Source organism: Diospyros lotus, chromosome 2 (genome assembly GCF_014633365.1).
Source record: "Diospyros lotus cultivar Yz01 chromosome 2, ASM1463336v1, whole genome shotgun sequence".
Taxonomy (NCBI): Eukaryota; Viridiplantae; Streptophyta; class Magnoliopsida; order Ericales; family Ebenaceae; genus Diospyros; species Diospyros lotus.
This window is the reverse complement of record NC_068339.1, coordinates 34826616-34898704: the sequence shown is the minus strand read 5'-3', so window position 1 is coordinate 34898704 and position 72089 is coordinate 34826616. Positions and strand designations below refer to the sequence as shown.

Genomic DNA, 72089 nt, shown 5'->3' with positions numbered 1-72089 from the left:
CCCAAGCCTAATCCACTATCTTAGCTCCTCACTAAAGATTTTGCAAATAATTCACTAAAAACCTCCAACTTAACCAAGTAGGCCCCCTAGTCCAAAACTAAGAAATTACAAACCTCTTGCTTATACAAGCAAGTCTTCTAGTACCTAGCTAGGTATTTCAACCTCTTGCTTCAAAGAGCAAGTCCTCTAACACAACAAGCTAGGAAAATAAGAATGATACAAATGTAAGAGAGAAGCTAAGAGTTGACACTCTTAGTTACAAGTTCTTTCACAATGAAAACAAGACTTAAGAATAAATTTACAATGATAAAACAAAGCCTTGGAGAAAAATACAATAATGAAAGCACAAATTCTATAAGCTCGAATAAAAAGATTTGTAATCTTTAAATCAACTCGTTCCCATCCATTAGCCTTCTCAAGTTCATCCATGACTTTTATTTATAAGCATCCCAAGAGATCTAAGAGAAAACTAGCCGTTTGTAACCGTTGAGATTTGAAAAACTAGCCATTATGCTTTCTACGAAAATAGACTTAGTCAACAGATAAAAATGGTTAATCTACAGAATCAGGCAAAATAACAAACTTGGTCGACAAACAAAATAAGTTGGTCGACCAAGACATAATAAGCATGGCACTTAGTTGACCAAGGCTATCCTTCTGTCGACAGACTTAAGGAGTTAGTCAATTAAGTCAGCACATAAGCACTGTTAGTCGACAAATCTTATAACTTAGTCAACCAAGTCAGAAACATGCATGTTGTTAGTCGACAGAGCCTATAGCTTAGTCAACCAAGTCAAGCTTTAAAATTAATTTTACAATATTGAGCATACTATTAGTCGACCAAATTATATTTTATCAACAGTTGCATAAAAATCTTGAAACCTTGTCAACTAGTTAATAGACTTGCTTTGCTTTAGGTTTGAAACATTTTGTTTCATTTATCCAATGATTCAAAACCAATTTGAAAAATCATTTAAGAGATCTTTTAAATCTTAATACTGTTTTTTTTAATCTCCAACTAATATAAAAAATCATAGATCATTTGGTTTTTTTTTTTTTTTTTTTTTTTAACAAAGCACTTGAAATTGATTTTTGTTTGCAGATCATATACTTTGATTTGGAGTATAAAATCATTTTATATTTTTCATCATAAAAACTAAACATAAGAGTAAAACATCAAACAACCCTGAAGTAGTTTTGGGATGAAACAAAAGGATTCGTGACCAAAACGTGATCTTACATATATTCAGGCATAATGTAATTTTCAATTCTAGTTGAAAAAGGGTGAAAATGATATTTCTCCAAAATTGTTGGGCCAATTGAGAAGCATGGGACTTAAGGGTTCTTGTGATAAAATATCAAAGTTTAAGGACTTGAGAAAGAGGGCTAAAATGTAATTTCAGCATACTTGCAGTGTGAACACTGTAATAAAATCGGCCACCACACTGTGTGTGCTTGCTACTGGCAGACCAGCCGCCATAAACCCTAAGAAATAAGCCTCAGGCCATTAAAGACGTATCAGGGATGCTTGACAACCAAGGATTGGCCATTGATGGGTCGAATGGTGGTCAGATTTTGCTATAAATAGGCCAAGAGTTTCAAGGTTTTGGATCATCAAATCACTCGTGTTTGAGAGTGATTCAAAGGAAATCAATAAGGAATTTTTGTTCCCCAAGTCAAAAGGAAGAATTCTGGAGAGTTTTGTGCGTTTTGGAGTGAAAACGAGGGAAATCCAAAGTCGTCGCAAAACTGCTAGAAGCCAAGGCTTTGGCCATTCAATCGAGGGCTTTCTAGTGGGTTTTTTGAGTAAAGGAAGGCACCATCGTGATTGACTTGAAGAGATCTTTAAGGTGGTGTGATCGGGGAAATATTTCGATTGCCCGTAGTGAGAGGCTCACCTGAGAAGACAACCGGCACGTGGCTAGCATGTGAGAGCATGTGTAGAGGTATTTCCTTTTGGATTTTTTTCAAAAATTTCCTAGAAATTATTTTATGATTTATGGTGAAAGAAAATTTGAGAAAATATTTGAGGAGGTATTTATTTTGGAACTATTGAGGAAAATAGGAAGAAAATAGAGAAAATTATGAAAAAATAGATATTGATATTCCTTTGAATGAATATAATGTTTAGGGATCATTGAGGCTCGAAATTGAGTAATAGTATGAAAATTGAGATTGGGCACGAGAAATTGGATATTCTTAGATATGTTCGAGGTAAGTGGTTTTATCCAAACTTAGCCTATTTTATAAATCAGTGTGATTCGTATATGTAAGTATGCTCTGCCATCCATTTGACATATTGACATGCTTTGATATGTATACATCATGTGGTTGCATTCACATGTCATGATGATGAAATATGCATATATTCACGATGATATTATTGATTATGCATCGGATATGTTTGAGAGTATAGACATGCATCGCTGCTTTACCATGGGTGTTGTACAACACCTCGATCTGGTAAGAAGGTTGTAAAATGGGGAATAACATTAAAGTTTTGTTAATGCCTCTTCGGCTCAAACAAAAAGAATAAAGACATTTTGCATTTTGTATACATGCACAAAATATGAATTTTGTACCCTTAGATAATTTAGGATCTAATTGGACTTTGTCCTTAAAATATTCAAACGTTCTAGATGAAGATTGTAGTAGAAATGAGCATGGAGGAAGCATGTAATGGCACTTAGTAAAAGTGCATGTTGTATTGGCTATATGTTTATGCAACCTATGTATTTAAGTTTTGCTATTTTGAATTCTGAATATTTTGAAGGATGATAATGTATAACCTTATTTATAGTTAATGTTAAAATTAAGGTTTGATTCTTATCTTCCGCTATCGTTTAAGTACCTAGCCTAGCTTATATGATGTATGAATCCCATGCTAGCTGAGTAGATGAAAATTTTGAGAGTTTTGTATTATGTTGGGATTATGTCTTGAAAAAAAAAAAAAAGAAGAAAGTACATAGCCTGGAATTTCCTAAAGTTATAACATGTTTGAGAAAATCGGGTGTAACATTTACTTTGTTTATTTTTTAAAGTGTTAAAAAGGGTGAAAAAACTTAATTCACCCCATCTTATGTTAACTTTTTCTACTAGCTATATGAAAGATGAAACCCCTACAAGTAAACCAATAGACTCTTATTGTTTATTACATATTTTTTGCTCATTTATTATATTAACTTGAGTTTTGGAGATTATATTGAGATAATTAACCCTATCTTTTCTTATAAGTGCTCACGTGATCAGTTCCAGCAACTATTGTCAAATAAGTAAACTTAGGTTTTGGTGTTATAGAACCCAAGCAATAAAGTGGTTTCCTAAAATACCCTTTATGTATTTTGCTTAAAAAATAAAAAATAATTATGTTAACAATATTTGAACCCATGAACTCTAAATAATAACTAGTTTCAAAAATAATTTTACCACTACATCAAAGCTCATTTTATTTGAAACTTTGTTTAAAAAATTAAAATTTAAACAATTACTATCAAGCATCATTCAATAAACTTTCATTTAATTTTTTTTATTTTTTGCAAGTGCATGGCCCACCCCTCTAATATTTATTATTTAAACATAAATTTAACATTTTTATTATCAAATTTATTATACAATAGTTAATATAAGTTATAATTTGTTACAAAATACAATTAGTTAAATTCCTTATGAAAATATTGCATAAAAATAATTCTATTTTTTAAAATAAATAATAGGTCCTTTTTTTATCATTTTATAACTTCTAATAACTTATAAGTTTTAATTAATTCAACAAATACATATAACTACATAATTAACAACTTTAAACATATTTTATCTAAACTTCTTATTAATTTAATAGTCTTATAACTCAAAAGCTTTAAAACACTTTTAAACAAAAGATTTTAAAAGCTCCTTTTAAAATGGCAAATCAACTAGACTTCAACCGATTAGGTTAAATTTACAATAGATTGATTTATGGACCATATTATTGGTACTCTTTGGACTACACTTTGGACTAAACAATATATATAAAATGACAAAAATACCCTTCATACCTCACTACCTTAGATGAGAAATATTTTTATCATTTTATATGTATTATATAGTTTAAAATATAGCGCAAAAAATATCGATAGCATTTTCTATAGAGGAATCAGGTGAAACCGTGGACAGAAGAATTACGTAAGGAGAATAAAGAATCTAACCTAATTTAGGAGTCATGCAATGTGAATTGAAGTCCACTAATATTACATAGAATATATTCTATGGATATATATGTCAGGAAAAGCAAATGCATGCAACCCAAGCACTAAGCACGCATGAATTGTTAGGTTTGTTCACCCGTCACCATTCCTCCATAAATATATATTAAATACTAATACATGCGAAGATATTATCTATATCTAAACAGTGAAGAGAAAAGGGCATCCATCATCCATCAAAACAATATTATCTCTAGATCCAAGAGGATATGCATGCCTTGATACAAATTACCTACTTTCAAAGCATATCGGAGCGGCTCGTTGAGCTTTATGTTGTTCTAAAATTTTTAACAGAACCTTATTTATATTGGATTGAATTTTTACTAAATTTAATTACTTTAATTATAAAAAATAATTAATAAATTAAAATTATAAATTCTGATAATCTAATTTTAAATTCTATGTTAACTTTCAATATATTTATATTACTATATTATTTTTTATTTTTTTAATAAATTTCATCCTTATTAAAAAAATTTCCTGATTTGACCCCTATATATATATATATATCTTTTTGTATGTTTACTGCTAATTTACCCTAAACCCTATTCAAGATGAGGATGGAGGATGGGAGTCCTCCTCCTCATTATATTTTCTTATATAATTTTATCTTATATTTATGTTTCCAAAATTTTTCATTTCAAAATACCCATTAATGATTTGTTAGATATTATAATAAATTTAATTAAAATCTAAACAAATAGTCAATATTTGTATAGTTATCAATTAAGATTTAGTTAGAGAAATAAATACTATATTAATTAATTAAATTACCAAATAACACCTCTTGAATGTGGGATTTTATTTAAATTTTTATTCAGCTTTGTTGTTATCTTTACATTGGTTTTGAAAGAATAGATAATATTATATTATAGCATGTAAATAAAATAATATTATCAGAAGCTCAAGGATATCCCTTGGGAACCGTATCATATGGTGATGTGATCTTAGGTACTACGTTTCCATGTCTGTCACATTGCTCCTAATTTTCAATCTTCAATATTATTGCTTTTGGCTGTTTCGTGTTCCGATGATGCATGCGGATCCTGTGGCTCTGTGGGTGGTGGGGACGATCCACAAAGTTGCAACGCCCACATGGATTTATTTAGGGCAAATTGTGGGTATGCTTTTTGAATTTTTAATTTTTTAAGTGTAGGTATTTTTAAATTTTATTTAATCATCAGTTTAATAAATTTTTTAAAATTACTGGCCAAAATTTAAGGGTTAAAAATGTCCTAATTAATTAAAATATTGAAATTTTAAGTGGAACTCCTAATGTGATATGGTTTATAATAGATCTTAATTTTACACATTTTTATCTAATTTAGAGTTTAATTTTATGTTTTTTTTATTTAAAATGTATATTTTTATAAATTTTATATAATTTAAATTTTTTTGTAGGAATTTAGCAAAGCAAATTAATTCAAAGATTTGGGTGTAAAAAGAAGGAAATAAGATATTATAAATTAATTTATAATATTAATTTTAAAATTAATATTATAATATAATTAAAGAATTAATAACTAATAAACTGAAAGATAGGAAAACTAAGGTGGAGGAGAATTGTGGGAGAAATTCAAATTGAAGGAAAACTAAGGTGGCATGCTATGCGTGTATATATATAATAATAATATTATAAAGGGTAGATTGAATGAAAATCAGGACGCAAGGCCAAGCCGCCACAAGGAGGCGCAACGAGAGAGAAGTCACAGGGCTTGGCCCAATCGCAGCAGTTGGTAGCCGTAAGGCGCAAAGCATGCAGAAGTAGTGGCGCAATCAGGCAGTGCGGCGAGCCAAGGAAGCAAGTAGCATCCGAGCAATTCGTCGTTTCAGATTTGGTTTCAGATCTCCAGGGAGCATTAATATATTATTCATTTATTTTTTATGAACACCATTAAATCTGCCATGAATAAATTTTATTTATTAAGGTTTTGATAAAGCTTGAATCATTATCAATTTATGTTTATTTGAATTGATCTTCTGTATCTATACAAAGAATTTCTTATTGTTCTTAAATCTATTAAATATTTTATTGATATTTAATTAATTTGTTGTCATGAGACTGGAAGAAAAGTTTCATAATTTGACCTACGTAAATGATGTTGTCTAACTATAATAATTAAATTTATTTGTCTTGTGATCAGATAGAGTAGAGTCTTTCACCACGATAGAAGGTCCGAGATGTCATAAACAGGGTTAAACAAATTTGGAACAGGTCAGAGCTAGAACTTGATGAGGCAGGAACCCGGATGGGTCCTTGGGAAGTTAAGAGAAAGAGATTACAATGGGTCTTTGGGAGGCATCCTTCAGGTGAGCTAGGCTCAGACTTAGCCTACAGTCACAAATAAAAGTCAGAAAGGAATGTGGGAGACTCCCTTATACGAGCCCTCCAATGCCAAAGTCAAACAATAGCCCCAAGTATGTCCAAAGTATGATATATGATGCAAGTGTATATCTATTATGTGTCCTAAAGGGATATTTATGTTCCCTAATAGGTTTTAGAGGGAGATTGAGTGTCGGGACAGAGGTATGAAATGAGTCTAGAGGATCAGTGGAACCAAAAGATCAAAAAGAATCATTTTACCTTCGAAAAAGCGAGTATTTATAAACGAAATGGTAGGACCCACGGTTGAGGCAAGTATTTTCAAGGGATGGCCGGATTTTGCCAATAAATAAGTGAGGGTTTTGGCTAAAAATGGAGCATCAAATCTCTCAAGTTTGGGAGTGTTTTTGAGAGATTCGTTAAAGGGCTTTGTTAAACCAACTTGTTTATATTAATTAAGTTTTGATTATTAACAAAAAGAGAATTTTTAATATACAAATTATAATATTTTGGGTGATCAACAAAAAGAGTATTTTCCTTGAAAATATTAATTATAGTATCAAATTATTTTTTCATTAATTTATAAAATATTTTTCATAGTATGTGTATGGTAAAATATTATTTTCTATTAAAATATTTTTTAATTTTTTATATTAATTTATGAAATATTTTCTTAGCACATGTATTATCAAAAAATATTGTTTTCTATTAAAAATATTTTAGATTAATTTATAAAATATTTTTATAGCATATGTATCTAATAAAAAAAAAATTTAACAACTAGGCTCATACACCTTGGTTCGAGCCCTTAAGCTCCCTTCAACCCAAACCTTCCCTTGCCAGTTGATCTACAAGTCTCCTTGATTATATTAGTGCACATATTAATTTTAATTTCTTGCCTATAACGGTCAGATTTTTTACCATTGAAAAAGTGTCCAAAATGCATATAAATACCCCCCAATCTCATTTTTGAGGCATCAAGTGCTTTCATTGCATATGCAAAGCACCCGAAAGCTCTTAAATGCTCTCAAGAAAAACATTCAAGCAATATGAGACTCTCAAAATATTATTGCACATCCATCGAAGAGCCACAAGGCAAGAGGAGAAAAGTTATTCAAGTTTTCTACGATAAATATGAACTTCTCTATTTGAGGTTACAAATTTATTTATTTATTTAAATATTATTTATTTGTATAATTTGTTCTTAATTTTTTATTTGTGTCCAACTGTGGACAAATTATTTGTAATATTTAAATTACCATTGTCAATTGTATAGGTTTTCTAGAACCGTTAAAATTTAAGTGAATCTAGTTTTCAAGATAAATTAGGGTGAAAACCTTAATGTAGTGGTTTCCTAAAATTCGTTATAATCTAGGTGTATATCTAGATTCTAAGGTAAACTAATGTGGAAACTTTGGTGAAATTATTTTAGTAGAATCCCAATGGTGGTTAGACCTTGGGAGAGTGGATTAAGTGTGTGTGAAGACACTGAACTACTATAAATTTTGTTGTGCCTCATTATATTTATTTTTGTTATATCTTGTGACTTACATTAATTATTAATTTCAAACATAATTTATAATATTTATCAAATATATATTCTTAAATAAAATTATTAATTAAGAATATTTATTAAAAATGAAAAAAAATTAATTACTCGATTCACCCCCCTCTTGAGTAGCCATACCCTAAGGGACCTACATGCTTTTGTTCCTTGTGTCTTGGAGAGCATTTCTAGAGAATTTAGCGAGGTTTCATGTGGTTTCGAAAGGGTTTCGAAGCTTGATTAGAAATTGTAGAGGTCATCGGAGCCTAGACTTTGACCGTTCGATTGAGGGTCTTTCGGTGGTTGTTTCAAGTATCCAAGGGTGCCAAGAGGATCAACTTGAGGAAGGGTTCAAGGTGGTGCAAAAGTTCAATGATCAGAGCAGTTGCTCGTGACAGAAAAAATGTTGAAGACGATAAGTGCATACAGTACATGAGTGGGTCTTCACGTGCAGGGCGGGTGGGCATAAGGTATTTTTTGGAATATTTTTAATATTTTCGAAAAAATATTTTATGATTTATGGTGGTGGAAAATTTGAGAAAATACTTGAGGAGGTATTTATTTTGGAATTTTCGAGTAGAAAATAAGAGAAATTTATGAAAAAATAGATGTTGATATTCTTTCGAATGAATATGATGGCTAGGGATCAATGAGACTCAAATTTGAGAAAAATTAGAAGCCTGGCACGAGAATTGAGGACATGCACGAATTTCGAGGAATCCCTAATTAAGTTCAAAGTGAGGCTCCTATATTCTAAATCCTATTTTTTTTTTCTCTTATGTAAGACTTTTATTGCATGAAACGTGTAACGGCCTGTTTATTTGTGAATTAATGTGAATTTGGGTATAAGGAGTTAATTGGAGAAAATTAAAATTGATCAAGTGAGTTTTGGTAATTATTCAAAATTATTTAGGGTTGTTATGGAATATTTGGGGATTTAAGGGAAAATAATAATTTATGTTATTTTAAGAAAATTGGTAATTAATTATTTTAAGGTATTGTGGAAATAAGGAAAGATTAAAATAAATTGATTTGGGTTAATTTATGAACGTTATTAGGATAAAGTGAAATTTTGGAAACTGAAAATGCCTTGAAAATACATTTCTTGCAATAAGGAGCAAGGAGGGTTGTAGTTGAGATGGTTGGGGGTGCCAAGAGGAGGAAGAGGTTGTGGGATCAAACCCGCGGCCATGCAAAAATCAAAGCTGGGTTTTTAAAACCTAGTTGGGCGCCAGGCCGTGCGCGCGCGGCGCGCGGCTGCCTGGCCATGCAGCCACATGCGCATGACTAAACGTGCGAGCACCACATAGGGCCCTACGTAGCCTTGTCACCGCCAGCAGCTGCCAGCTGCTGCCAAGTGGCTTCCAGCCATTGCCACTTATCCCATTTGTTGTTTTGCCACAAAATTAATCTCCCTTGCTGCTTCTACATTGTTCCCACCTTTGGGCCTATAAATAGGCCATGGTATTGTGTAAGATGGGGAGATTTTGGGGGGAAGGTTTTGGAAAAATTAGGGAAAATTTTGGAAGAATTAAGAGAAATTCTGCCCGTGTGAGTTTGGGTTGTGGCATAATCAACCCCGGTATGCTGTAAAAATTAAGAAGATATTTAAGGCAAGTTCTTGTTGCTAAATTCTCTAATTTGCAAGTCCAATTCCTCTTTATGCAAGTTCAATTTCTCTCTTCTCTAGTTCATGTTTCTAATTTGCAAGTTCTTATTCCTATCTTGCAAGTTCAATTCCTCTTAATGCAAGTTCAGGTTTCTTAATTCCCTATTTTTGTAGGTTATTTTCCCATTTTACAAGTAATTTTCCATTACTAGTAAACTATTTTATGGTTCTCATTATATCTCCTGAATCTCAAATAGGGCTTGAATCACCCTATCTTTCTTTGGGAATGATGCTTTATTGAGGACATGCAAAAGTTTGATGTTATCTTGCATGAATGTTGTTCTATTGTGCATATTGTTTCATTAATCGCATGTTAGTTATATATGAGAAGTTATTACAAATATGCATGTTATGATGATGCATGAAGCATGTGCATGAAAATGGTTTTTAAAAATATGTAAATGTTGGTTCCTAATGATGGCAATTATATCCCAAGATGGGGGGTGAATTAGGATTTGTATAGATTTTCGATAATTTAAAACTTTGATTGATGGCAGAAAACTAGGTTTCAAACTATAGGGCTTATGTTTCGAAATAAGACTTTCTGTTCTAGTAGGTTTCGAAACCTACTCTATATATTTTGAAATAAACCTTTCTATTTTGCAAGTTTCGAAATATGAAATGTATGTTTCGAAATCTACTTTACTGTTTTGCTTGATTGGAAATCTTTTACCTTGTATTTCAAAATAACTATATTTGAAAAAGATGATTTATGTAATTAAGAGTATACCAAAGGTGTTTGTATATCAAAGATATGTTTGTATGAATGTATACAATTAAGCTCAAGAAAAACTTTGTTTTAGAATTTGATAACAAAACTTGTGAAAGCATGTGCAATAGGAAATAATGATAAACGAAAGATAAAGAACACTTGCACACAAGATATATAGTGGTTCGGCACCCTGTTTAGTCCACTACCTTCAAGTTTACCCACTTGAAGGATTTTTCAATCCCAATCACTTTTTACTAGTGATCATAACAACAAGGGTTTTACCATGGTTCACCCTAAAACCTTACAAAGTGAGTTTTTACGGGCTCAACTCAAACCTAGCACCAAGTGAGTTTTAAGGCTAAACTCAAACCTTTGACACAATGAGTTTTAAGCTCAACTCAAACCTTTACACCACAATGAGTTTTAAGGCCAAAATCAAACCTTACAACATTAACAAGATAAATAGAATTTTATCTTTACGGTCCAATAGATTTATAGCAATGAAATGCCTTACTAATGGCTGCACAAACCTCTTGGTTTAAGGTGAAGAGAGCTAGAAGAATGAGACTTTGAATTTCAGCTTGCTTCTTCTTTTTACACCACAATTCACATCAAGGATTGTATGTATGGATCTTCTTTGAAAGCTTGAATAAACGTTTTGATCTCCACTTGTGCTTGTGTATGTGTCTCTAGTGTGTGCTCTCTTGTTGTTACTTATTCTTGTCTTCAAGCACCTGCTATTTATATCAAGAGATAGAAATCTAGCCGTTAGAGACAAGACATAAAAGTAGGTTTCGAAACATACATAATAGGTTTCAAAACATCATAGAAATACACTAAGGTTTCGAAACATACTCCTCATGTTTCAAAACATATAGCCTTTCCAGCTATACTTACGCTTAGAGACAGCATTGAGTGGGAGACAAGGTCTATTCCTACTTTGAATATTTAAAAGCACTCACATTCAAATTCAAATTCAAATTTGAATCTCATAGCATGGAGAATGCATTAAAAAAACATGATTGAGAAGCTTTTAAATAGATACAAAAATGCAAAGCAAAAGCATCTCGATTTTGAATAATCTTCTGACTAAATGTCAGAGGTTTCAAAACATAGAATGGAGGTTTCGAAACATACTTCAAAAACTTGATTCAAAACATATGCATCTCAGATTTTTAAAATACTTTGCTTGACAGAGACATAGGTTTCGAAACATGATATATATATATATATATATGTTTCGAAACATACCTCTCTGGAAATGAGGTTTTGAAACATGACATATAGGTTTTGAAACATAATCCAAAACGTAAAACAAATGTTAATACATAGATGTTTTGAAATAACATATACACTTGAAAACATTTAAAACCTTTTCAAAGGGGTTTCAAAACATGCATAGAAACATGACAGATTTCAGAATGATTTTCTTGAAAGCACAATCCACAGCATGTATACATCACAAGCATGTCCTCATTTTATTTTATTTATATTTTACCTTCCATTTACTTTAATACATAAATGTAAATAAGAAAGTACCCCCTATTTGGATTCAATAAAAATATCTAAAAAATCAAAATCCATAAGAATAAGAAAGTAGATTTTGGGTTTTAGTACAAACTTAGGATTTTGCGATTTTACCACCTCCAAATATATACTTTCTATTTAATGAAAAATTCATTAAAAATCGTTTTAGCACTAATGAATGTTAGCTATCAAAATATCGGGAGATAGTATTTAGACCAATGAACACATTTTCAAAAACATCTTCTAGTTAGTCTTTTGCCTTAGAATATTTATACCAATGATTTCAAGGCTACTTTTGAAAATCGCTTTAGGAGATTCTTTTAAATCATAATACTTGGTTTTGCAGATCTCCATATGAAACTATTTTGGTTTTCATTTGAACAAAATAATACTTGATATTGAAATTGATATATGTTGAAAACCATAGCCTTGACTCATGACTTAGGGATTAAGCTAATATATGTTTTTAATCATTAAAACTAATATACAAAAATGTGTAACAACAGTAAAGGCCTCATGATGCACGCAGTGGACGAGTCCGCAGGATATATCCGCAGAGAAAGCTTCAGCTTAGAGTTGGACTTCGGTCCCATGTTTATGATATGGACTTCGGTCCCAAGGTTTCGGACTTCGGTCCCAATTTTTCAGACTTCGGTCCCATGGTTTTGGACTTTGGTCCTATGATTATGGTTTTAAAAAGATTGCATATAAGCATGGATGCATGTTTCATCATTATTATCATGTGAAAGTACTTTTAATAGCATTCATGATTCGTTTGCCTCTCGATACTCATGACTCTTATGCTCGCTTTCTTCCAATTATACTTGCTAGGCCTTATGGCTCATGTTTGCTTTCATCATTCCAGGTAAGGGTAAAGCTAAAATAGAGGGCGAGCCAAGTGAATCAGGATCCGTGGGGGTAGTAGTATGTACAGAGCCGTCTCAATCAAAAGGTCCTTAAGGGGTGTTGTGTGATGTGTAATAACTAAGTTGTGCTTGTTCATGTTTTATGTTTTACCCCTGAGGGGATATAATGGGTTTATGGACCCTATTGTGGTGTGTAATATTGAGTTACGTTTGTTTATGTGGGCATGTGTGAAAGTAAAGCAAGATCGCTACGGGGTAAACAGCGTAGTTCAAAATTTTTGAACTTACCCCGATCCTGGCGATTGGATCAACGTCGAAATTGAACCATTCACAAACAAATAAATAAATCTAACCTTTAGATTATCGAGTCGTTCGCGGATTCGAGCCGTCCAAGCGTCCGGCCTCTAACTCGTGATACGCGGCATGCGTCCGTTGGCAAGGAGAGCGGAATAGGAGTGCTAGCTCCTTCTCCTTTGCGCGGCTTGTGTATGGACAAAAAAGAACGCCCTCATTTCGTATTGATGCCAAAAGAAACGGGAAAGAGTGAGTGACAATACGTTTTTCAATTCTTGAAAAACGACACCAAAAATCCCTTTTTTTTTTTCTCTTATATTTTGGGCAACCCATAAAGGGATATTTATAGTGAAATATCCCAGGGCTTCTAAAACCCTAATGGATTGGGTTAGCCCATTAATTCTAATTTAATTAGAATATTAAGTGGGCTTATTCTAGTCCAACTAGAAATATAATTAAATGGCCCAAATGCTTTTATAGGTTTAAATAAAATATTTTGGCCCAAATCTAATTCAAGCCCAAATATAATATTTAATATTTAGCCCAAATCTAATTTGGTCCAAATATAATATTTAATTTAATATTTGGCCCAAATCCAATTTAGTCCAAATATTAACTTAAGCTCAAATATATTTTATTTCCTATTTACCACTCAAACAAATAAAAAATTATTAAATTAGAAACTCCTTCCTAATTTAATTAATTGTCATTTTAGGAAACTCTTTCCATTATGACGACTCCTCATTATATCGACGTCATTACGTCTATTTGTTCTTTTTCCGTGAGAACCTACGACGGCACAACTTCTTGCCGAAGTGTCCCACTTAACCATACGTCCACTCTCCTAGTTTAAGCTAGGGACTGTGCCTATTGCGTATGACTCATTAGGCTTCCGAATATGTTGGCAATGTGTTGGTACAAACACATAAGACAAGATTGGCCTCTAGCAAGGCCTCATACCTACCCAATTATTTAGAATGATTCATAATCCACAAATAACCTTTCACGAGCATGGTTACCGTGTAATTCGATCCTCTCATCAATGTATCTTATGTGATCTCAAGTATGGCGATGTGTTGCTTGATAACAATCACATTAGTTTTCTTCGATCTTCTAGATATCTTCACTTAATAGAAAGTAAATCAATAACTCCTTATTGATCTATTTTACCATGGCCATGGATTTAAAGTGAATATCCACCGAAGGCGCCTTAGATACATCATCCTTTATCAAGGGACAGACGAGTTCCATCTTAGCTATGCACCCATCTCCATAAGCCTCATGATATACCCAATGATCGCCCACGTGCAGCCTTTGTCTAGGCCCATCGAAACGATGTCAAAGCATATCAGTCTTCTTATGAGATGACTGTGACAACCTTAGGTCCAAGGATTAGTTACACCCATCTCGTATGAGAATTCCATCAACATATAACCAAAATGAATTCTTATGATGAGTCATGTCCAGTGACACATTCTCCAATATTGGTCACCTATGTACTTGTCTAGACATCCCCATGTCTATGGATGTGAGACCCCCATTGTTATCACATAGCAAAAACATAGCACATATAAGTATTACCGCAATTGTCAATGTCTATTCTTGACATTACTACGACTTGGGACGTTTAATGATGTCTAGAAACTGTGATGCATCATCTCACATCTTTATAGATTAATCACAGTATACATCATATGGACTTCTATCTAGTTTCATTTGGTTATTACAATAATAACAAGAAACTAATAGAATGACTTCTTGTGAATTTGAACAACTCCTTATTCAAATAATAAACATGATTACAATTGTCAGTGTACAACATGTCCAATCTGATTGGGTCTAGAGCACCTACACTAACAATGTGGACACTATTGCATTTGGTTATGAGTAAGAATGTATGAGTGTGGCTTCTATTGTCAATAAAAGGAGGTTGTGTGTGATGCTTCTAATTGGTTTGGCATTTATGTCTCCTTCTTATGGGACCTTGGTTTTGGGGCGCCTACAATTGTTAATATTAGAGCGAGATTTGGGATGAGTCTCTGTATACATATGAATGTCAAGTAGAGTTAAGGGTATCCCTAGCAAATAGGTGTGAGACTAAGTAAGAATTAGACTCTAAAAATGTTAGTTGTGCAAGAAAATGAGTGCTCATCGAGGAAGGCCACTAACCCGAAGCCTAGGCCATGGCTAACCTGCACCCACACCTGCACCTGTGCCTGATACTTCGGGGGAGTCCAATGGAGGACTAAGACAAGAGATGGATGAGGTGCATAAAGCTTTAGTAGGGATACGGAGGATGGTTGAGATGCTTGTTGCCAATCAAGTAAGGAATGATCAGCGGCAGGAACAAGTACGACATAAGGCTAAGAATAATTGTGGATAAGTCTCTAATCCAGAGGTTCAAGGGATGCAAAGCAATGCGTGAGGCTAACTACTGAAGAATTTTATTGCGCTTCGACCTCCTGAATTCTATAGAGGTATAGATGTTTTGGCAGTGGAAAATTGGATGTTGTCCGTAGAAAAACACCCTCGAACTATAGGATGCAGTGATGCATAAAGGGTGCAATTTGCTACCTTTGAGAGGGGATGCCGAAAGATGGTGGGAAATCGCCCGTCAGAGGTACATAGGCGGGGAACCCTCATGGGTCGAATTTCAAGAAGCGTTCAATGGGAAATTTTTCCCCAATTGGATTCGAGAGCAGAAGACATACGAGTTTATTAAGCTAGTGCAATGAAGTAAGTCAGTGGCTCAGTATGAAACTGAGTTTATTTCCTTAGCAAGATTTGCTCCAGAATTGGTGTCAACTAAAGTGAAGAAAGTTGCAAAATTCCATAGGGGTCTACGAGCTGACATTCGACATGCATTAGTTAGAGCAAGGATTTTAGACTACTCGACTGTGGTACAAAGAGCTTACGCCATTGAACGAGATAAGATTGAATTAGGGAATGGACAAGGGATGTAAAGAGGAATGGGTAACAAGAAGAGAAAGTGGGAAGCACGTCCAACAAGCGAAATGATAAAAATTCCGCCATGTGGTAATTGTGGCAAAAAACATAAGGAACCCTGTCGCTTCGGTAGTGGAGTTTTCTATTTGTGCGGACAAGAAGGGCATATGCTAAGGGAATGTCCTTGTAGTTAAGATAAGGCAATGGCTATAATGGAGGTGAAGTGCTTCCAATGCGGACAGAAGGGGCATCTAGCAAATAATTATCCGCAACTGGCCCAACCTCAGTATGAAGGGCAAACATTCAAAGGATAGGGACCCCAGCTTAACTAGAGGCCAGCAGCACCTAGAGCACAAGGAGTAGTCCCACAGATGATGATATCGCAGCGCCCTATTGCTGCAGACAAACCTTGTATTCAAGGAAAGGTGTTCGTCCTAACGGTAGTAGATGCAGAGCAAGGGAACGAGATTATTCAAGATATTCTTTCTTTACATGGTGTAGATGTGCGTGTGCTTTTTGATACTGGTTCTACTCATTCTTTTATTGCATCGCATGTTATATGTCATGCTCCCATCCCTAGAACTATGTTTCCATATTACCTAGTTGTGTCTACACCTGGGGATGTGGTGTTAGTAGGGAGTGAGGTACTCCAAAATTGTGAAATTAGGGTGTATGACAAGAAATGTCCTGGCGACTTAGTGGTGTTGGGCATCAGGGACTTTGATCTTATCCTAGGTATGAATTGGTTATCCCAACACTGTGCTAAGGTTGATTTTCAATGAAAGGTGATTCATTTTGAGTTACCCCAGCAACCACTTATTGTGTATAAGGGTATTAAGCCGATGAGTTCAATTCCAATGATCTCGTTAATGAAGGCAGAAAGGTTGGTATGAAATGATAGTGAGGCGTACCTTACCTTTGTGACCACCGATGGGAATAATAAGGCAAAGTTATCTGAGCTTCCGGTGGTTTGTGAGTTCCCTAACGTGTTCCCAGATGAATTGACAGGATTGCCACCTCAAAGGGAGGTGGAATTTTCTATTGACTTAGTGCCAGGCACTTAACCCATTTCAAAAACTCTCTATAGAATGGCCCCAAATGAATTGAAAGAGTTAAAGACTTAGTTGTAGGAGTTGATTGATAAAGGGGTTTATTCATCCTAGTGCATCACCATGGGGTGCTCCGGTATTGTTTGTATGGAAAAAAAGATGGATCCCTGAAATTGTGTATCAATTATTGCCAGTTGAATCAAGTGACAGTAAAGAATAAATACCCATTTCCACATGTGGATAATTTGCTAGATCAACTTTGAGGGGCATCAGTATTCTCAAAAAATTGAATTGAAGTCTGGTTATCATCAAGTGCGCGTTAGAGAGGAAAATGTGTAGAAAATAACTTTTAGAACCTGCTACGGGTATTATGAGTTCGTGGTGATGGCATTCGAATTAACTAATACGTTGGCAATTTTCATGGATCTTATGAATCAGGTCTTTAAGGAATATCTAGACTGCTTCGTAATTGTCTTTATCGATGATATTTTGAATTACTCACCGAATATAAAGGAGCATGAAAACCATCCCAAACTAGTCTTGCAGAGACTTAGGGAGAAATAATTGTATGCCAAACTCAGCAAGTGTGACTTTTGGCATCAACAAGTGGGATTTTTGGGTCATATAGTCTCTAGGGAAGGTACTTCAGTTGACCCTAAAAAGATTAAGGCTGTGGTGGATTGGCCAAGGCCTACGATAGTGATTGGAATTCGTAGTTTCTTTGGCTTAACTGGCTATTATCGAAGATTTATAGAGGGCTTCGCCCATTTAGCAGCTCCTATGACTAAATTGACACAGAAGGGGGTGAAGTTTGAGTGGGATGAGCCATGTGAAACCAGCTTCCAAGAATTGAAGCAAAGATTGACTACCACCTCGGTGTTAGCTATCCTTAGGAGTGGGGAGAAATTTACAATATCTAGTGATGCCTCACATTCAGGATTGGGATGTGTGCTGATGCAAAACGATCGCATAATTGCTTATGCCTCGCGACAATAGAAAAAGCACAAAAGGAACTAACCAACACACGACATGGAATTGGCTGCCATGGTGTTCGCACTGAAAATTTGGAGGCACTACCTATATGGTGAGAGGGTAGAGATTTACACGGACCATAAAAGCTTAAAGTATCTTTTTTCCCAAAAGGAATTGAATATGAGGCAACGTTGATGGGTAGAGTTATTTAAGGACTACGATTGTGACATTTTATACCACCCAGGGAAGGCCAACTGGTGGCTGATGCCTTGAGTCGACATGGAGCATTCATTGCAACTATGATGGTGCAAGAATGGTTATTGTTGGAGCAACTAAATGGTTTATCTATCTCTCTATCTGAGGAAAGACTAATTGTGTTTTGCAGTTATATGAAGGTGCAATCGAAATTGATTGAACGGATTTGGGTCCAACAACCTGCTGATGAGAAGCTAGCCAAAGTTTTAGCCAATAGGGAGAAATTCGAGGCTGTAGGATACAGCTAGAGGGGCGACAGACTATTACTGTTTCGAGGACGGATTTGTGTACTGGAGAATAAAGAATTGAGACAAGAAATTTTGACTAAAGCCCATAAAGTCCATTATACCATTCACCCGGGCATGACAAAAATGTATCAAAATCTGTGGCAACAGTTTTGGTGGGATGGTATGAAGAGGGACATGGCCAAGTTTGTCTCACAATGCCTGTTGTGCCAGCAAGTGAAAGCAGAGCATTAGAAGCTCACCAATTTGTTACACTTTCTGTCGATCCCAGAATGGAAGTGGGATCACATTGCTATGGATTTTATCACAGGCTTGCCTAGAACTTCAAAAGGGTATGATGCAATATGGGTAATAGTAGACCAATTAATGAAATCAGCCCACTTCTTGCCAATTAAGAAGACATTTCCCTTAAACCGGTTGGCTAAGTTGTATATTGAAGAGGTAGTAAGGTTACATGGAATTCCAGCCAGTATTGTCTCGAACAGCAACCCCAGATTTACTTCTCGATTTTGGGGAGCCTTACATGAAGCTTTAGGGACTCAATTAAAATTTAGTACTACATTCTATCCTTAGACAGACAGGTAGACAAAACGGACTATCCAGACCTTGGAAGATATGTTGGGAGCTTGTGTGCTAGATTTCTACGAAAGCTGGGATGATCATTTGCTATTAGTGGAATTTGCCTATAATAATAGTCCATTCTAGTATTAGGATGCCATCGTATGATGCACTCTATGGTCGGCCGTGTAGATCACCCATTTGTTGGGAAGAAGCTGGAGACGGGACTTTACTCAGGCCAGAAGTAATTGAGCAGACCTCTGAGAAGATTCAACTCACCAAGGCCCAAATGAAAATAGCCCAGGATAGGCAGAAAAGTTATGCTGATAAACGACGGCGTGATCTCGAGTTTGCTGTTGGGGATCATATTGGCTCAAGGTAATGCCTGTGAAGGGCGTGCGGAGATTTGGAATCTCAGGAAAACTCAGCCCTTAGTATGTAGGACCATTCGAGATATTGGAGTGAGTAGGATCATTAGCCTACCGGCTAGCCTTACCTTCACTACTAGCCAATGTTCATAATGTGTTTCGCGTGTCTATGTTGCCAAAGTATGTGCCAGACCCGCATCATATTATTGATTATCAAACTCTGGGAGTCCAGGAAGATGCGTCATATGACGAATTGCCAATAGCCATTCTGGAGCAAAAAGAGAGAATATTGAGGCGCAGATCTATTCCTTATGTAAAAGTTCAATGGAAGCATCACAGTCCAAGGGAAGCTACATGGGAGCTAGAGGAAGAAATGAAGCATTCCTTCCCTCAATTGCTTAAATGACCAGGTGTGAATTTGGAGGGCCAAATTCTTTTAAGGGGGGGGGGATTTGTAACGACCTATTTATTTGTGAATTAATGTGAATTTGGGTATAAGGAATTAATTGGAGAAAATTAAAATTGATCAAGTGAGTTTTGGTAATTATTCAAAATTATTTGGGGTCATTATGGAATATTTGGGGATTTAAGGGAAAATAATAGTTTATGTTATTTTCAGGAAATGGGTAATTAGTTATTTTAAGGTATTATGGAAATAAGGAAAGATTAAAATAAATTGATTTGGGTTAATTTATGAAAGTTATTGGGGATAAAGTGAAATTTTGGAAACTAAAAATGCCTTAAAAATAAATTTCTTGCGATAAGGAGCAAGGAGAGCTATATGTGAGATGGTTGGGGGTGCCAAGGAGGAGGGAGAGGTCGCGGGATTGACCCCGAGGCCATGTAAAAATCAAAGCTGGGTTTTTAAAACCCAACTGGGCGCCAGGCCGCGCGCATGGCCGCCTAGCCACGCAGCTGCATGCGCACGGCCATACGTGCACGTACAGCCATGCGACTTGCATGTGCGCAGTCGCTCGCTAGCAGCTGCCAAGTGGCTTCCAGCCACTGCCACTTATCCCATTTGTTGTTTTGTCACCAAAAAATAATCTCCCTTGCTGCTGCTATGTTGTTCCCACCTTTGGGCCTATAAATAGGCCATGGTATTGTGTGAGATGGGGAGATTTTGGGGGGAAGGTTTTGGAAAAAATAGGGAAAATTTTGGAGGAATTAAGGGAAATTCTGCCTGTGTGAATTTGTGTTGTGGCATAAGAAACCCTGGTACGATGTCAGAATTAAGAAGATATTTAAGGCAAGTTCCTATTGCTAAATTCTCTAATTTGCAAGTCCAATTCCTCTTTATACTAGTTCAATTTCTCTCTTCTCAAGTTCATGTTTTTAATTTGCAAGTTCTTATTCCTATCTTGCAAGTTCAATTCCTCTTAATTCAAGTTTAGGTTTCTTAATTCCCTATTTTTGTAAGTTATTTTCCCATTTTACAAGTAATTTTTCGTTACTAGTAAACAATTTTATGGTTCTCATTATACCTCCTAAATCTCAAATAAGACTTGAATCACCTTATCTTTCTTTAGGAATGATGCTTTATTGAGGACATTCAAGGGTTTGATGTTATCTTGCATGAATGTTGTTCTATTGTGCATATTGTTTCATTAATCGCATGTCAGTTATATATGAGAAGTTATTACAAATATGCATGTTATAATGATGCATGAAGCATGTGCATAAAAATAATTTTTAAAAATATGTAAAGACCTCATGATGCGCGCAGAGGATGAGTTTCCAAGATATATCCATAGAGAAAGCTTCAGCTTAGAGTTGGACTTCGGTCCCAGGTTTATGATATGGACTTCGGTCCCATGGTTTTGGACTTTGGTCCCATGATTATGGTTTTAAAAGATCGCATATAAGCATGGATATATGTTTCATCATTATTATTGTGTGAAAGTACTTTAAATAGCATTCATGACTCTTTTGCCTCTCGATACCCATGACTCTTATGCTTGCTTTCTTCCAATTATATTTGTTGGGCCTTGTGGCTCATGTTAGCTTGCATCATTCTAGGTAAGGGTAAGGCTAAAGTAGAGGGTGAGCCAAGTGAATTAGGATCCATGGGATAGTAGTGTGTACAGAGCCATCTCAATTAGAAGGTCCTTGGGGGGTGTTGTGTGATGTGTAATAACTAAGTTGTGCTTGTTTATGTTTTAGGTTGTACCCCTGAGGGGATATGATGGGTTTATGGACCCTATTGTGTTGTGTAATATTGAGTTATGTCTGTTTATGTGGGCATGTGGACACTATTGTGTTTGGCTATGAGTAAGAATGCATGAGTGTGGCTTCCGTTGTCAATAAAAGGAGGTTGTGTGTGATGCTTCTAATTAGTTTGGCACTTATGTCTACTTCTTGTGGGACCCTTATTTTGGGGCACCTACAAAACATGTTTAGTGAGACTCCTATACTCATAGTCTTGTTTTGTGAAGAGCTCCTATATGCAAACTCCTATTGTTCTCTTGCGTGAAATTATGTGACATATTTGAAATGTGTTTTCTTGAAAAATATATGTCGTTAGATTTCAAACTGTTGCATTCATAAAGTCCGTGCAGCTATACTGTTGTACTTCTCTATTGTTGCTTGAAGGCAAAAGTCTGGATATCCCCCAAGAGGCGTTATGCATGTGCAGTGAGCAAGCTCTCGTGAGGAAGGTCGTGAGCCTAAGGGACAACGGATGTGGTGTTTGCATGAGTTCTATGAGGTTAGGCCAAGGTGACATGGTCAGGGATTTCCCGAGAGGCCCTAGAATGCACCATTGAGAAAGCTCTTGTTGGAGGAGGCTGACATGTTCACGAGGCACTTCGGAATAGTCCTCATTGTTTCCTCATACACTTTATACCTGTTCATGCATATATATATAAACTATTTGGAGTTCTTACTAGAAGGTTCATCTTCTAATTAGACTATGTCCCTAGAATATTCGAACTTTCCAGGTTCGACAAATGCCTCTAAGGAAAAGGAGATAGTTAAAGAATAAGCTTAGTTTGTTGCATGTAACATGTCTCAGCATGTCTTTAATTACATACGAAATCGATGCAAACCTTAGTATATATTCAGTTATATTTTCAGTTATTGCTTACGAGAGATGATGTCCATGTAATATATTTTCTAAATGTCTTGAACGATTTCTTATATGATAAATAAAGCGTTATGGTTATGAACCATATCAGGTTCGATCTGGCTTCCGCATTTGTAATAACATAACCTTTTTTAGTTATTTGGTTATTAAGATCGATAGGTTTAGAAGGTGAAATTGGGATTTATGGGAATTATGTGATTGTATTTCAGTGGTTGTGGCGTGGAAAAAAAAATTCTTGAAATCCTAAGTCATAACACGCCCTGAAAATTTAGGGTGTTACAACATCGACAACATCACATGCTTAGATAGGCATCAATTTCCTCTCATGAAATGTACCCTCTGGCCTATGGGCAACTAGAGTGCACCTAATCGAGTTGACGATCACCTACGATGATGGAGGGCTAACAATAAATGTTATTTACCATATCTAATATTTGTTTTACACAATTTGGGAAAATTTTGGTCTTTATTTTGGAGGTCTCACTTTGCACATGCATTTAAGTTTTCCTATTATGTATCTATCTCATACATAACCAACTCATGCATTCAAAATAAATTCATAATTTATTATGGAGGTTTCACTTTGCACATGCATTTAAGTTTTCCTATTATGTATCTCATACATAACCAACTCATGCATTCAAAATAAATTCATAAGTTATTTTGGAGGTTTCACTTTGCACATGCATTAAGTTTTCTATCATGTGTCTCATACGTAAATAAATTCATGCATACATATTGGATGATCATATACTTTTATGCTTATTGATTAAATACAAGTCTTTGGATTTAATCAATAGCATTTGTAGGGACATACATAACACCCATCTCATGGGCAAAAAATCTCTCTCGGCCTTCTTGCTCCTTGGAGTCACCAACTCTTGATGACTTCATCTTCATTTTGCATAGAATTTGTACTATACAATTTTTCTACTAAAATGAAAAATACAAGAAGACTTATGTCTCATTATAGTCCCAAAATAGAATGAAAATAATAATATTACAAACCATTAAATACCTGTAACATACATTCATTCATCCATACAATCATATTACATCAGGTCCATGATCACCCATCCATTCTATCTTATTGAATATAATGGCATTATAATATAAAATCCATGTTAATGTAATATGCATCATTTTTCAAGCTATTGTCTCCTCATATCATGAGCATTAATTGATTTTGTATCATAGCAATCTCATAACAATAAAACATAAATCGAAAAACACCCAAAACGCTCTACAAGTGCCTAAAACGGTCGATTATTTCTGGGTTTCATGAGGATCGACCAACAATTCACAAGAAAATGTCGAAGGTCTCCTACTAAAACACCAAATGGTTAACACCCTCAAGGAAACCTTCGACCATTTCTGGGTTACTTTGAGCGGTCGACAACTTTCTCAAGACTGTTGACAAACTCTCTGCTAGAGGTCAACAGGTCTACCTTTGGTCAATAGTTATCTTAAGGCCAAGGCCGAGAATTATCGATCGATGGCAGCACACTATCCACTGTCCTTGCATAAACCTACAAAACATAGAGCAAAATACCACCCAAAACACACACATATTATAAAAACAATAGCATAGGATATTAAAACCAAGGTGAGGCTCTAATACCACTGAAGAGGAATGCCAACATTTGGTGTATCCATGTAAAGTTTTATGATTTTCAAAAAAAAAATCCCAAAAACACATAATACGCAATGGAAAATACAAGAATCACCATGTAAGACTCGGTTTCCAATGACCATATGCAAAAAAAATACAAACCATGCCATAAGGGGTTTAGCATTTATACCTCACTAATGGTTTGAATCTGATGTAGAGGCTGGAATCCTCTCAATAATAGCAACCATTGCTCTCGAGCTCCTTTTAAATGGCACCTCGGATGACTAGTCTGACCTCTGAAAATACGAAGACCCTAGTCGGTCCACACTCCAAATGGTGGATGAATCTCATAACCCAATCTATATGCTAGAAAGATTGAGTGAGAGAGATTAAACTAATTTTGGGTTCACCTGAATGATCTCCAAAAACCAATATATAGACTCCCTATATATTTAGTTTGTTATTCTAACAAGAGAGCAATTAAAGGGAGCAATGAATGAGGGTTTTGGGCTCTAGAATGAAGAGAGAAAATGAGCTAAGGCTAAGAGATTGGTTTGCAACCAGTTTGCAAAAGTTGGCTTCTCTCATTCTTCTTCTCATTTGCTTAAATATGAATACCCGTAAAAACCCTAGACACCCAACTCAGCTCAAATCAAACAGACAACATGGGGAGAGAGCTAGGAGATAAGGAGGAGACCATTAGAATGCATTGCCTCCTCCCCAATTGTCCTCCCATAAACATGTCCTTGAATCCATTATATAAATGACAAATTGGATGTGTGAATTGTAATCCTCTACAACAAAAATGGTTTACAGTTCTAAGAAGTTGTTAACCGATTGGCATGATCTGTCGACTGGTTCTCAACCCATCAACCAGCTCTAGCCCTTGATCCAGTCGACAGCTTCTAGGGCTTATCGACTATTTTTGGCCTTTTGTCCAAGTTTTCAGAAATTAGATTTAAGCTTGCCATTAACTCTTAATGACCCTTTTATCATCTCATGATGAAATCGAGGCCCTCGTTAACTCTTAATGACATACTTATCAACTCTTAACAGTTCATCCGTATTAATTTAATCTTTTGAACCCGATTTATTAACTCTTAATGTTGATTTCAGCTTTAATCGCTTAGTCAACCAACACACTTGGATACGGGTGTGGCCTTCTAGGTTTACTATTAAGTAGCAATCAAGACACATCAAACTCTTTGACCCCAACCAAACATTTTGGTCTAGAACGAGGACCTCTCCGTTTTCTCGATGTACCTCGAAAGACCTTGAGTAACACCTAGCATTATATCAAGATAATCCTACCAATAATGAAGTCTAACTTCTTTGAGAACCTATTTGGGCTTACGATTCTACTGTACTATAATCCCTCCATCAACTAACATCTCAATTGAGTAAGAGTCATGGACTGATCAAACTAACTAACTTGGTAGTTATGCCAAGATCAGTGAGGTGAGATCAAGATGACACATCGAAACTCCTTTTGACATTGGAAACACTTTCCATGAAGTGTACCCTTGCCAAGGGTTTCTTAAATCAAAACGACCACTGATCGCATAGGATGTTTACCTCATGTCGGAGGTCAATAGATCCCATTAGCAATCACTTGCCTCCATACGCCACTACACAGGGACCACACAGTACCTCTTTCACCGGTAATCAGATGGTTCTTAGCAATGGCAAATCCCTAGCACCAATATATAAGATAACTATGTTGCCTCCAATTTAAGGACCAGTAACAAAATTGAAGCCTGCGATAGATCATAGATTCTCTCATCCATGTCATTTATCACGTGTGTCACATTCAGCAAATGTTCCACTAATATCTACCCACATGTTTACTATATTCATCTCATGGATTACAACATGTGACTCACCATCTTTTATCATTAGTGTCTTATACTAATCAAAGGTAGTAACCCATGTGCCAGTCCATAATCAATTAATCATAACCCACTTCTGAGAAATCTATGGATTGGGAATACTATTAAGAATTCCTTAATCAAAAAGTTTTTGTCACATATTCTTAATACTTAAGAATAAGACTATCGTTAGGAAATGTAAGGGCTTATTCATATGAATTGATAGGAGAGCTACGAATGACGATATGATCTTAAAATATGAAAACATATTTTATTATATTTTCAAAAATTACATCATTAGTCCTATTATTACAATTGTTAGACGCCATCTAAATCTTACATTAGGGCACTAACACTAACACACAGTAAATGTAATATGTAGAAAGAATAGTTGATGTTAGTATGCCAAAAAGTCAATCCCTTTCCTTGTTAAGGAAAGGGATATTTATAGGTGTTTATGCCATAAATATCTAAGGTGTACACGTGTAACACCCTGTTGGTCCCTTGACATAATACAATGGCCACTCAAGAGAGGGGGTGAATTGAGTATTAAAAAATTGTTGAACCGATTCTTCCCTTTTAAAACTTTTGAGATTTTCTTATACACAAAATACACTTGTTATAAATATATATGTTGTTTGGAAATGATAGCAATATAAATACACAAGCAACCACAATATAAACATAAGATATATAGTGGTTCGATGTCTCCAACACCTACTCCACTCTCTCAAGGTTAACCCGACACTTGAGGTTCCGCTAAAACCACACCTAGGTTTTCCAACAAGATCACCTAGGGAACTTTTACACAACACTGAGGTTTTCCTCTTAGCTCACCCTAGAAACTAATACAACAATACACACCTAGATTACTTGGGCTCTAGGAGACTACTCACAATCCCAATTAAAGTAGTTATAATGTAATGCTAAATCCAACAATCTTAGACAAATATGGATATGGATATAAGAACAATTATACAAGGAAAATATGAATACAAATACAATTTACCACAAATGGAGAGAATATCTTCTTCTCCTTTGCCTTGGGCTCCAAAGGATATATCTTTGAGTTTGAGCCTTGGATTGCTTTTCTTGAGTGTTGAGAGCTTGGGTGTGCTTTAGGAAGATAGGAAGTGATAGAGCATTAGCCTTCTCCAGATTTATCCTCTTGATATTTATAATGGAGCTTCCAAACGACCTGCAACAGCTATAAAAATCCGACCGTTGGAGTCTGGCAGTCGACTATTCTAATCGACAGTCGGCTCTCGCTCAACCCATAGTTGACTTCTCATAGACAGTTGACTCTCATTGGCTTATAGTCGACTTGACAGTTGATTGGCCAAAACCCACTCTCGGCTATCTTGATGTACATAAACAATATTCGACTATGTCGACTGATGCACGTCCACAGTCGACTGTCCCTCACCGGGAGTCGACTCTCAGTCCAAATTTTCAGGAAAATAAAGATTTGCTTGATAATATAATACATAGCATGAATTCATACAAGATATTTATATTTTAGTTTAAGTAAATGTCCACAGTTTCCTTAATTTATATTTTACCTTTCATTTATTTTAATACATAAATGTAAATAAGAAAGTACTCCCTATTTGAATCAAATAAAAATATCTAAAAAATTAAAATCCAAACCAATAAGAAAGTAGAATTTTGGTTTTAGAACAAATTCGAGATTTGACGATTTTACCATCTACAAAATACATATTTTCTATTTCTTGAAAAATTCATTAAAAATCATTTTAATAATAATGAATATTAGCTATCAAAATATCAGGAGATAGTTTTCCAAAATGAAAACATTTTCTTATATGTTCCCTTGTAGTGTGCTAATATTCTACATAGAACAAATAACATTTCTTGGTTTATTTTGATACACAAAATACTATAATACTTAAAATAAGTTTTCTACCATAAAACATATCAAAATTCCATTAGGGGATTTAAATATACCAAAAATAGTTTTACTAAAATTATGTTTTGTTAAACATCAAAATACACAATAGGTTTATTGGAGCAATTTGGCTCAACACACCCCACTCTCTCGGATGCGTTATAACTTGGGACAATTCTAGGATAATCAATTTTTTCTATTCAAGATTACGGCTAAACCATATCATTCCTCATATTTATCCCAAAATTTTCATTCATCTATCTCGAATGAGAATCATCAAAAACATCAAATGCAGAAGCTAGAATTGAACCTTAACTTTAACATTAACCAATAATAAGGTTATACATCATCATTCCTGAAAACGTTCAGAATTTCAAGTAGCAGAACTTAAATACATGGGCTACATAACGTTCAATCAATACATCATGCACTTTGCTAAGTGTCATTTCATACCTTATTCATCCTCGTTTTTTCTACAATCTCCATCTGAAATGTTTGAATATTCTAGGGGCAAAACCTAAGTTAGATGATAAATTATCTAAGTAAGGGTACAATAAACATATTTCGTGCATGGATGCAATATGCAAAATGTCATCATTCCTTTAGTTTGAGTCGACTGCACCCAACTGCTGCTCCCTATTTTTACAGCCTCCTTACCAGGCCGAGCTGTATGGGTGCACCCTTGGTAGAGCAACGGTGCTAGTCCATTATCCAAAACACTGTGCAATGCATAACCAATAATATCATCGTGAATGTATACACATTTCATCATAGCATGTAAATGCAATCTATATGACATTCACATCAAGACATGACAACATGATAAAACCATTTACATAAAATCAGGTATTGGGTTGAACCACTTACCTCAAACGTATCTTAGAATATCTTGATTCTCGTGCCAGGCTTCTAATGTACTCAATTTGGAACCTCTACGTACCCTAGCCATCACATTTATTCAAGACTATCAATATTCTATTTTTCCTAATTTTTTCATAATTTCCCTCTATTTCTTCCTATTTTTTCTCAATAAATCCAAAGTAAATATTCCTCAAATATTTCTCTATAAAAATCATAAAATAATTTTCCTAATTTTCTAGAATTTTCTAAAAAATTTTACTCACCTTAACTTAGCCTCTCAAGCTTCCTTGAAATGTGTGCCATGACCTTGAAACGCGTGTCCAAATAATTTTCTTGCTTTGGCATTCCCCTCTAGCCCCAAATTAATTCTTAGATTTTTTTAGAATTTTTCGAAACCTTTTCCCTATGTCTCCCTATTTTTCGTCCTTTTTCTCCATTTTCTTCTTTTTTTCTTTCTCTTTTTTTCTCTTCTTCTTTTCTTCTTCTCCTTCCTTCCTTCTTCTTCCTCCTTCCTTCTTCTCTGCCTTCTGTGCATACCATCCTTGCAGCCACTCACCGCCTACTACTACGGCCAGCGTCGTCGCTAACGCCCACCCTTGATCGCCGTGCTTCCGACTGTCACCGCCTCATGCCTCTGCCGTCATTGCCACTACTCCAATCACAGTGTTAACGGCTACCATGGTCGTGTTCTGCTGCAACCTCCATCTCAGGCCACCTTCGTCGCTTCCTGTGACCACCACCAGTTGCCTCTTGCTACTACACGGCTACCGTTACCTACCAAGCTAACCTCCAGCTCCATCGAGGCTACTCGCTGCCACTGCCCAGCTTCCAACTTCACTTCTTCCTCCCTCCAAATCACTAAAACTCTCACTCAATTTATAGGCAAACTCACTGCCCTAAATCAGCCTTGGCCATCACCTATTGCGTGCAAATCTCTCATGAATCTTGTAAGTCATGGCTGATTGCAGCAGCATGAGATGTGCAGGGTATGGCCACACACACACACACACACACAACTGCACCTATACATATATATTTATATATATAACTATATATTGCATCATAATATTAAGAAATTATACATTTAAACTCCAATTTCATCTCTATTTCACTTGGGCAATTCTTTAATTGCAATTACACCCTCAAACATCAAATTAATTTTTATTATGACATCGAAAATCCAAAATTAATAATTCAAGACTTACTCAATAAGAACGATTTCATCCATATGCCCTCACGGGAACTTTGTTTCATCTTGAAACCACTTCAAGGTTGATCTTTACGTAAAACCGGAGCCCCCTTAGGGTTTAGTTGACTTCCTGGAAGTCTCCTACAACAATTCAATTTTTTAGCTTGAATCGAAGTTGTACAAAAAACTATCTCGATTCTAATTTCTTTTAATACCATAAATCCTATCTCAGGATGTTCGTCAGTACCATATCAATTTTCTTAGACATCTACATTCCAGGCCATTCCCTACAGTTGATTCGGTACTGATAACTGTAAGAAATTATACTTAAGTCCCAATTCTTTTGATAATTTCACCTATGCCCCAAGTTAAAACTACTCTTGAGCCCTTTTGAAAATCTAGGATATTACAACACGTGTCTCTCAAGCGTGAGGACAACTATCCTAAGTAAAATCGGATGGTCTTAAAAGGAATAGCCTCAAAGGACTTAGTGGCCTAGGGAGTCTCTAGGAGAAGGTGGGCCTTGCAATGAGCTACCGAAGCAGGGTGTTAGCTTCTACATTATCATTCTCTAAGAGGACTTTAGTTTCATTCAAAGCTCTGGGCGGTTTCCTTTGATAGGGCAAGTGGACTTCACCCAAACATACACGGGTCCTCTTGAATGTTCAAGTAAACATCATCTAATCTTACACGGGGCAGTTCCCCCAAGAGTCTAGCTAAACTTCTCCTAAACACATACAAAGGAGTCCTTTAGGGTGTTCAGGTGGACTTCACTCGGATATACACGAGAGGTCCCCCCAGGTGTCTAGGTGGGCTTATCCTAGACTTACAAGGATGCCTGGGTGAGCATTTAGCTGGTGTTGTTGCCAAACTACAATCATTAAATTTATTTATCTTGGAATCAGCCAAAGCATAGTCCTTCACTTAAGTAGAGGGTTCAAGATGTCGTTGGCAAGGTTAACTGGATCTGGATCAAGTCAAAGTCGTAGTCTTAGAAGGCCAGATCTGGTGGAACTCGAATAAGGGGTCTTCCAAACTTTGTGCCCAGAAGAGCCTTCAAGGTAATGATGAATGAGGGACCTAATGAGTCTTTAAGAAGGTAAGCCTTTTGGGTCTTTAGGGAGCATGGCTTCGCCTTAACCTATGAGCACAAAGGACATTAGAAAGGCATGCAAGAGACTCCCCCACGCAGGCCCTTTGATACCTAAGTCAGACAATAGTATGAAAAGTATGTCCAAAAGTTTGCAGATGCATGTCCAATGTATGTAGTATGTGCGTGTTCAAGTGTCCCAAAGAGTAGGTTCTGGATGGGTTCTAGAGAAAGAAAGAGTCAGGTCCAAATGATTCCAGAAAGATCCATTTTCCATGAAAGAGGCAAATATTTATAGACAATAGGCGGGACCCACGGTTGAGTCTAAAGTATCTTTTAGGGAGTATGACCTGAGATGCTAGAGGGCTTAGAGATGGCTTCGGGGTGAAACACCCCAATGGTTGTCTCTAGATGGTCCCAATAAGGGTTTTGGGCAATCAGGTGGCTTTAGTCTAGGAGACTTGAAGGGTATCTCCAAACTTATGCAAAATAAATAGGCTAAGCCATCCCGGGTGGACCCTTTGGGGGCTTGGGAGGCTATCGTCCTAGAGGCTCTTTGGGGAAGGACTCATCAAGAAGATTCTTAAGACTTAGGAAATTTTTGGGGCACCCCACAATAATGGCTCCCCACTCTTGCATTGGACTAAAAAGCATAGGGGAGACTATAAGAAAAATGGGTGCCGAGGTGGGCATACTTGGATTAAGCATTGACATGAAAATGCAAGATGATACTTGATTTGTTATTCTTTACCTTTTTAACCTGCGAGTCAGTGCGAGATGCATTATGTTAGGGGCATCCATGCATTGGTCATCAGAGGGCGGTGGTATTGTCATTTTTGTAACTAAGGGGATGAAGCCACTCCAAGTTTTAAGATTGTCTCAAACTTATGACTATTATCAAGGTTTGACAGTCATCGCCACTATTCCTAGGCTTATTCATCACTGAGGAGCCCGGGAATTTGTTTTTCCATTGCATGCCCTCACAATTACAGGAGGGAGAACACTGATACCTAAAATTTCCTTATGAAAAGTTCAACCCTGAATTGTTAAGGCAGAATTCATCAAGTATCCAATCAAGTTTTAAGGCCTTGGAGAATGATCTTGTTGGCAACTTTGGCTTGACCGTACACTTGAGGGTAGGCAACTGATGCCATGTGAAGGCAAAGTTCCCATCTATCATAGAAGGCACAAAAAATGTCAGAGTCCAATTGTGTGCCATGGTTCGTATTAAGGATCTAAGGGATTCCAAAATGGCAAAGGACACTACGTTCTCCACTTTCTTCTTTGTGACGACCACTAAGGGGTCGGCCTCCACCCACTTAATGAAGTAATCAATAGTTATGAGTAGAAACTTCTGTTGGCTAGTGACAATAAGAAATAAGCCAAGTATATCCAACCAAGTATATCCAATCCCCATTGTGCGAAAGGGATAGGATGGAAGATTTGTTGGATATCTGTCATGGGTGACGAAGATAATGGCGAGTGCCTATGGCACTTGTCACAAGTCCGAACCTTTACAAAAATGTCTCTACGCAATGTAGGCCAGAAAAAACCAGCCCGTATGACTTTGGCAACCAGTAACCTTTTGCCGAGGTGCTCACTATAATCGCCCTTATGCACTTCATCCAGGGCTTGTTACACTTATTGCGGGCTAAGACACCTTAATAGGGGCATGGAAAAGGAGCACTTGTAGAGAATATCGTTTATGATCACATAGCAAGCCGCCTGGACTTTCAGCATTTTGGCTATCATAGGGCCAGCAAGAAGCTCCCTGGTAAGCAAGTATCACATAATGGACAATCTCCAATCGTCAACTATTTCGATGATCTGCAATGTTTTTTCTTCCTCACTTTCATCTATACTTGACTTTTGTAGGATCTCCATATTGATCAAGCGCCTAGGACTATCTCTAGCTAATGCCAGCTTGGCGAATGCATTCGCATGGTGATTGAGGGTACGATTAACCTAGACTAATTGAAAATCACGAAAAGAATGTGCCAATCCCTGTAATTTCTGTAGGTACCGGGTGAGCATGGGATCCCTAGATTCATAGGTACCCTGAAACTGCTACACCACAAGCTGGGAGTCGCTATAAGCTACCACCTTTTTTACTTCAAGCTTTCGAGTGATAGTTAGACCGGCAATGAGGGATTCATATTTTGTGATATTATTTGAATTGGGAAAAGAGAATCCTGGAGAGTATTCCAAAATAGAATTTTCAAGAGAAATTAACGTAATGCCAGCTCCACTTCCTTGCACATTAGAGGCTCTATCCACGAACAATTTCCACTAAGACAAGGATTTTTTCTCAAGCTCGAGTTGATGTGTATACTCTACTATAAAATTAGTCAATGTCTGGCCCTTGATGGCTCTCCACGACTCATATTGGAGATCGTATTCATTGAGCTCAATGGCCCATTTGGTTAGCCTTTGTAAGTGTTCTAGCAGTTGGAGAATTTGCTGCACGGGTTGGTCAATGAGAACCGTTATGGTATGTGCTTGAAAGTAGTGTTGGAAATGTATGCCCTAAAGACATGTTTTGTTTAATTTATGGTAATGATGTTTCTTTTATTCAGTTCATGGCACATATATTATTTGCATTTAATTGTTGGAAAAGTGTCCATGCTATTAAGTAAGTGATTCATGTGATGGGTCGTTCTTCACAGTTAGGCATGAATCATGGGTACTTAATAAGCAAGAAAAATATCACTCTTGATCTTTTGATAGAACTGGGCATTCTATCATGATAAGATCATTGTACAATAGATCCTAATGGAGGATGGCTTGCCTTAGCCAGTAAACAGTCCGTTTACTCTAATTGTACAAGCGCATTTGGAATGCGTAGAGTGGACCTGTGATAGAAGCTAATGACAAAGTACTAATTATCATGGAGCTAGTCTATCACTGCTACTACGTGGACGAGTACTCTAATACTTGAGTATTAGTTGGTGGTCTAGTGAACCTAGAGCTATATTCTTAGATACATTGTAGGTGAGGTCTATCAAAGATCAATATCCTTTTGAGTTGGGAGTATGGTTTCTAATTAGCTAAGACAGACTAATACAAGATAGTTTCTGTGATTCACCCCCTTGTGATTGTCCAAGAATAATCAAATAATCCAGGGCCCTGGGAACGTGACTTAAGAGTGTGTGCTTCTGGGTAGCTCCCAGTGATAAGCAAGTACATTCGAGTAGTCACGGATTATTGGACTAGTGATCTAAGGATGGTAGAAATCATTTAGAGAGGTGTTAGTACATTATTCCTTTCTAAATGATGGGTGTTACGCAGAGGAGTATTTTCGTCATTACACTAGTAGGTCAAAGACATGGCATATGCAAAATTATTCGTGGGGTCAGTGTTACCATATGGTGATAGTTGGAACACTTAGAATGACAAAATATAGCTACTAGGTAGCAGGGATATTTTGGTCATTTTAGTAGCCGTGAATAATTTGTCTTTTGGTCCCCGGGGTAGCTCGATGTAACTCATGTATTTTTTAATACATTTGGCTTGTTGGATGAATTACATTGAGAGAGAATTATTTTATTCAGGATGGTCCATAATTAATTGGGCTAGAATAAAATAATAGTTCATTAGTTTAATTAATTAATTGGGCTAACCCAATTAGAAAATTAATTAAATGGACTTGGCCCATTAGGGTTTGGCCTACTAGGGTTTTAACCCTAGGGTTCTCCCTATATATATCTCTCTTTGCTTTTTTTTCATCCAAGGTCGTTTTTTGCTCTTCTTCACCGGAAAGAGAGGCCACAAGTTCGAGTCATACTCCGGAAGATCGAAAGATTGCCTCCAAGTTCTGATGCGAAGGAGCCGAAGGATTGCAGGACAGGCGTCGTCTCCAGAAGCTCCGGCTCATCCTGCTCCTATTGCTCCATTCCGTCCGGTAATCCGCCGAAAAAGTAAGTCTCCTAGATTCTAATCAATACGAGGAATGTTTTTTGATTAAAACGCTTCCGTTGCATGCTTTTGTATCCTCGTTCATGATCCTTCAAGTAGTGCCTGAGCGTCTTGGTTGCCATAACCAAGGTGAATTCCACTTTCTCGGTGTAAGGATAATGAGTTTCGGCCCCACGAAGTACTCGACTAATATAATACACTAGCCAGTCCACCTAGTCAGTTCTTTTTAATAACATCACACTAGTTACAGCCTGGTTGACCCCAAGGTAGAGGTACAACACATCTCCCGCCTCAAGTCTAGTAAGCAGGGGTATTTCATGGAGGTAATCCTTTAATGCCTGAAACTCCTATTCACACTTATCATCCCATTGGATGTTCTTTACCCCCTTTAATATCTGGAAAAAAAAAAAGGTAGGCTCTTTTAGTGGACTTAGAGAGAAAACGGTTAAGGGTCGCAAGACATCCAGTTGATTGTTGGACTCCCTTTAAATCGAAGGGAGACTGTATATCCAAAATGGCTTGGATCTTTTCCAAGTTAGCTTCTATCATGTGTTGCGTGATAAGATAGCCTAGGAACTTACTTGACCTAACGTCAAATGCGCACTTGTTGGGATTAAGCTGCATATGGTATTGATGGAATACTGCTAAAAATTGCACTAACTTCTCCACGTGTGACTCCTCAGTGTGACTTTTGACTACCAAATCATCAACGTATGTTTCCATGGTAGTTCCAACTAGTTCCTTGAATACTCTGTTAACCATTTGCTAGTAAGTTACTCCCACATTCTTAAGTCCAAAAAGCATGACCTGATAACAGTAAGTCCCGCTTTCTATAATAAAGGAAGTCTTCTCGACATCTAGCGAGAACATGCTGATTTGATGGTATCCCAAAAAGGCATCTAGGAAGTTCAACGTGTGGTCTCCTGAAGTGTTTTCCACCAAATGATCAATTTGCAGGAGCAAGTAGGAGTCTTTTGGACATGCCTTGTTCAAGTCGGTGAAATCTACATAAACTCGCAACTTTCCTCTAGACTTATTTACCATAACCACATTGGCAAGCCAGTCGAGGTAGTGGACTTCACGGATGAATCCAGCTTTCAAGAGTTTATCGACTTCTTCTTTGAGGGTCAATAGGCTGTTAAATGCAATATTCCTCTTCTTTTGTTTAACCAGCTTGGCCTCCAGCCTTACATTTAACTAATGAGATCTTATATGGGGTTAACCCCCAACTGATTGCTCTTAACTTTGTGCAATTAATTAAACAAACACACAAACAAACAAATAAAGAAAGAAATCAAACATGCAAGCACAGAGCGTTTATACTCTCCAGTGTATGAGTGTACGGTGTAGCACAATTTAATTTTCTGGGTAAATCCAGGTCGATTCACTAGGAGATCGTTAATAAAACAAAAATAAAGTTGCGATATAAATTGGGTTGTCAGGCCAATTCATCTGATTTTAAGTGAGCAAGAATGAAGTAAATTGTAATTGTAAGAAGTCTTGCATCAAGTCAATTTCAGTGCCAAGCCCACTGATTTACCAAAGAGATATCAAAATATTAACATCAACTGATTAAAATTGAGGTTATGCAGTCAACTATATTCAAAGATGATGATAGTTCTAAGTTAAACACTCTCCATACATGGCATGAGAGAGTCTAGATTAAGCAACTATCATAAACTGAAATACAGATTAACACACATTTGAGATCCGGTTAGTAACCACAATTCAAGATCATGATAGTTCTAGGTTAAGCACTCTCCATACATGGCATGAGAGAGTCTAAATTAAGCAACTACCATAAATTGGATCATGATTAATAAACAGGACTGGAAGATTCAGATTACTCATTCGAGCTTGGGTATGAAAGCATTTCTAGTTTAAGCAACCTTCATACATGGCATAGAGACTAGAGACTCTAAGTTAGGTTTATGATTCAATCCAAACCCAAAGATTCAATACACACACATTCCTCAATTCAAATCAACATTCTATTAGTTCAATAGGAGTTCGGCTTTCTTAAGCAAACAGTAGCACTTGGACACAGTCCTTGCCTTGGCCCAAGTTTAAGCTTAGCCACACATCTGCAACTAAAAGTTAAAAAGACAGGAATTAAAGTACTGGAATGTAAATATAGAAATTGAAATTACTAAAACATAAAAGAATAGTTAATGGAAGTTGTAGAATGTAAATGAGCATGAAAAGAAATCGCAGAATGTAGATAATAGAAATAAAGAACACTGTATTGATAAAACAAAATGAAGAACATGAAACTGCTAGAATTAAAGAACAAAACAGAAAAGAAGCAAAACACAAGAACAAGATGATGAACAATGCTCTTTTCCCCTTATTCTAGTTAAATAGTGGATGGGGACTCTCCCATTCTTCTTGATACTCTAGTCTATTTATAAGCCACTAATAACAGAAACTCTCAAATCTCCCGACAATTCTCTGAAACATTTTTCATATTACTTTTGTCCATTCTCTGCCAAATTCCACGTGCTATCTTGATTTCGAGGAGGATCATCCTTGTTGCGCATGGAGGAGGGGGACCACTTGGTGAAAAGTTTCTCAAAATGTTGGTTGAATTTACTGCTTGTGCCACCGCATTCATTTGTGCATTAGAAGGCTTGCTTCGGGATATCATTCGAATGAGTGGGAAGAGACATTCGAATGACCAGCTTGATTTCCTTTAGTTGCTTGCATCATTCGAATGAATGTAAGGCTCATTCGAATGAATTTCCTTTTTCTATTCATTTATGCGTTGATTTCCCTTAGTCATTCGAATGCAAGAGTAACCATATTTGAATGAATTTCTAATATTGCTCTTCGATTCCTTCAATGCATTCGAATGGGCTTGGCTTTTTTTCTCTTCATATTTGAATAGCTAGGCTTCACGCTGGAGGTAAGTATATGTGTTAGATTATATTATATTATATATATTTATATGGCATGCACGCATGTATTATATATGGATATATTATATATATATTTATATAAATATTTCAAATTATTTTTAATTAAATCAATTTAAAATCCAAATAGGGGTTATAATTATAACAAAATTTTGTAAAATTAAGCACTAATCACCAACATATTAGCAAGTACCCATGCAAATATGTCTACATTCTCTTGCAAAAACTGTACAATCTCCTACCTTAGTTATGGCGGCAACTAACTTCTCACATAAACTATTTTGTCTTCTTTATCCTCATGAAGCCTAATAGGTTCCAAGGCCTCCATAGGTTGAGGTTTCAATGATGCATGCTCTGAAATAGACATGGTCTCTTTAAGGGTGTGGGAAACCTCTTTTCCCTTTGCTTCTTTGGTAAATGATGTGTAGCAAACTTGGGCTTTCTGCTAGTTTCCCCAGACTTGACTTATGCTACTTAGAGCTGGGAATTTCATTAAGACATAACCAGGGTATATGATAGCCCTCATATTATTAATGAGTGATCTTCCAAGGATGACGTTGTAGGCTGTGGATGTAGTTTTTACCACCATGAAGTTCACCTGGCGGGTGACACTGCAAGGGTGAGATCCTAGAGTTATTGGCAGTTGTATCGACCCTGCGAAAGGTACTACTTCCCCAGTAAAATTGTACAATAGGGAGAAAATAAGTTGAAGGCGATCATGAGCAATGTTCATTTTCTCAAAGCAATTCTAGTAAATCAAGTTGATGGAGCTGCCACTGTCCACAAGGATGCAATTAATCAGGTGTTTGGCGATAACGATAGAAATGACCAAAGGGTCATCATAAAGCATAAGGTCATTCCCTTGGTCGACCAAAGTGAAGGAGATGGGCTCTTCATTGTGTACCATGTGAGCTATGGAATCCATGTGCAAAGCCTAGCATGTGTATAACTTACAGGTTGCTGAAGAATCGCCAGCAAAAGTTTCTCATCCTAAGTATGGATATGCTCTTGAGTGAGCTTATTATCTGCTAGAGGCGTAGAGGGCTTTCCTCCCTAAGGTCACCTTGGCTACTCAAGCGAGCCCCTGTACTATTGATTGTCATCACCATGAGGTAACCCCCTTGGTAGACTACACTTTTTCGTGGGGAATCTATCCTATTGGGGTAGATAATGTAGTGCCTTTTGAGGTGTTTGGGCTATCATGGGCTGAAATTGGTCAACCTTGCTTTCCCTGGCTAGTCTTCCCACCTGCTTGCGAAAAGTATGGAAATTCTCCGTTTAGTGACCTGGGCATTGATGGCATTGACAAAAGGGTTGCGGATCCTTCTATTCTGGCTCATCAGACTAAGAAGGAAATCTGATGAGCACAATAGGGGAAATGGTGAGTGCAGGTGATGGCGCATGCATCTAGTGACAATGTTTGAAATAGTTGTTGGGCTTGAGGGTCTTTCCATCCAACTATTTGCCCTTGTCACTTGCAGGCTGGCCTCTTTTTCTAGTTCCCTCTTCATGGTGCTCAATCAATTCACAAGTTCACAAGATATCTAATGTAACACTCTAAATTTTTCAGGCGTGTTATAACTTAAGATTTCAGGAATAAAACTTTTTCCATAACACAATTGTTGACATACATTACACAAATTCCCAAAAACCCTAATTATCACCTTCTCAGCCTAACAAACCTAATAATCGAATAGCTAACATAGGTGTTAAAATTTCAAATGTGGAAGCTAGATCGAACCTGATATGGTTCACAACCATAATGCTTTATTTATCATAAATAAAATCATTCAAGACGTCTACAAAATGTCTTACATGGACATCATCTCTCACAAGTGATAACTGAACCTCTTAAACATATCCAAAACATACATAGATTCGCACATAGACATAGATATGCTAAACATGCTACAGGTAGCAAATTAAGCTTATTCTTCAGCTACCTCCTTTCCCTTAGAGCTGCTTGTCGAACCTGGAACATTTGAATATTTTAGGGACATAGTCCAATTAGAAGATGAATCTTCTAGCAAGAAACTCCAAAATAGTTTATATTAATGCATAAACAAGTATAAAACATATGAGGAAAATAACGAGGACTACTCCGAAGTGCCTCGTGAACATGTCAGCCTCCTCCAACGAGAGCTTTCTTAATGGCACATGCATAGTGCCTCTCGGGAGGTCCCTAACCATGTCACATCGGCCCAACCTCATAGAACTCATTCAAGCACCACATCCGCTGTCCCTTAGGCTCATAGTCTTTCCCACGAGAGCTTTCTCAATGGAACACGCATAGTGCTTCTCGGGGGATATTTGACTTTTGCCCTCGGCCAACAACAAATAGGTACAATAGTATGGCAACACGAATTTTATAAATGCAACAACTAAAAAAACCAATAGCATATATTTTTCAAAAAAATTCATTTCATATATGCAACATGATTTCACGTAAGAGAATAACAAGAGTTTACGTTCAAGAACTTTGCAAACCACATCTCATGCAGTAGAAGTCTCTCATAAGAGAATAAAAAATAGGATTTGAAGTATAGGAGTCTGAACTTGAAGGTTTATCTCTTGGAAGATAAAATTTCATAGCAAACGGCCTAGGTTTCTGCAGAAAACACACGTTTTGGTAAATTTAACTTCAAATATTTTTGTATAGGGTTGAAGGGCATTAATTTAGGGACAAAACTGGAAAAGTTAAAGAAAAATGGGCCCCTCATGCACCCTAGGAAGGTGGGCCATGCGCCTTCATGCACAGCCACTTCCCGGCGCGTGTAACTCATGCGCGGCCTACTAGATTTAGATAACTTCACCTCATTTTGGTTTTTCGGCCATAACTTTCTCATTTTAACTTCAATTCCACCCCCGTTTGAACCTACATGACCCTCTCTTCCCTCTCTATAGGATTATTAAAAAAATGGGACTTACCTCACTTTTTTTCTAACTGATTTTGGTGAACTCCGATGAAGACCCGCAACTTCGGCGAGGCTTGTTCTCCCCCGCTTCTTCTCCGATTTCCTCCCGCCTTCTTGCAGAATTTCCTCCCCTCTCTCAAGAGAGAGCTCCTCAACTTAGAATGCCTCAATCCTCAAACTCCTGAATGATTTGAGAACAACCCATGGTCTCTATTTATAGATTCCTTGAACCAATCACATGGTGCCATTTGTCACAAGCTAAGCCATGGACTCCAAAGACTCAAAGTTATAATTGAATGGATTTTCAAATCCAAAGCTAGAATGGATTTAATTTTTGAAATCCAAGATAATTCCCCAAAGTTCTTCCAAATGACATTTTGGCCCTTATTTCAAGTTCTTAAACTTTGATATTTTACCACTTGAACTCCTAATTTCATCTTTATTTCATTTGGATAATTTTTTAATTACAATTACACCCTCAAATATCAAATTAATTTTCATCGAGATACTTAAAATCCAAAATTAATAATTCAAAATTACTCGATATGTATGATTTCATCCTAGCGCCCTCACAGGACCTTTATTTCATCCCAAAACCATCTCAGGGTTGTTTTATTTACAAAATTAGAGCCTCATCAGTGTTCTCTCGATTTTTCGGAAGCCCCTTACCATCATTCAGTTTTTTTAGGCTACAACTTGGCTTAATTGAAAATCATCTCTAATTTGATTTCTTTCAGCGTCATAAATCTCACCTCAAGACGCTCGTAAAAAATATACCTTTGTCCTTAGGTATCTAAGCACCAGGGCACTCCTTACAGCTGATTTGGTCACTTGTTTCTGTATTTTAATCTCACTTAAAATACGTGGCAACTTCACGAAAATATGGGGTATTACATCTAACTACCCACATACCTTATGGCACAGGAAATTAGATCGGCCAGAGTAGTTGGTTGCTTAAGAAAAAGGAATTCTTTGAGAGGTACGAGGGTGGTTCCTTACAAAAAAGCTAAGATGACCACACCGATAGGCAAGTCCTGTACTTCCAGCATCACATTTTGGAAGCGATCAATGTACTGCCTCAAGGTTTCCTTAGGACCTTGTCACACACTAAGGAGGTAAATGGGACCCTTTTTCCTTAAGGCGTAAGCCACGAATGCCATAATGAATTCCACTCACAGTTGCTCATAGGAGGTAATGTAGCCAGAAGGCAACTTGTTGAACCAAGTATGTGCGTACTCTATTAATGATTGTAGGAAGACCAAACACATGGTGGCGTCACCCTACTTGTAAAGATATTTCAAAGATTCAAACCGTTGTGCATGGAAGATGGGATCCTCTCTTCCATTGTACTCAAGTAAATGTGGGAGTTTGAACATAGGAGGAAGTGCATGGTTAAACACGTCCTTGGAGAAGGGTACATGTCGTGGTCACACATCATCAGAAATTTCCCCCACGACTTTCTTTTCAAAAACTTATTCAATCAATTTCTTAATCTCCTCCCCTGAAGAAGTTGGAATGAACCTTAGTCAAGTATTCGGCTTGAGTTTATGCGTTTCTTTGGTAGAGGTCATACTCCCTATGATTTCCTCCTACATAATACTCTTTCTAGTGTTTTTATGCCACTATGCGTATTGGGTTTCCATGGTGGGGTTTGGCTGTTAACTGAGTTGATGACGGTTGTTAGAGAGGCACTATAGTGCTAATGTGAAAGCACCTAAAAAAGATGGGGCTTCCGGGGTAGGTAAGAGCATACATAATAAACCAGACAAATGCTGTAGAGTTTAAGTCTTATCCTTATCGCTCTTCTTCAATTCTTGATATCTTTGTTCTAGTTTATGGAATTCCTCGAGGGAGACAATAAAGGATTTTTCAGTCTTAGAGGGGTCGAGTATGTCGGCTTGTGCTTGACCGTCCCCGATATTTCTTGGATGAGAAGGCTCTAGAGCCAATGGTGTAACACCCCAAATTTCTTAAGCGTGTTATAACTTAGGATTTCAGGAATATAAAAATTTTTCATATAACAATAGCTGTCATACATCACACAATATCCCAAAAACCCAAATTTACACCTTCTCAGCTTAACAAACCCAATAATCGAATAGCTTAGATAGGCGTTAAAATCTTGAATGCGGAAGATAGATCGAACCTGATATGGTTCACAACCATAATACTTTATTTATCATAAAATTGTTCAAGACGTTTACAAAATGAATTACATGGACATCATCTCTCGCAAGATATAACTGAACGTCTTAAACATATCCAAGACATACATAGGTTCGCATATAAATGAAAATATTCTAAACATGCTATAGACAGCAAATTAAACTTATTCTTCAGCTACCTCCTTTCCTTTAGAGCCGCTCGTCGAACCTGGAACGTTTGAATATTCCAGGGACATAGTCCAATTAGAAGATGAATCTTCTAGTGAGAAACTCCAAAAACAGTTTATATCGATGCATGATCAGGTATAAAATGTATGAGGAAACAACGAGAACTACTCCGAAGTGCCTCGTGAACACGTTAGCCTCCTCCAACGAGAGCTTTCTCAATGGCGCACGCATAGCGCCTCTCGGGAGGTCCCTAACCATGTCACTTTGGCCCGACTTCATAGCACTCATGCAAGCACCACATCCGTTGTTCCTTAAGCTCACGGTCTTCCCCACGAGAGCTTTCTCGATGGCGCACGCATAGCGCCTCTCGGGAGATATCCGACTTTTGCCCTCGGCCAACAATAGATAGGTACAACAGTATGGCCACACGAATTTTATAAATGCAACAGTTAAAAAAGCCAACAGCATATATTTTTCAGAAAAGTACAGTTCATATATGCAACATGATTTCACGTAAGAGAATAACAAGCGTTTATGTGTAAGAACTTCACGAAACGCGTCTCATGCAATAGAAGTCTCTTATAAGAGAATAAAAAATAGGATTTGGAGTATAGGAGTCTCACGGAGTCTCACCTTGTTGAGTTATCTCTTCGACGATATAATTTATAGCAAACGGCCTAGGTTTCTGCAGAAAATATGTGTTTTGGTAAATCTAACCTCAAATAGTTTTACACAGAGTTTAAGGGTATTAAATTAGGGGTATAACTGAAAAATTTCATGTAAAAATGACCTATCACGCGCCCTCACGCGCCCCAAGAAGTCTGGACACGCGCCCCCACGCGCAGCCATTATTTGGCGCGTGTAACTCACGCGCAGGCACCAGATTCCGACCAGCAACGTGTCGGTTTGGTATTTCGGCCATATCTCCCTCGTTTTAACTCCGATTCGACCCCCGTTTGAACCTACGCAACCCTATCTTCCCCCCCTACAAGATTATCAAAAAAAATTGGACTTACCTAGCCTTTTTACTGACTGATTTTGGCGAATTCCGGCGAAGACCCGCAACTCCGACGAGGCTCGTTCTCCGCCGCTTCTTCGCCGCTTTCTTCCCGCCTTCTTGTCGAACCTCCTTCTCTCTCTCTAGAGTAAGCTCCTCCTCTTAGAGTGCTTAACTCCTCAAATTTGTTTGGAATGGTTTGAGAGCAACTCAAGGTGCCTATTTATAGAATCCTTCAACCAATGGTGTTATGCCACTTGTCACAATCTTAGCCATGGACTCCAAAGACTCAAAGCCATAATTGAGTGGCTTTTGAAATCCAAAAACTAGAATTAATCCATCTTTTGAAATCCAAGCTAAAACCCTAAACTTCTTTCAAATAACACTTTGGCCCATATTTCAAGTTTTCAACTTTAACATTTCACCACCTAAGCTCATAATTTCATCATTCTTTCGTTTGGATAATTTCTCTAATTAGAATTATACCCTCAAACATCAAATTTATCGAGATACTTAAAATCCCAGAATTATTAACTCAAAATTACTCAATATATACGATTTTTCGGAAGCCCTTTACCATTATTCGGTATTTTTAAGTTATAACTTAGCTTAACCGAAAACCATTTCTGATTTGATTTCTTTCAGTGCAATAAGTCTCACCTCGAGACGCTCGTTAAAATTATACCTTTGTCCTTAGGTATCTAAGCTCTAGGGCACTCCCTGCGACTGATTCGGTCACTTGTTGCCATTTCAAACATATTTTTCGGTATTTTAACTCACTTATAATACGTGGAAATTTCACGAAAATATAAGGTGTTATATTCTCCCCCCCTTAAGAGAATTTCGTCCTCGAAATTTGAAATATACTCGAATTGATTGAAGGTTAAATAATTATGGCATTCTGGAATACAATTTCTGGAAAAAAAATTTCCTACTCTATTTCCATTTCCTCGAACAAATGAGGATATTTCTTCCTAATTGTTTCCTCAAGTTCCCACGTTGCCTCGTCATCCGAGTGCTTTCCCCACTGAACCTTCACTAACGGAATCTCTTTATTTCGCAACACTTGAGTCCGACGATCTAAAATTGCTCCAGGTGACTCCGGGTAAGTCAAGTCATCCCTTAGTTCAATTGTCTCCACTTGAACTCCGAGGGTTGGATCTGGCACATGCCTTCGAAGTTGGGAGACGTGGAACACATTATGAATCCCAGACAAGCTAGGTGGAAGCTCCAATCGATAGGCCAAAGGTCCGACTCTTTCCACAATCGGATATGGTCCTATATACCTTGGCTTTAGCTTTCCTTTACCGCTTCCACGCGTCACCAAATGCTGGGGCGACACCTTGAGATACATTAGATCTCCCACCTCGAACTCTAGATCCCTTCTTCTTTGATCTGCGTAAGATTTTTGTCGGCTTTGCGCTGCTCGAATCCTCTCTTGGATTACTCGAATCTTATCGGTAGTCTGTTGCACAAGCTCGGGCCCCAACATCTGTCGTTCCCCTACTTTGGTCCAACAGATAGGCGACCGACACTTCCTTCCATACAAAGCCTCATAAGGAGCCATCCCAATGCTGCCATGGTAACTATTGTTGTACGCGAATTCTACCAATGGCAGATGCTCCTCCCAATTCCCTCCAAAATCAAGGGCACAGGATCTCAACATATCTTCAAGCGTTTGAATTGTCCTCTCTGATTGCCCGTCAGTCTGGGGATGATAAGCCGTACTCAATTTTAGCTGAGTCCCCATGCATTCCTGCAAACTCTCCCAAAACCTCGAGGTGAACCTTGGGTCCCGATCTGAAACTATACTTACCGGTGCACCATGGAGTCGTACAATTTCCTTCACGTACTGCTCTGCAAATTTTCGTACCGTTTGATCCATCCTCGTAGGCAGGAAATGGGCTGACTTTGTCAACCTGTCTACCACCACCCAAATGGCATCATTTCCCCTTCGGCTCTTTGGAAATGCTTGTATTTATATTAAATTGTTGAGGTGTCGAGTACATTTTTTTTATTAATTTTTTGTTTATTTGAAGATATGCTCATTTTGGTGATTCCTAGACGCCGATTGGGATTTTTTTATTGAAAAATGTTATTTATCTAGACTGGAGATCTATCTTCAGTCTAGTTGGTAGCATTTCATCAGAAATATGAACACTTGTACCTCTTCATTTTTCAATGTAATGCTGCCAATTAAACTGGAGATCTAATCTAAATAAATAGTATTACTCTTTTTTATTTATTTTTTAGTTTTAGCCTAAAAAATGTTGTAACACCTCCTCCTCGATTCAAGTATCACAGATAGGTATACACCTAATCGCCCAAGAGGTGTTAGGAAACCCTAAGTAGCGAAAAACATGGATCGAACCTTCCAGAAAGTTTGAAAGGGTTTCCATACAAGCAAAACATGTACAAGGCTTTCATTATGATAGGGTTTAAGTCTAACATAAGAAAAGAAGTATAATCTCTAAATTATTACAACACTTCTGAATAAGATTACATAAAATAACAGAAAAGTATTAAGCGGCCATAGTTTCTTTCCCGTTTGCCTCGCTCACCTCCTTAGCTCCTGACATACCAAACATACCTGGAACGCAGAACGTTCCAGGGGCATCAACCCAAGTTAGATCACATGAATCTAAGTGAGATGGTTTTAGGAAAGAAATAGATCATGTATGAAATGCAAGTATGCAAAATGGAACCCTCTTTGTGGAAGCCATGCCAGGGTGTTGCAATTGTTGGAAATGTATGCCCTAAAGACACGTTTTGTTTAATTTATGGTAATGATGTTTCTTTTAGTCAGTTTATGACACATATATTATTTGCATTTAATTGTTGGAAAAGTGTCCATGCTATTAAGTAAGTGATTCATGTGATGGGTCGTTCTTCACAGTTAGGCATGAATCATGGGTACTTAATAAGCAAGAAAATATTACTCTTGATCTTTTGATAGAACTGGGCATTCTATCATGATAAGATCATTGTGCAATAGATCCTAATGGAGGATGGCTTGCCTTAGCCAGTAAACAGTCCGTTTACTCTAATTGTACAAGCGCATTTGGAATGCGTAGAGTGGACCTGTGATAGAAACTAATGACAAAGTACTAATTATCATGGAGCTAGTCTATCACTGCTACTACGTGGACGAGTACTCTAATACTTGAGTATTAGTTGGTGGTCTAGTGAACCTAGAGCTATATTCTTAGATTCATTGTAGGTGAGGTCTATTAAAGATCAATAACCTTTTGAGTTGGGAATATGGTTTCTAATTAGCTAAGGCAGACTAATACAAGATAGTTTCTGTGATTCACCCCCTTGTGATTGTCCAAGAATAATCAAATAATCCAGGGCCCTGGGAACGTGACTTAAGAGTGTGTGCTTCTGGGTAGCTCCCAGTGATAAGCAAGTACATTCGAGTAGTCACGGATTATTGGACTAGTGATCTAAGGATGGTAGAAATCATTTAGAGAGGTGTTAGTACATTATTCCTTTCTAAATGATGGGTGTTACGCAGAGGGGTATTTTCATCATTACACTAGTAGGTCAAAGACATGGCATATGCAAAATTATTCGTGGGGTCAGTGTTACCATATGGTGATAGTTGGAAAACTTAGAATGACAAAATATAGCTACTAGGTAGTAGGGATATTTTGGTCATTTTAGTAGCCGTGAATAATTTGTCTTTTGGTCCCCGGGGTAGCTCGATATAACTCATGTATTATTTAATAAATTTGGCTTGTTGGGTGAATTACATTGAGAGAGAATTATTTTATTCAGAATGGTCCATAATTAATTGGGCTGGAATAAAATAATAGTTCATTAGTTTTTAATTAATTAATTGGGCTAACCCAATTAGAAAATTAATTAAATGGACTTGGCCCACTAGGGTTTGGCCCACTAGGGTTTTAACCCTAGGGTTCTCCCTATATATATTCTCTCCTTGGTTGTTTTTCATCTAAGTTATTTTGTACTCTTCTTCACCGAAAGAGAGGCCACGAGTTTGAGTCATACCTTGGAAGATCAAGAGAACGTTCAAGTTCTGATGCGAAGGAGCCGAAGGATTGCAGGACAGCCGTCATCTCCACCACGAGAAGAAGCTCCCGCCCATCCTCCTCCTATCGCCTCATTCTGTCCGGTAATTCGAAGGAAAATTAAGTTTCCTAGATTCTAATCAATACGAGGAAAGTTTGTATTTAAAAACGCTTCCGTTGCATGCTATGTATCCTCATGATGATCCTTCAGCAATCACCCCCGCGAATGCCATGCTCACCTCAAACACGCATATGTGACTCCAAGAGCCACTCATGGTGGCCACTAGCTTGCCACGAAAATCACATGCCATGAAGTGATGAAACAAGTAAAGTAACATGCTAAACAAAGAGAGCAAGTGAGTAGGTCCACATTCAACACAAATAACTCAAGAAATGATCAATATGAAGCATAAATAATGTAAGAAACCACTCACACTAGCTGTTGGCCTTGACGGTTCACCATTGATAGGAATTTTAGCCCAGTTTAGCTGCAGTTTCATACAGTTTGAGTCACCAATCCAAGATATTTTTACATATAATCATAGAGAATGATTTAAGGAGCAAAACCATAAAATTATAGAGGAAGAGGCCCTATCACACGCCTTTACTCGCCACCAGAAGGGTGGCCACGCGCGACAATGGCTGGCGCGTGTGATGCACGCGCCGTCTCCTTCTTCCTTATGGATATCGCATCTTAAAATTAAAATGGTTATATCTTATTAATTTTAACCCAGATTCACCTTCTGTTTGAACCTATGGACTCCCCTTTTCATGCTCTATGACCCTAAGGAAAGAAAATTGGCTTACCTCTTTGATTTCCTTTCTGTTTTTGCCATTTTCTGACCAGGTATCTCTATCTTCCCTTCCTTGCTTTTTTTTTTATTTCTTTCTTTCCTTATTTTCTTTCTTAGACTTTAGCTTCACGTGTCCTCTCCTCCTCCGCTTTATATAGCCTCTCAAATCCCAAATCTTCAAGATTTCTCTTAGCCCCTAAGTTACTTCATTTTCTACCCTAGCAATCATTACAACCTTTGAAATTTTCTTCCTTTGATTCTATCTTTCAAAGCAAGCCTCCATTTCTTCCAATCCAAAGCCTCCAAATACACCCTCACATGGCCTTTAAGATAACCACTATTATCTTCTTCTTTTGCAAGCCAATCCTAGCCAATCCTAGTCTTCCAAGTTATGTCATCTTAGACTTTTAGGGTGAAATTAATCATCACAATCTTTCTTCCTTGAGACTTTAGGGTAAAATTCCCCAATAAAATCCTATCTCTCCAGCTCATGTCTTCTAGGATAAGGAATCATCATTGCAATTATTCCCTTTGGTTGGAAATAAGCTAACCCTTTTACAAGTTGTGATATTTGCACTTAGGTTCGGTTTAATGCCCTAAAACCATTTATGTTTTACACTTTAGCCCTAAACTTCCATTTGAAACACTTTAATCATAAGATCCTATCTTGTTAATTCTTTTTCCTAGATACTTCTGACCTCTTTTCCACATTTGCAATTCAATAGAATTAAAGATTTCTCTCCTTCCCTTGAATCAAAATACCTTTCACTTTATTGCAACATCCGAGCTTTACATTAAATTTTGGAGTATTACAAATGTGCATTCAGATATGTTTTCATTTAGTTATTTTAGTACCTTTTAGATATGAAGATATGTTTGCATTCTGTCATAGCAGTTTATTTTCATTGTTTATTTGAAGATATGCTCAAAGCATATTATTTAGAGGGTAAAACACCTCAAATTTTTTGAGCGCGTTATAACTTAGGATTTCAGATTTTTTTTTTTTTATCACAACCATTGATATGCATACAATTCCGAAAATCCTAATTTCACCTTCTCAACCTATCAAACCCAATAATCAAATAGCTAAAATAGAGGATATTATTACAAACATGAAAGTTAGATCGAACCTGATATGGTACATAACCATAACGCTTTATTTATCATATAAGAAACTGTTCAAGACATCTACAAAACGAATTATATGGATATCATCTCTAATAAACATTAGCTAAATGTCTCAAACATAATCGAAAACATACTAAGGTTTGCATAGCTTTCGTATATAAGTAAAGGCATACTAAAACATGTTACATTCTGTGAAATGAGCCGATTCTTCAACTATTTCATTTCCCTTAGAGTCACTTGTCAAACTTGGAACGTTTGAATATTCCAAAAACACAGTCCAATTAGAAGATGAATATTCTAGTGAGAACTTCCAAAATAGTTTAAATACATGCATGAACAAGTATAAAACGTATGAGGAAACAACGAGGACTACTCCAAAATGCCTCGTGAACATGTCAGCCTCCTTTAACAAGAGCTTTCTCAATGGAGCACTCTAACGCCTCTCAAGAAGTCCCCTGACCATGTCACCTTGGTCTGATCTCATAGAACTCATACAAACACCACACCCATTATCCTTTAGACTCACGATCTTCCTCATGAGATCTTTCTTAATGGCACTTGCATAGCGCCTCTCGGGGGATATCCAGACTTTTTCCTTCGAATGACAACAAATACGTATGACAGTATGGCCACACGGATTTTATAAATGTAATAGTTGAAAGCCAACAATATATATTTTTAGGAAAAACACATTTCATATATGCAACATGATTTCATGCAAGAGAGCAACAAGAGTTTGCATTTAAGAATCTTTACACAAAACAAGTTTCAAGTAGTAGGAGTCTCACGTAAGAGAAAATTATAGGATTTGAAGTTTAGCAGCCTCACAAAGCAGGAGTATGAGTATCGGAGTCTCACTTTGAACTTAATTCGAGATTCCTCGAAATTCATGCCCGACCTTGATTCTCATGCCAAGCATACTATTACTCAACCTCGAGCCTCAATGATCCCTAGCCATCATATTTATTCAAAGGAATATTGATATCTATTTTTCCTAATTTTTTCATAATTTTCCTCTATTTTCTCCTCAAAAATTCCAAAATAAATACCTCCTTAAGGTTTTTCTCAAATTTTTCTCCACCATAATTCATAAATATTTTTTTAAAAATATTAAAATAAATTTCAGAGAAATACCTCATCCCACGTGCCTTCACGCATCTACGCGTGAAGACCCATGCATGTAACGTACGCGCTGGTCTTTTTCTTCCTTTTTTTGATCACCAAAGATGCTCCAATCACCGATCTTTTTGCACCACCTCAAAACCCTATTCATGTCGATCACCTTGGCACCCCCTAGGTGCTGGAAACAACCACCAAAAAAGCTTTAAATGGTCGACTAAAGCCTCGGCTCTAGCATCCGTCGCAATTCTGGCCAAGCCCTATATCCCACTTGATTCTACTCCAAATCGTCCCAAACTTTCCAGAACTTACCCTCTTGACTCAAGAAACAAAATCCCCTTATTGGTTTCCTTCGAATCACCCTCAAATTTGAGCAATTTGATGCTCAACATTCGATCAAAACCCTTGCCTATTTATACGCAACATTTGGCTACCCTCTAGCCAATCACTGGCCATAGCTTCACCCACACGGTTCCTAGGATGATGGATGTCATTCCCTAGAAAGATAAGACTGTCCCAGCTCCATGTGTGGCGATCAGATTGGTCATGTTGTGTAGTAATTTGAAAAATTACATTTTTGCCCCCAACCCCTTCCTTTTGCATTTTGGCCTTCTTACTCAAGTCCTTAGACTTTGATATTTTACCACATGAACCCCTAAGTTCCATGATTTACAATTGGCCTAGAAAATTTGAAAAAAAAATCATTTTCACCCCCTTTTCAACTAGAATTAAAAATTACACTTAGGCCCCAAATGCATGTTTCGATCGCAAACCCTTTTGTTTCATCCCGAAACCCCTTAAGGGTTGTTCCCCATGCAAAATATGAACCTTCTCAGGGTTCCGTTGACTTCACAGAAATCCCTTACCATAATTTGGTTTTTCAAGTTATAACTTAGTTGTACCAAAAATTGTCTTGAATTTGATTTCTTTTGGTGTCATAAATCTCACCTCGAGATGCTCGTCAATGTCATACCCTTTTCTTTAGACATCTAAGCTCCAGGGCGCTCCTTTCCGTTGATTCGGTGATTTATTTTACTATTAAACCTATTTTTTGGTATTACGAACTCATTTATATGTGGCAACCTTATGAAAACTTGGGGTATTATAAACATAGGGTGGTAAACTTAGTATTTTAATGATGTTGGGTTGAATTGTAAAGTTCTGCATGAATGATTTGGCACATCAACCTAAGAAATGCCTAAAGTAACTCTTACTTCAAAGAGATAGAGACTCGAAGCCCGAATTAAATCATGGACTTGAGAAGCTAAGGAGTCAGACTTGGGCCCATAATAGGCTCAAGGCTTAATTGAAGATCCTCTGAGGGTTAACAAACTCGACCCAAGGGAATTGGCCTGGGTCTAAGCCTACATTACATTGCCAGTTTGGTAGGCTCACCTTAAGATCAAGATCAGACTCTCCACGTGGCCTAATCCTAACAATTTCTAACTTTGTTGGAAGTCTATATAAAGGAACAATTTTTTAAGAGCTAAGTATCTCATTAATTGTAAATTGATTACATTATTAATGTATCACTCAGACTTGTGTGGTGACTGACTTAAGGTATGGAGAATTCCTTAGGGAATTGAACCTTGACTGTAATATCCCAGAAATTGGGAAATAAATAATGATTATTACTTTGGTGTTTGAAGTCATTACGAAAAATTTGAGGAATTAAGGAAAAATAAATGTTTGTGTCGTTTTGAGGAAAAAAGGTATTAAGGGTAGCTAATTAAATTATTTGGTAGTGGTTAATCACTATTAATTATCGTAATTGTGGTGATTATTATATAATTGTGGGTTAAAAGGAAATATTAATTTGTTTGGGTGCTTGGAGATGTAAGAAAATATTTATTTATATTATTTTTGGAAAATAATTACTTAATTGGGGAGTAATTGGGAAAAGATTAAAATAAAATTATTTGGGTGAATTTTGGGAATGTTTGGAGTACAAGTGTAATAAGAAAAAATGGAGTTTAGGGTGTATGTGGAAGTTTTTGGAAATTGTGGGTTTAAGTGTAAATTCGGGAAAAGGCCAAGAGTCATTTTAAAATTAATTATGTGTGTATATAATATCAAAGGTGATGGCTGGGCCGGGTGGTTCGTGCGCACGAGGATGGAGGCTAGGTCCCGTGTCCGATTCGCTGGGGGCTCTCCTTGCGCTGGGAAGAAGGAATTAAATTTTGGGCAGTAGGGGCGGCCCAAAACAGCTCCGTTTTGGGGCGCCAGTGGTGGCCAATTGCGCGGCCACATGACATGCACTGGCGCGCCCAAGCGACTGCCTCTCCCATGCCACTGTTTTGCACAGGATTTAAGGCTAATTTGGCCAAGTATTTTGGCTGATTTTCTTGAGCAATGGGCTGCCGTTTAAAGCTTCAATTGAAGCTTAATTAAGAAGCATAATAGAGAGCTCGGGAGAAGAAAAATGGTGCGAGGCAGTGAGAAGAAAGGAGAAAATAGGAGGAAAAATCAGGGAAATTAAATTATCTTCGTGTTATTGACGATCCGAAGGGCAAGGTAAGTTAGTCAGCGTGTATTTAACATTCTCTACGGATTAAATCATATTTTTAGGCTGTATTTTGGTTTATTTTAGCGTTAATATTATTTTGTAGTGCGCAGGCATTTAAGGCCAGAAATCTGCAAAATAAGGCAAGCTCTCTTTACCTTCTAAATTTTAGTGACTTCATATACCCATAATAGCTTCGATTTTATACTGATTTAGTTAGGTTATCGGAGATACGCATATGGGTTTAAAATCGAAGCTTAGTTTCATTAGTAAAATTTATTAATTTGTGCAACGGCTGAGCTAGGAGGTGGGAATCTGCTAGTAAAAGGCAAGTTCCTAACCCCCTCCTCATGTTCTTTAATTCCCGTGAAAAACCCCGTGATTTCTCGTATTTTATCCCATCCCTTACTCTAATTCGGCGCCTAGCATTATTTATTGAGTTGTTATTTATTTGTTTTGATTTAAAATTTAATCCGAGACTTTTAGAACTTTATTTCTTGTGAGCCTACAGGGGGTTTGTACCGCCTCCACCTCTTTTGGGAATGATGCTGAACCTTACTTAGGGACTAGGTTCCTAGACGTGCGGCTTTATTTATGGTTCGGTTAGAGCTATCGAGCAGTGGGGCAGGGGTCAGTTGTTGATGACATTGGGGTAGACTATTGTACGGCCCTGATGTGGACCGTCGGGTGGACACTCCTAGTCACTAGCCGTTGACCGATGCCTGACACTGCTGACTAGCTCTACCAATATGTGATTTACTGCACGTTTAGATTCATTATATTACTGTTCATGATTTGATATGTACATAGGTACGGGATGCATGTTGGGATATTCATTTATTGAGTATGCTTGGACACGGACATTCTAGCTTGGTTAGGTTACATCCAGCACGGGCATATGCATCGCGTGTGGTTTACTATGTGGGCGGAGCATGGCCTGATGCCTGGATGTATGGGCGCCAGTGTATCATGTTGATGCTCACTATGCCATTGCATTTCTATGTGCATTGCATGGTTACTAGTATTTATTAGTTCTCGAATGAGAGGACCGTTCCGAGGGAGCCTATGGCTCAGGTGTCGGGAGTACCGACACGGACACACGGGTGGCGGGAGCACCGACCCGGGATGGCGCGCACAGGCTGCTGGAGATATTTGTTGCCTTTCAGTGTAGCGGCAGGTTGGTATAGGACTTGGGTGCCATGTGTCTTGTGCGGGCCCCAAGGACCAGTATGTTCTTTTATTATGCTATATTATTGTGTTGTAGCGTCTCATGGCTTTTGCTTACATGGAGGCTGGTGTTCTGGGGGAAGTTTACCGATTCTATGCAGCCTTTAGCCTTTCTTTTCTTATGCTTGCTGAGTCTCTCGACTCACTTTGTTTTTCCATCATTCCAGGTAGTGGCAGCGTGGGTCCAGGCAAGGGAGTCAACTTTTAGTGGCAGAGTCGGTATGGTGTATAGGCAGTCTCGTCAATCCCTATCAACTCTGATGGTTGAGTAGGATCTACTCTATTATTTTGTACTGTGTGAGGTCTTTCCTCGAGTCTCGTGTATGTCGGCACAAGAGTCTGTGTTCATTTATTTATCATGTGACCGTTGTGCTAACGGGGTACCCGTAGTACATGCATGTGTTTAGCTTCGCTTCTGCTGTTCTTATTTTTGTGTGTGCATGCCAGGGTGGTTTTGGTCATATGTTTTATTCTTTCTCCTTCCGTAAGCACTCCCGTTCGGATAGTCCGATGGTTGGGGATATCCGGGTAGGGGTGCTTACATTGACCCTTTCTTGCAGGTTAAGTTTCTAGACAAGTTTGAAGTCCAAGGGTCATTGGGAACTCTTTTGAACCAAGAAGAGCTAATCATGAGCACAACTATAAAAAGAATTGAGTGAATGCCTCTAAAATTTGAGGGAATTCAACATAAAAACTAAACCTAACCAAATTCATTTTTAGAGTTACAGCGAGAAGGACCCTTAAGTTTATTATTAATCATCGAGAAAGCAAGGCCAACCCTGTGAAGATCTAGGCCATCCTCGATATAGCCCCACTGAGAAATCTAAGAGAAATGTAAAAATGAGTCCTTTTCTTTAGGGCTCTTTCCCAAACCCAGGAATTGTTTGGTTTCCAAAGTCTCAAGATGCTTTTGATAAGCTCAAGTAATACCTAAGCTCATCCCTAGTGCTAACAAAGCCCGAGTTGCATGAGCCCCTCTACCTTTACCTTAGTAGAGGAGGAAAGTTAACTCAATCTTAGTTCGAGAAGAAGATAAGAAGCAAAAACTAGCGTATTACACTAGTAAGAGACTGACCAAGGCTGAGATTTGATACACTTTGATGGAAACACTTGTCTATGCCTTAATAACATCAACTTGAAATCTAAGACCCTATTTCTAAGCACATCACTGTGATTATCTTGACAAGCCATCCCTTGAAGAAAATCTTAGCAAAGCCCAATCTCTTGGGAAAGATACTTAAATGGGCAATAGAATTCACTAGCTACATTATTGAATACCAAACTTAGCAAGCTATCAAATGATAAGTCCTAATTGTCTACATCATTAAGACAATGTGGATTAAGCCCTCAAAAATGCCAACTAATGAATGATGGTCCCTAGAGATTGATGGAAGCTTGAAGTTGGGGGTAATGGAGTAAGTCTGATCTTAAAGAACCCCAATGGCTGAACTTGGTTATATGCACTATACTTTGAGTTCAAGGCTTCCAATAATACGGCATAACTCGAAATCCCTATCAGTGAGCTCAACCAAATAGGAGAAAAATATCTATAGGTATAATCTGATTTTAACTTGGTTGTGCAATAGGTGTCAAGGGAGTTTGAAGCATCGGAGGTGGGAATGACTTGGTATCTGGCATGCACATATCAGTCATATAGACCAATGATAAGCTTATTATGAATGCCACTATTTTAGAGAAGATTATGCTTAGTCGAGGTTTTCTAAGGATAATAGAAGACACTATTGAGGATTCTAGAGGTCTAGAACCCACACAAGCCAAGAATGATTGATTTAAGTGACTAAGGTGCTCGAGGTTTAAAAAGGATAACTCATGTCCTAAGTGTGGTTGCGAACACCCTAGCAAGAGATATTGAGGAAGAAAGGATGTGTGTTACAAGTACGGGGAACTAAGACACTTCGAGAGAAATTGTCCCAACCAAAAAATGTTATAGAAAAGAAAACCACAGGAGAAAAGTAATAAGAGACCCACTGATGATGGGAGAAGGCCTAAAGAGAAAGGGTAATTGCCCAAGAAAGTATACAATGTGACTAGATCAACAACAAAGTTAGACCCTAAGGTAGTTTAAGGTATTCTTTTGAACTTGAATACTCCAATACATATTCTAATGGATTTGAGCACTATGTGTTGTTTTATTTCTTATGTCATGGTGAGGAGTTTGAAATTGAAATCATAAAACTTACAACATCAAATGGTCATAATGACGTCTATGGGGTTAATTATTAAGGTCAATATAGGTATTGGAGTTATGAGATTGAAACCATAGGCTTGAAGTTTATAATTGATCTAATCTTGTTAAAGATGTACAATTTTGATGTTACCCTTGGAATGGATTTTTTATCAAGGTACCAAGCGTGAAAAGATTGTCTTAAGAAAATTGTAAATTAAAGCTTACTAGGAGAGATAAGATAATTGTTATATTTTGAGGATAAAGGTTTAGGGAATATCAAAGGATTATATATCTTCAGTTTTAGAGTCCAATGATTGTTAATGAATGAAACCTATTGTTCTTTAGTCTAAATGATTAATGAAAGTAATAAAAATAGTACACTAGAGGCAATTGGGTTATTTAAGGAATTTGTGGACAAGTTTCTCGAGGACTTCTTTAGGTTACATCTTGACAAAGAGCTAGAAATCATGATTAAATTGTTGTTGGGAATAAGTCATTTCTCAATACCTCCTTACAAGATGGCTCCAGCAAAATTGAAGGAACTGAAGGTTTAGTTACAAGATTTGGTTGGTAGGGGATTCATTTAACCTAGTGCATTGCCATAGGAAGTATTCCATTTTGTGAGAAAGAAATGATGGTACCTTGAGAATGTGTATAAACTATCAATAATTAAATCAGGTGATGATTTAGAATAAATATCCTTTACCAACTATAAAGGACTTATTTACCAACTACAAGTATCATCAGATAAAGATTTACCAGAAAGATATATTGAAAATGAATTTTAGATCTCTATATGGGCATTATGATTTTTTAGTGATGAAGTTTGGATTAACAAACACGCCAATTATGTTCATGGATTTGAAGAATCGAATGTTTCAGTTGCTTTTGAATATTTTGTGATTGTGTTTAGTGATGATATCCTTATTTACTCCTCTAGAAAGATTGAGCATCGAGAGCAAATGTAAGTGAAAGGAAAAGGCCAAAGGCACACCAAAAACACCAACTCGATGTGGATCTATGCAAGGGTTTTATTTTCAAAGAATTTTTCAACAGAAAAATAATACAGCGGAAGCATAAAACATACATAGTAGAAACCAAAATCAACCTTGCAAGGCTCAGTTTATATCAATCACATGAAAAATAGAAAAGCCCATGCCATAGGGATTTTTTGGTATACCTTTCAGATGAAGTTTGGTGCCAGTTGCCTATGCGATGTCCTCTACTGTTAGTGTAGGTGTTCTAGACCCAGTCAGATTGGGTATGTTATACACTGACAATTGCAATCATATTTATTATTAAATGAGTTATTCAATTTCATAAGAAGTCATTCTATTAGTTTCTTATTATTATTGTAATGACCGGATGAAACTATATAGGAGTCCATATGATGTATACTATGATTAATCTATAAAGATGTGAGATGATGCATCATAGTTTGTAGACATCATTAAATGTCCCAAGTTGTAGCAATGTCAAGAATGGATGTTACCAATTGCGGTAAGACTTATATGTGTTATGTTTTTGCTATTTGATATCATTGGGGGTCTCACATCCATAGACATGGGGATGCCTAGACAAGTACATAGGTAACTAATATTAGAAAATGTGTCACTGGACGTGACTCGCCATAAGAATCCATTTTGGTTACATGTTGATGGAATTCTCATACAATATGGGTGTAACTAATTCTTGGACCTGACGTTGTCATGGTCATCTCATAAGGAGATCGATATGATTTGACATCCTTTCGATAGGCCTAGACAAAGGCTGCATGCGGGTGATCGTTGGGCATATCATGAGGCTTATGAAAATTGGTGTATATCCAAGATGGGACTCATCTATCCCTTGATAGATGATGATGTATCTAAGGTGTTTTTAGTGGATATTCACTTTAAATCCATGGTCATGATGAAAGAGATCAATAAAGAGTTATTGATTCACTTTTTATTGAGTGGGGATATCCGAAGAACTGAAGAAAAGTCATGTGATCGTAATCAAGCAACACATTGCCAGACTTGAGATCACAGAAGATACATTGACAAGAGGATCGAATTACACGGTAACCATGCTCGTGAAATGTTGCTTATGGATTATGAATTATTTTGAATAATTGGGTAAATATGATGTCTTGCTAGAGGTCAATCTTATCTTATGTGTTCATAGGGGTGCAAATGAGCCAAGCCGTTCGGGCTTGACTTGATGTTCGACTCAATAAAAGCTCGTTCGATAAGGTAAACGAGACGAGCTTGAGCCTAACTTTAAATCTTAATTTATAAACAAGCTGACTTGAGCTTAGTAAAGTTTGACTTGTTAGCTCGCAAGTTGGCTCGAATAGAGGCTCATGAGCTGACTCGATTATAGGCTTGTGAGTTGTCTCAAATAGAGGCTCACGAGCTAACTCGCTTATAGGCTCATGAGCTGGCTCAAGTAAAGGCTCGCGAGTTGGCTTGTAAATAGGTTTGTTTATAAATACATTAATAAAATTATTTATAATTTTATAAAAGTATATTTAACATAAAATTACCAAACTTTACTTTATTATAATAATATCATAATAAGAATGTGTTGATAAAAAGATTTATTGTGAATTAAAAATTAATCAACTAATGTATGAGTTTAATAGAATAATTATCATTTTAATCGAGTAAGGAAATGTTTAGTTGAATAACAACAAATAAATATTGTAGTCTACTGATTTTTTTTAATCAAGTAAAATATAAACATTTAAGTGATTAATTGATTATATACTTGTCATACCCAAATATATAATGGAATAACATTAATTGAATAACTAAATAGTTAATTTTTCTACCACATGAAACAGAACAAGATATGTGATTCTTGGAAGCTTTTGATGTGTTGGTATTTTGTAGGTTGATATGTATGATTTGATATATAATTATGATTACTAATTAATATTACAATTTTAAATTACAGGTTGATATTTGGAGCAACTAATTTGAAGTTGAATTGAAAATATCTTTGTTGTGCTGTAATTTAGATTATATTTGTATTTTGAAAATAACTAGACAAATAATTTGATTATCTTTTTATACGGTAAATGATATTATGCTTATTGTAATTTGTAAAATTATTATTACTTAATATCATGTCGATGTTATATTTGTTGATTATCAGGTTTGGTTCATTTAGGTATATTTGTTGATTATCAGATTGATATTTGTTTTTATTATACATCAGTTTATTAGGTTTTTTTAAATAAAACTTTGATAAATTCCAGCTTGAGCTCGAGCTCGAGCTCAGTCTCGGGCTATACTAATTGAGCTCGAGCTCGAGCTTGAGCCTATGATAAAATTTGTCGAGCTGAGCCAAGCTAAGCAAAGCTCGGCTCATTTGCACCCCTATGTGTTCATACCGACACATTGCCAACATATTCTAAAGCCTAATGAGCCATACATAATAGGTACGGTCCCTGGCTTAAACTAGGAAAGTAGACGTACGGTTAAGTGGGACACTTCGGCAAAAAGTTGTCTCGTCGTAAGTTCTCATGGAAAAAGAACAAATAGACACAATGACGTCAATTTGACAATAGGTCACCATAAAGGAAAAAGTTTCCTAAAATAACAATTGATTAAATTAGGAAGGAGTTTCTAATTTAATAATTTTCTATATTAGTTGAAGTTACAAATAGAAAATAATATAAAATATATATTATTTGGGTTAAATAAAATATTTAGGCAAAATGTTAAATTAAATATTATATTTAGTTTAAATTAAATTTGGACCAAATATTTCATTTAAGCTTATAATTGGATTTAGTCCATTTAATTAAGTTCCAAATTAGACTAGGATAAATGGGACAACCCATATCCATTAGCATTTAGAAAACCCTAGGAGGCCGTGCTCATCTATAAATACCCCTTTAAGGGTTGCCAAAATGATGATGGGTTTTGTGATTTTTCAAAAGTTGAAAAAATTACGATTCACTCTCTCCTGTTTCTTTACTACATCGATTTGAAATGGGAAGTTATTTTCGTCCATACACAATCCGTGAAAAGGAGAGGAAACTAGCACTCCCATTTCGCAATCCTCTCTAAATGACGCGTGCTGCGTATCACAAGTTAGAGGCCGGATGCTTGGACAACTCAGATCTGCAAACGACTCAAAAAATATAAATGTTAGATTTATTTTATAATGTATGTGATTGTGTTGATTTCAACGTTGATCCAATCGTTAGGATCAAGGTGAGGTTCAAAATTTTTGAACTACGTTGCTTATCCCGTAGCGATCTTGATTTACTTTCATCTCTTTCTTTCTATCTAGCAACTTTTTTGTCCCTATAAGCACTTGGGTGACCGATCCTCATCCATAAACATAAAGGACCTAGTCGGTCCATGCCCGAGCCGCCATGAAACCCTCTAACTGAGCTGTGCTAGGACCCTCTTGATGGAGATGACCCGAAGCTATACGCAGTCCCTTTTTTGGTTGCTTCTTAGCTATCCAACAACCTCTCTATGAGTAGAGAAAAAAGATGGGAGTTGCACCATCTTGTCTTGGAGTAAGAACATAAAGAAGCTACAGCTCAAGAGGAAGAAAAAGAAGAAGATAGACAACAAGCAAGAAACAGAAACAAAGAAGGAAGAAGAAAAGATAAGGTGGAGAATGTCTCGCATAATCGGGCACCTTTCCTCCAATCCACCAACTCCCTCTTATCCTTCTCCCATCCCTCTGTAATTTTCATTCACGCCCCTTCTTTCCCATGCCCACTTTGATCATTTGCATTCAAGCATTTAATGTTCTGATGTGACAAAGCTACGTTACATTTAATGGAAAAAACGGTCGACAGCATGAGGTACCCGGTCGATCATTTTGAGGCATTTGACTTTCATTGTGTGCCAGACAACATGTAACCGGATAACAACATGCGAGCACTAGTTGATCGTTCCAAAACAGTCGACCGCTCCATGAACCTGTCGATTGATTCCTTCTGTTAGACACTAGTTTCGTCCAATTACCTCCAAGGCCCTACTATCCAATAAAAATCTCCCATAACCATAGATCCATGTGTCCCACAAATAATATAACAACCTACATCACTACATTACAACGACGAGGAACACATTAATAGCAGTGGATCACTAATCAGCTACATTACTCATTATATGTGTGACTTTTTAGATTCATAGCCATGTAGCAATCAAGACACTTCAACTCCTTGATGCCGACCGATCCCATTGGTCTACTAAGAAGATCTTTCCAAATCCCCAAATCACCTTGAAAGATCCTGAGTATTCTTTAGCCAAGACTCAGTACGATCCTAATGGTAGCAAAGTCCAACTTCATATGAACCTATTAAGGCTCCTTGATCACTATGCTATAGTCTTTCCACTAATTAACATCCTGAACGAGTGAGAGTCATGGACTAGATTAAACTCACAGGACTCGGTAACTATGACAGATCCAATATGGTGTGTGATATAGGTAGCATGTCAGATTCAATTTGACATTTGAACTTTCTCCAATCTCATGCTCAACTTAGCCTGGGGATTTCTAATCACAATCACTTACATGAATTACATAGGATGTTCGCCCCTAACAAATGCAGGTTAATGGATCCCATCGATAAACATCTGCCTCCTTACACTACTGCATAGAGACCATACAGAGAGCATTCCCACCTCTTACAACGGATGATTTAGCTCAACAACAAATCATTGACACCAGTGCACAAGACACTATGTCGCCTCTAATCTAAATACTAGATACACAATCAAGAGCCAATGAAAGATCATTAATCCTCAAAACATGTGATCTATCGCAAGCATCACATTTAGTGGATGTTCTCTAACACTCACACACGTTTACTATATGCATCCCATGCAATGTGGCATGTGACTCACCACCCCATCTCATTAGCATCACCATGCTAAATAATGGTAGTAGCCCATGTGCCAATCCACTAATCGATTAATCTTAATTCCTTTCTGATAAGTTTAAGGACTGGGAATACCTTTAAAAAATCATAGACTAGAGATCCAAATCACACAGTCTCAACACCTCGAGAGTAGAAAGTCTATTGGGAAATCTAGAACTCATTCATAAAGATGAGATGAAGAGTTATGAATGAAGATATGATCTTTATTAATATCAAGAACAATCAATAGTTCCATTCATATACATCCCATGTAATGTAAATCTATCATTTAAGGCATTATTACTAACAGTAAGTTATATTTAAGACACTTAAAAAAACACTTTTTGTCTGCTAAGTTTTCTAAGTGTGAGTTTTAGTTGAAATAAGTGGCTTTTATGGTCATATTATGTTTGGCAAAAGCCTAAGAATAGACCTAGCTAAAGTAGAGATAGGAAAAAATTGGCAAAGGGCGAACATAGTGATAAAAATTAAAAGTCTCTCAGGTTTTGCAAGGTATTATTAGAAATTTGTAAAAGGAATTTCTTGACTCATTGCATTGTGGACTAGGTTAACCCAAAGAGGTGTGAAATTCCTTTGTGATGATAAGTGTGAATGAAGTTTGTAGAAGCTTAAATAAATGTTGATCACAACTCCAATTTTATTGCTACTTGATGGCATTGGAGGATTTGTGGGTTATAGTGATGCTTTCAATATAGGTCTAGGGTGTGTTCTTATTCAAAAGGGCTAGTGGTAACAAATGAGTCTCGACAATTGAAGGCCCATGAACATAATTATTTGACCTATGACTTGGAATTTGTTGTGGTTATCCATGTTTTCAAATTGTGGAGGCATTACCTATATACGAAACGATTTAAGGTGTATAAGAATCATAAGAGACTCAAGTATTTATTTTCTTTGAAAGAGTTGAACCTGAGGTAGCATTGATATCAGGTTTATTGAAACCTTATGAGATAAATTAGAAGTGCTAGGGTAAAACTGTAATTACTCAAAAGTTGTGTGTGTGTGTGATTTACATATGTTCTTGAGTATTCTTCCTAAAAGAAGTAAGGAAATAAGAGAAAGGAAGAAATAAGAAAGAAAAGAAAGCTAGAAGGAAGAGAAAGAGAAAGGAAACTACTAGAAAGTTTACCAAAGCAAACCAAAGCACGTTGGGTATAACCCGAAAACTATCAAAAAATGCAAAAGACGTGTGTTTAGTTTGTTGGTAAGTTAAACTTGTCATTGCTCTAATTTTCTTTTATTTTTCCTTTAATTCGAAATTGTAATCCTTTTCCTTGCACTTCTAGAGCCTTTGGGTTGGCTTTGCATGTATTGAATAAGCATGAAGTGTTAAAGAAATCAAAATGGCAGCATACTCAGTTAGGGTACCACCATCTTTAAAACTAATTTTGATAAACCTCGTTCCCTAGTTTTGTTGATTGGAAGTTATAATCCTATTCTATGGAATGTCTAGTGTGCTAGGGAGGTCTTGCATGTGTTGGTTCGAGTAAGAATATACTAGAAATTAAGGTTTAAAAAGAAAATGTGTGCAGTTTTGGGTCAAACTGTTATTTCCAAAAAAGCTATGGGTTTAACTATAATTGGATAAAATTCTAAGGTTAAAAATTGAAATACAATTTAACTTTAAGGGCCTTGATGAAATTACATGTCGAAGTTCTTAATCCTTGAAAGATTCTTGCTCTCTCAAGTAGACTTTACACAGGGAGACTTTACATGTGGAAGTTCTTAATCCTTGGAAGATTCTTGTCATGGTGAAATTACATGTGCCAAGTAGACTTTACACAAGTAGGCTCCATCAGCTTGGAAATTCTTGCTCTTGTTTTACTCTAATACTAACTTAAATATAAGAGAGGCATTATTGATGAATCTTAAGGCAATATCGTCAATGTTTTTATGTACAAGGATCCCACCTAGATTTCTCACCCTAAGGTCCACATCATCCATTCCACTCAAGTCATCTCCAAATATTTCCATTCCACTCAAGTCATCTCCAAATATATTGGTGACCTAACACAAATCTCATTATGACATTCAATAGGAAATTAAAGTTAAAAATTAAAAAAATATTTATATAAGAAATAATTGAACAACCTCTAAAAATTAAGGTTGTGTTCTCTTTACTTTTCAATTTTTAATTTTAAGTTTTGAATTTATTTTTCAGTTTTTTATTTTGGTAGTTTGTTTCTAGAAAATTGAAAACGCGTTCTTTTTGTCATTTTAAAAAACTACTTTTCAAAACAGAAAATTAAAAAACACGTTCTTTTTAAAATTTTGAAAATAATTTTTTAATAATATTTTATTCAATAAATTTGATTATTCAGTAAATTAAAAATATTTAATGTTAATATATGATTAAAAATATATATACATTTTAAAATTAATGAATTTTGTAATATTTTTCCTATTATAATAATAAAATATGAATAAATAAATAAATATATTTTGAATTTAGAGTTTGTTTTGGATGAAAACACTCAAAACAACTTTTTGTTGTTTTGAGTTTTCTTTACAATTTTTTTTTGTTTTAAAAAAAATATTTTTAAAAACAACAAAGAGAACGCAGCCTAAAAGTCTGTTCTCTTTGTTGGTTTTAGATCGTTTTCGGTTTTCAATTTTTCAAAACAATTAAAACGTGTTTATTTTCATATCATTTTCGAAAATAAAAAAAATTATAAAGAAAACATAAAACAACAAAAAGTTATTTTGGTTATTTTTCATCATAAACACGTTCAAAATTTTTAAAATACAAAAAATACTATAAAAAAGAATACATTTTCAATAATTTCAAAACAAATATTGAAAACACAAAATTAAAAATAAATTCAAAACTCTAAACTGAAAATTGAAACAAGAAGAGAATAGTTCTTAAGTTTTTTATTTTCTAATTGAAAACTCAATGATTGAATAATAAATCGGAAGTAAAAAATTAAAAACTACTTTTTACAACTAAGTAGGACCTTAGAATTTCCAAAATATTACCTAAAATTTTCAAAAAGTGCCCGAAACCAATGCTGCTTTTAACCATGGGGAAATTCTATCCCCAACCCGATAAATTACTCTCTACAGCCCACCCCATGCAAAATTCTATCAAAATTTTAAAATTCTCATTTTAACCCTGTCCTCTACTTCCTCCTCCGACCATCTCGAGCGCCGCCTCACCTCTCTCTTTTCCTCCCATGCTATATATACACATACACACAAACACATAGAGAGAGAGAGTGTGTGGGTCGGCCGTATATATATATATATATACACACATAGTATATATATATATATACACACACAGTGGGTCGGCCATGGCCGACCCACACTCACACATTTATATATATATATATATATACACACTCTCACACACACACACACATATATATATCTATATACACACACGCGCATGGTCGCGGCCATGGAAACCCCCGTACTACACCGCGAGGTGCAGAGGTTTGAGTCAATGGCCGCGACCATGTGTGTGTGTGTGTGTATATATATATATATAAATGTGTGTGTGTGAGTGTGTGTATATATATATATAAATGTGTGTGTGTGGGTCGGCCATGGCCGACCCACTCTCTGTCTCTCTCTCTTTATGTGTTTGTGTGTATATAGCGTGGGAGGAAAAGAGAGAGGTGAGGTGACAGTCGAGATGGTCGGAGGAGGAAGTAGTGGGCAGGGTTAAAATGAGAATTTTAAAATTTTAATAAAATTTTACATGGAATGGGCTGTAGAGAGTAATTTATCAGACTGGGGATAGAATTTTCCTTAACCATGTTTCCGTACATCTTAGGCATCAAAACACTTGGTAATTCTAGTTGGATTTGGAATGCTTGGGAAAGCCATCTTCTTTTTCCAACATGCTTAAAACTTTTTCCCACAAAATTTATGGGCACAATGACGTGACATTTATTATATTTATTCTTTTAATATTCGATAGTTTGATTTAAAAACAACCCTTTTGAATATGTATTTTTATGTACGGAACAAAGCTAAATGACGCGGGAATTATTGTTAATAAAATAAGGAGTCGGCTATCAAGCAGGGAAGATGGCGTCACCTCTATATATATACATATATATATATGTATATTTGAGGGGAGATCTCATAATTATTTACATGTAAATAAAAAAATTAAAATTAAAATAAATATTTATTTAATATTATTTAACTATTGTTGTTGTAACCTATTGTTCGGGCTAGTTGATCCGGAGAAGTCTTCGAGAATTCATAGCTCCCAACCTGTTTAATAACAATTTATTCTTCCAAGTAAAAACCAAAAAAAAACCCTAATAATTATGAAAAACTATATATATATATATCATGAAATTAAGTATGCCATAAAACTCAGTTAAATAACAATTTTTTTATTTAAATTTGGGACCCCTTATATTTAATATAATGTGTATGGGAACTAAAATTCATTTAAAAAAAAATCAACAGGTGGTTTAAAAAACTTAACAGGAGACCTTATGAAAAAGACTAAGGAGCAAAAGATCTATCAAATAAATATATATTCATGAACAATGAAAAATACTCAGGGGCAAAAGATCTGTCCAATAAATATATATTGACTTATTCATGAACGATGAAAAAGACTTAAGGGCAAAAGATCTATCCAATAAATATAAATTGACCTATTCATAAACTCACGAAAGAGAAATCTAAATGCTGAAGATAAAGTATAAAAATAAAATCTCACACGCAATCTCAACAAACTTCCTGACGAGAGCTTCGAGAGATTCATAAGCCCTTGTGGGCTACTTCCTAGAATGAAAAATGCAAGCAAACATATCCAAAAATTACTCTAGAAATCACGTAAAGGATAAAGGTTATCTATAGAAGTTCAAATTCTACTAAATCTTAAAATATTAGAGATGGTTATCAACAATTCTTTAGCTTCTCTATAAATAAACAAACCATTTTATTCTGCAAAACTAGATCACTTCTATTTACCAAAAAAGCTTTACTAATTAACTCTTATAAATATAAAGATCGGAATTAAGTATCAGAGTGTTTGTACGAGAAATGCTCTTGCCATTTGATTGTTTTATTTCTTACAAAGTCTTGATGACTTAAAAATAATTTCTTGACATCTAAATTTTCTTATTATATCTAGATAACAACAAAACAAAAATCACATTATTATTCAATTCATAAGTCCAAACCTATATAATAACAATTTATTCTTCCAAGTAAAAGAAAAAAAAAAGGCCTTAATAACTAACTAGGCAAAAGTGTATAGATATAGGATTGTGCAACATGTATTCACGGGTATCTAATTATTTGTATAAGTAATATTATATATATATATATATATATTGAAATTAATACGTCCATTAAAGGGAACGGCGGGCCCTGTTTCTTTCGGTTTGACCATAATTTTTAAAAAGTTTATCTTCAGTTCATCAAATAAAATACATGAGACGAAAAGACGGTTAGTAATGACGTTTGATATTTCTATCTACACTCTTCCTTTTGTCTGTTGTACTGCCCAATTCCATGAATTTCAATCTTTAAAAATGTTTTATTTTTTTTACTTCTTAAGTCAACGCTACAATCACCCTCCACTCACATTTTTTTTCCCTTTTTTCACAAGCATAATTCACATTTCGGTCGTCCAACTAGAATAATAATAATAATAATCAATAATATATTTAAAGATAAACTATTAAAACAATATCTTATTATTTTTCTTAAATAATCTAATCACATGTCATGCTATAATGAATTGACTTTTAATATCATATCATAAAATAATCAAGTACATTATCATTGTTCCAAATATATTATTTTTTTCTATTTATTCGAATTTAATAAATCAAAGTGGGTGTATTTTTATCCTTTTCTATTTTTGTTAAAAAATGAGTGCATATGGTGTCCGAGTTACATCATAATTATCATTGTACTAAGTATTCTATCATTTTTTATTTATTTAAATTTAATAGATGAAAGTGGGTGTATTTTTATTTTTTTTCTATTTTTGTTAGAAAACGAGTGCATGTCGTGTTTGAGTCACATCATAATTAAGTCGTATGTTAGAGACACAGTTAAAATGATTTAATTTTAATAAAAATTAGTGCCGCCCATGTTTGAAATATAAATAAAAAGATAAAATTATGTAATAAAATAAAAATAAAAAAATGAGATACTTTAGTTTAATATTTAATTGGGATTTGGCAAGCCGGCCATGTTCGAAAGAAGAATATTTTGGTTGGTTTGTCGTCTTGTGACTAAAAAAATAAAATCAAACAAGTTGCATGACTTTTAGACTAAAAATAAAAATATCACAATTAAGTGATATTTTTTTTGTAAATTGGGTTTGGCCACGTTGGATGCACTTAGTGTTAATTGAGCTCAGTGCTGGCGGCTAACATGCATTCACTGATAACAAATAATAGCCAGCCAAAATCCGGTCAATAATAATCTTTTAATATTCATTGATTAATTAAACTAATTAGTACGGTACCATTTATTATTAATAATAAATGATGAGATGGACGTTACTTACTTCCTAAACAATCGTTATCTTACAACTTCATCATTATATATATATATATATATAGAGAGAGAGAGAGAGAGAGAGAGGTCATATGGTCCTTGTCTTGGGATCTTACGAGAAGTATCGACCTTTTCAGATTTAGACATGCGCTCCTTAATTTTAGATAAATTTAAGACTATCATTAAAAGGTTAAGTTCGTAGTAACTAAAAAGCTATAATAAAGGTGCAGACACTTAATAGAGGAAATTCACAAATAAATTTTTATTAAATTATACATAACACTCTTAAAATTTAGTAAAAAGATAAAGAGGCATTCTTGACGTATGAAGAATAATAGTAATAGTTGACTTTATAACTCTAACTATATTCTCTCTCTTGCTATTGTTAAAATTATTAATATAAAGCTCTCACAAGCATAATGCAGTGGTAAAATATTTAAAGTTTCACATGGAGTATTGGAGTTAGAATTAGTACGACGACTTAAAAAGTAAAATTATTACTGGAAGGCAATACTTAATTGGAAGGCAACACTAATGCTGGAAGGCAAGTCTCGCATGGACTGCACCGAATGTCTAACTCTAAGTGTATATAAATTATGTCCACATTCGGATTTATTGGGGGGTGTATCAGGAGAGAAGGTTACCCGCCCTTGGAGATTAATCAGGTGAAAATCGGACACCCCAAGTGAATAAAAAAAATATAAATACAATAAAAATACCCTCGTATTTTTCTTTACCTTCTTTATCTTTCTACTCTATTCAACAACTTAGCTAAAACTTAGCAGTTTGTTAATTTTTTTCTATTTTCCTCTAGTTCGACAAACCATCACCAAACTAGAGAAAAAGAGATTGATAGAAAGCTAGATTCTACCTAATTCTCCGTACGTGAAGAAACGAGAAGAGGGAAAAAAATATTGGAAGTATTACTAGAGTTGAAAAATTAGAAGAGATCTCTATTATTTCTCAAATGTTAAAAGTATTTCTATTTATTTTTTATCAAACCTCAAAAGTGTTGAGTGTAATTTATTCATAAATTTTATTTTATATGCAGTAATTAAAAATAAATTATTTTGTTATGTTTAGTGTAAAGCTGAAAATCTTGATTATACATGCATGTTCAACTATTGTTAGGGAATGAATCAAAAAGGAAAAAAGTTGGAACAAAATCACACACACAAAAGACAAAATTTAAGTAATTTAGCAAAGAATGCATATGTCCACGACTACATTAGGTGTTTTTCACTAGTTTTGTAAGATTACAATTACAAGAATTATGTCCACATCTTTATAGATGAAAACTATGGCAAATAGAACTAGTAATTCAAACAAGATTCCTAATCTATTTAAGATTTCGAAAACAAATCTTCTAATTCCAATTCCTAATCTATTTAGATTTTCGGTACTCAACCCTAGAGTCCCCTCAAGGGCCCCATTGACTAGCAATGGGACCTCTTTAACAACTTTGTGTAGGTGTCATAAACTAAATCTGACTCTATATCTCCAACAATCTCTCACTTGGAAACTAATCTTCAAACAACAACAAACTCTTGTAACTTTGCTTTTTCTTTGTGACCCAAATGCTGTTAGTGCGATGCCTCATTGTCACTATCCATGGAGGCCAATTGAGGTAATGCATAACCTCAACTTATCAATGGTGACAACTTTGGTCAACATGCACGTGAGATTCTTTGATTTACGAATCTTCTTCAATGACAATATCCCATCACCTATTAACCCATGCATATGATGATATCTTAGTTAACTATTGTTTGTTCTTATATGAAACACTAGATTCTAAGCAAGATGAATAACACTCTGATTATCATAGAGAAGTGCACTGTTATTTTGTTTCTTGTCCAACTCTTTTAGGAAATTCTTCAACCAAATCTTCTCTTTGCTAGTTTCTAAGATAGCCATATATCTTGTTTTAGTGGTTAAGAGGGCAATACCACCTAAGGTAAAGACATAGCCAATGGTATTTTTTTGACTATCCGAATCATCACCCAAATTCATATAAGAAAATCCTTGTAAAGTAACACTAATTTTCTTGAAAGAAAGTGCCATACTTGAAGTGCCTTTTGGATATCATAAAAGCCACTTTACAACTTCCCAATGTTCCTTTCTTGGGTTTGACATGTATTTGTTAACAACTCTTACTACATGTGCTATGTTGGGCTTAGTACACACCATAACATACATTAAACTTCCAATTGTTTATGAATATGGTACTTTGGACATGTATTCCTACTTTGCATCCATCTTTGGTGACTACTGCTTAGAAAGATTGAAGTTACTTCCCAAGGGAGTGCCTATGATCTTTGCATCTTAAAGACTAAACTTGCTCAATGCCTTCTCTATGTACTTTTTTTAGACAACTTTAATGTTCCATCTAACCTTTTTTTTTTTTTATTCTCATCTTAAGTATTTGCTTAGCCTAGTCCCAAGTCT

At 36.1% G+C, this 72089-nt stretch overlaps 1 long non-coding RNA gene across 1 annotated transcript; it reads right to left on the bottom strand.

The window, feature by feature from the left end:
* Positions 1 to 43064: 43064 nt before the first annotated feature.
* On the bottom strand, positions 43065 to 44436 carry LOC127795743 (uncharacterized). The gene is made up of 3 exons (XR_008021854.1): positions 44280 to 44436; positions 43897 to 43948; positions 43065 to 43303 (listed from the first exon to the last, which is right to left on the bottom strand). It is a non-coding gene; the product is annotated as an uncharacterized LOC127795743 (long non-coding RNA).
* Between the last annotated feature and the right edge of the window lie 27653 nt (positions 44437 to 72089).